The sequence below is a fragment of the Rhinoderma darwinii genome, chromosome 13 (assembly GCF_050947455.1).
Source record: "Rhinoderma darwinii isolate aRhiDar2 chromosome 13, aRhiDar2.hap1, whole genome shotgun sequence".
Classification (NCBI taxonomy): Eukaryota; Metazoa; Chordata; class Amphibia; order Anura; family Rhinodermatidae; genus Rhinoderma; species Rhinoderma darwinii.
This window is the reverse complement of record NC_134699.1, coordinates 64,518,786-64,590,874: the sequence shown is the minus strand read 5'-3', so window position 1 is coordinate 64,590,874 and position 72,089 is coordinate 64,518,786. Positions and strand designations below refer to the sequence as shown.

Below are 72,089 nucleotides of genomic sequence, written 5' to 3'. Positions count from 1 at the left end.
CTTTACAACGGTGGATGCGGGCGCGCACGAATCGCAAGGACACGGCAGAGACGCAACGAGGTTCAGCAAGTAGGACGAGCGGCAGGAGTGGGCCCCGTTCACATGCAATAAGAAAAAATAAATAAATAAAAAAATTAATTTTACAAATTTCTTTTCTTCCCTTCCATACTTTCAATGTTAAATCAAATTTATATCAAAAAATGTAAAACAAAAAAAAAAAAATAGTTATCGAATATTGAGACATTATATAAAAAAAAAAAAAAAAAGGTCCCACAAACACGACTCATTGAAGGACCAGTCACAGGACAGTTTTTTGACCCGACTTCGGAGAAATAAATATCCTTTGAAACCAAAAGGGGAAAGTTTCCTTCTTTCCGCGGCCGGGCTCCCATCTAATTTTGGGTTAAAATGGAAATTTTAAAAAAATTGCAATAATTTTACAACCATAATGTCACGAATCCACAGCGGACGCGATACAACATCTTTATTCCCTCCCATGAAACAAAACTCATTTGATGATCACAATGATGAGGAATGTATAAAAAATTATAAAAAATAAAATAAAAAGCAGCAATCCGTATAACTGAGAATTTAATAATTTTTTTAATATTTTGCGTCGGAGGACGAGGAGAGAAACCAACAAGACACCGTTTCCTTCTGGACGTCACGAATATAATATGACCAACTTTATCTCGTATTGATCTTGGGTCAGATCTTATGCTCCAGTCACATCCAGAGCTGCATTCATTTCCATTAGCTCTCAGAGCAGATGTGGAAAAAAAAAAAAAAAAAAAAAAAAAAAAAAAAATGAACAAAAATACCATTCTGAATGCAGCTCTAGAGGTGACTAGTGTATAAGGCCCGTTACAAATTAAAAATCAGCTAAATAAAAATAGTTTCTGGTCACATTATGTGCAGAACTAGAGCTGTGCTTTACATACAGGTCAACCCAACCCCCCAAACAAAAACATAAGACATCGATCAAAGGATCGAATAACACCCGATCACCACCAACATTTTGGGATTTTTTTTCTTTTTATAAAGGATTGCTGCTTTGGCAAAAACGTCAGGGTCACTCGCCATAAAAACGTCAATATGTCAAATATGGTCCCGATAACCGGGAAGCAACGCAGTGCACTCCAACTGTTAAACCAGAGCATGCTGGTCGTTGTAGTCCAACAGAAGGAGCGCATCGGCTTCTATAAATAAACGGGGCGTCTCAACTGGACCTCCAAGCAGAGATTTATTACAAATCATCCTCAGTAGGGGGGGGTTGGAACACAAAAAAAAAAAAAAAAAAACAACAACACCATACAATTTACTGGAGCCAAAGGGTGGGAATGTGTTGGCTGGATCGGGACCAGTTTGACATATACATTTATTTTGGTTGATTTTTTTTATGGCGAGTCTCTTTAAAGTGAACCCATCGCCCCCGTTTCCTGAACATTTTTAGGTTATACATTTACCCACACGATCAGCTTCTTCCTAATAGGCTATACCGACTGGTCAATACTCCGGAATTTACTGCCAATTTCGTTTTTAGATGCGCATTGAATATTTCCAAAAATTTTTGCTCCAATTTTTTATTTTTTTTTGCCAATATAACATTTTTTTTTGTTACTTTGTTTACACTCCAAAAATAAAAAATATAATCCGGAACGATTGTTATTTGGCGCGATGAGGACGGGTTCACTTTAGAGAGCGGTTAGTTGGAGCGACAGTGGATACATTCCCAATACCAAGATGGAGGTGACAGGTACCACAATGCGAGGAAAGGAAAATCACGTCTTACTTTGGGCATTTTCACAGAAGTTTATCTGAAGGCCTAAAGTAGAAAACACAAATTCTTATTCATTAGCTGCAATCAGGTCAGACAACGGACGTCTCGCTGGACAAGATCAGCACAAGAAACATCACAAGTAAAAAAACATCCGATTTCTCTAACCCGGGGCATGATGGGAGTTGTAGTATTGTACTGGAGTGGGGACACCGCTCTAAATCTAATCTTTTCCAAAAAACAGCGCCACTCCTGCCCACAGGAGGTTTCTAGTAGTGCAGCTCAACCTCATTCACTTCATTAGAGCTGAGCTACCACCTGTGGACTGGTGTGGCGCTGTTTTTTGGAAAAGATTCCATATCGTTCTTATCCGCTGCTACCCCTTTAAGGCCGGGTTTTTGGAATAGACACACCATGTTTTTCTACGAGGGTGCGTAGCATTTCGATGGGAAGCCCGTCTATAGGAAATCGGAGGTACGGTAAGGCCCGCACCCCTACAGGTAATACTTCTGTGATTAAGTTCTAAGGACGAGAGTTGGGTCTCGTCTAAGACAGATTTAAAAAAAAAATAAAAAAAAAAAATAGTTCTGAGTTTTTTGGGAAGGTTTTCTGTCCCTTACGTGGAATATGCGGCACTCGCGCAAAGACGCAATACAGGAAGTGTGAACGAGGCTCAAGATTAGAGGAACACCGATCCATAGTGATCCTGTAATTATATGGTGGATTCAATTAAGGCCCTGACTACTTATATAGGGGCGGAGCCGTGACAACTTATATTTTTTTTATAAGAACGGTATCGCTCCAACGCTAAAAAGTCCCAACACTGACCAAACACTGCACATCTATAGCAAGGAGGGCTGAAGACGCCGCGTGCCGGATCCACGTCGCGCAGAAACATCCCAGACGAGCGGGAGACCGGATGTAGATGCCTTAAAAACACACACGAAAAAAAATGGTTTAAAAAAAAATAAAAATGTATAAGGGAATGTGCACACGCAGCGTTTTCAGCCGCAAACGTCCAGAAAAATCGGATGCAGAACGCCACACATCTGTCCATTTATCTCAATGGGAAATACGGCGTTCTGTTCCGACAGGGCGAAACCGCGAGTAAAAATACGCCCGTGGAAAAAAATATATATATATATTTTCAGACGTTCTGGATTTTGTGTGTGAACACATCCTTATAAAGAGAGAACCTGGAGTCTCTGATGTTACTCAATGTCTGGAAGGCTGAGCCCAATTTACAACACCAGACAGAACGACTACTCGCCGCGCCTCAACCAGGTGACCCGGACAAACCGCCCAACCGGTTTACAAGAAGTCTCTGCAGGAAGAGTGAAGGACTATTGGCACTACAACACCAAATGTAAGTGCACCCCTCCTAATTATAAGGTTCATGTGTTTCAACCACACTTCTGCTCTGTCAAATCCCTGGTCACCTGTAAGTTATCTTCTAGATCTCTCCCAGTCACCTGTAAGTGCTACCATCATCTGCTAGATCTGCCCCGGTCACCTGTAAGTGTTATTGTCTGCTAGATCTGCCCCGGTCACCTGTGTTATCTGCAAGATCTATCCCGGTCACCTGTGTTATTGTCTGCTAGATCTGCCCCGGTCACCTGTGTTATCTGCAAGATCTATCCCGGTCACCTGTGTTATTGTCTGCTAGATCTGCCCCGGTCACCTGTGTTATCTGCAAGATCTATCCCGGTCAGCTGTAAGTATTAGGCTGGGTTCACACGACCTATTTTCAGACGTAATGGAAGCGTTTTACGCCTGAAAAGACGGCTCCAATACGTCGGCGAACATCTGCCAATTCATTTCAATGGGTCTTACGATGTTCTGTGCAGACGACCTGTAATTTTACGCGTCGCTGTCAAAAGACGGAGCGTAAAAATAACAGCCTCGTCAAAGTGGTGCAGACACTTCTTGGGACGTAATTTGAGCAGTTTTTCATTGACTTCAATGAACAGCTCCAAATTACGTCCGTAAAAGACGCCTCGCAAAACGCGAGTACATGCAATTACGTCTGAAATTCAGGAGCTGTTTTCTCCTGAATAAAGCTCCGTAATTTCAGCCGTAATTGTCGCTATCGTGTGCACATACCCTAATTATTATTATTATCTGCTAGATCTACCCCTGTCACCTGTAAGTGTTATTATTAACTGCTAGGTCTACCTTGGTCACCTATAAGTATTATTATCTGCTAGATTTACCCCGGTCACCTGTGTTATTACCTGCTAGTTCTGTCCCAGTCACCTGTAAGTGCCTGCTAGATCTATCCCGGTCACCTGTAAGTGCCTGCTAGATCTGCTCCAGTCACCTGTGAGTGTTATTATATCTTCTAGATCCACCCCAGTCACCTGTTATCTGCACCTGTCTGGGGTGTTTTTGGACAATTGTGGTTTCCAACTATCTGGGAACAGTTTGTGGTTCGGCCCTATGACTGCATCCCTTTGCACACGGCGAGCTCCATGAAGACATGGGGTGAGGCATTTGGTGTGGAGGTACTGGATGGGCTGCACAGAGCCCGGACCTCGGCCCCATACAACACCTCTGGGATGAATTGGAACAGCGATTGCCTCTCGTTCCGTATAAAGTCTCATTTTGGGTCTAGACAAGATGTCCTAACAATGGGGCCACCACAAACACTTAGTGTAAATGCCTTCAGATCCCAATGGGAACTTTCTGGTCACGAAGTCTACTTCATCCAATACTTGGAGGCGCGGTCCGGGTCGGCTTTGCCTAAACTAGAGGCTCGGTCACAGAACCGCTGGGTTTTCCCCAGACAAACCACGTGGTAACCATGAAGATCAGACAAAACCTTCTAATGGTGGTCAAAAAAATATTGCACAACGGTCCAACGTCTTCAGGCTCTGAACTGAGAAGAAACCCTGAGCGGAACTCAGGTGGCAGGACCCAAAGGTTAGTAAGGACTTTACAGTGACGGAACTTTTCGGCTTCCACACAGCGGACCTTCTGCCAAAGACAATACCCAAAAAGTGGGACCTACAGCAGAAGACCTCACACAGCTCCACTCAGGAGCCCACCTTAGATGTGGATTCGCCAGTTTTTCCAAGTTACAAACAAGAAGTACTGGGGTTCTGATCAATAGATAGATACAAAGACTCATTACCCTGCAAAATCAAGAGTCCTATCCCCACAAGGGGGCGCACACGAGGCGTGTCAATGTATCCGCATTACATATCGCCCACTTCGTATCTCCTCCTTACATGGTCTGTGCCTTCATGTCCGGCACCAAGCAAATTTCCATGTTCTCAAGAAGGTTCCTCTTAAGTCTAGTTGTTAGAGCAGCATTTTGTGCTTCAGAGCTGCTCTTCCTACTATAACTGGGGACGAGAATTAGTAACCATAGTCAGCTATTTTCGAAACTATGGAGAACGGTGTTGTCACCCACCCGCACCCTGGGATTTCAGTAGAGGAAGATGATAGATAGTATCTGTACTAATAGTAGGAACTTTTCAAAACTGCCACCACAAACAATCCAATATCCTCTGATGGCGGCCAATCGGTGTCTAAACCACTACACGATTGTTTGTGCCCGCAAAGTGCCAATGAGAGAAGCACAGGGACGGCTGCCGACCGTCACGACTCTCATTGGATAAGAATACAGAGGGGGGGGGGGGCCTACAATGGCGAGATCAATTATTTAGTAAAATGGCAGGAGAGACATCTACAGCCTGGTCACTAACAAGGCCACCCAATGACAACACAGAGCTGGACGAGTCCCAGGTAGTAACTGCCCCGTGACATCAAACATTCTGGTGGGTTTCTATTTATGGTCATTGACGATACTATAGATAGGGGGGGGCGGAAAAGAGGTCTAGGGGGGGGCCGGTGAAGAGGAGGTCTAGGGGGGCCAGTGAAGAGGAGGTCTAGGGGGGCCGGTGAAGACAAGGAGATTAACCCCGTTTGTGCTGGGCAGCAGCGAGCGTGGGGTGGCACAGGTTACATTGCCCCTGGATCAGGCATCAGCTGGGATTTCACATGGGAGGGGGAAGGACGGGATATTTACACAGACAATGACTGGCACAGATGATGGGAGAGGAGACACATCGGTGGGCAATATATTACACAGAGGAGTTGTATAATGACCTGGCCTGTACTGTGCAATGGCAAGACTAGAAAGGCTGGCATTATAATATAGTATGTGCAAAAAGTGACACTATCCTGTCAGAGGGGTTCGGGGCGCTGACATGCTATGGCACAGCTGGTTACCAGGGGTATAGAGGGAACATATTCAAGAAGAGAAGGTGCCCACTGGTCATGGTCAACGGATAAAGCATGCCCGGTCGTTGCCCTATTCTGGGGGGCAGCAGGGGTCAGGACTCCGGTGGGCACGGTCGGGGCCTGGCATTGTGGGTTTCTCTGCTGAGCGCTCACGGCCTCCATGCAGATTACTGCAGACACAGGATCAGTAACCCTATAAGTCCTGGCACGGAGGACGGGTGTCTATACACTGCCTGCTGCACCGTCCGAGGCGGTGGAGATGCTGGGTGACTGATCTGCAGGGGACCCTCTTCTCTGCATTTATGGGGGGCACTACATTCTGCTGTGACATTGCAGGCCACAGGAGGGGGGGGGGCTCGTTCCTTTAGTAAAACACAGAATTTGGGGTAATAAAAGACCCCGCACAACGCAGAGAACACGGCTGAATGACGGGCTGCAGGGGGCACTGCTGGGGGGACAGAAAATCCCAAGTTGTGGGGGGCCGGGGTAGCCAGAGAGCAGGAGGGCATCAGACCTGGGCACATTGAATGACAAGACGTTGCGCCCAGGGACCAGCGTCTCCTGCATTATGGGGGGGGGGGGGGTCACCATCTACATTAGATAATGGAGGGGAGCGGGTACACGAAGCCGGAAACAACGTAGGAGCCACATAGGGCCAGGAGATATAGAGAGGGGGGTGTCCAGGCGATATAGAGGGGGGTACAGGACATATAGAAGGGGGTACCAGCGATATAGAGGGGGGTACAGGACATATAGAAGGGGGTACCGGCGATATAGAGGTGGGTACAGGACATATAGAAGGGGGTACCGGCGATATAGAGGGGGGTACCGGACATATAGAAGGGGGTACCGGCGATATAGAGGGGGGTACCGGCGATATAGGGGGGGGGTACAGGATATATAGAAGGGGGTACCGGCCATATAGAAGGGGGTACCGGCGATATAGAGGGGGGTACAGGACATATAGAAGGGGTACCGGCGATATAGAGGGGGGTACAGGCGATATAGAAGGGGGTACAGGAGATGCAGCGGTACAGGTGGGGGCTGGGCTCTTACCCTGCATGCTGCTGACTGTGCTGTGTTGCTGGAGCTGTCCTGGGTGCCCGGGGCCCGCACCGCTGCCGTTTCCTCCGCTGTGACTGGGATTGGAAGTCGCCATTGTTAATATATTAGATTCCAAATGAAGGCTGCAATGCAGCAACCCCCACTGTGCCTGCCCCCTCCCAGAATCCCTCACTCTGACGTCAGAGACCCGCCCCCGGCGTGACGGGAAAAATACCCGCCCCCTGCGTGACGTCCGCACCACAAAGCTCCGCCCCCGGCGTGACGTCCAGCCCCTCCACCCAAAGCTCCGCCCCCCGGCCGGCAGAGACTAAAGCGCTGACACATTCTCCCGAGCTCCGTACAACCGAGATGTCATATACAGGCTGGAGCTGCTGCAGAACCTCTTGTGTGGCGCTGACAGCCGCATTACAGTATGAGTTACAGATATACAGGCCGGAGCTGCTGCAGAACATATTAAAAAGGTCATCATTAGGGCTTACATCTGCAGCATAGAGTATGTCAGGAGAGGATTGTGCTGATCATGTGGGGAATGACAGGCTGAGAGTTACATAGTGGGAGGAGCAGGATCCCCAGCAGCACAGAGTATGTCAGGAGAGGAGTGTGCTGATCATGTGGGAGGTGACAGGCTGAGAGTCACATAGTGGGAGGAGCAGGATCTCCAGCAGCACAGAGTATGTCAGGAGAGGGAGTGTGCTGATCATGTGGGAGGTGACAGGCTGAGAGTTTCATAGTGGGAGGAGCAGGATCTCCAGCAGCACAGAGTATGTCAGGAGAGGAGTGTGCTGATCATGTGGGAGGTGACAGGCTGAGAGTTACATAGTGGAAGGAGCAGGATCCCCAGCAGCACAGAGTATGTCAGGAGAGGAGTGTGCTGATCATGTGGGAAGTGAGAAGCTGAGAGTTACATAGTGGAAGGAGCAGGATCTCCAACAGCACAGAGTATGTCAGGAGAGGAGTGTGCTGATCATGTGGGAGGTGACAGGCTGAGAGTTACATAGTGGGAGGAGCAGGATCTCCAGCAGCACAGAGTATGTCAGAAGAGGAGTGTGCTGATCATGTGGGAGGTCACAGGCTGAGAGTCACATAGTGGAAGGAGCAGGATCTCCAGCAGCACAGAGTATGTCAGGAGAGGAGTGTGCTGATCATGTGGGAGGTGACAAGCTGAGAGTTACATAGTTGGAGGAGCAGGATCCCCTGCAGCACAGAGTATGTCAGGAGAGGAGTGTACTGATCATGTGGGAGGTGACATGCTGAGAGTTACATAGTGAAAGGAGCAGGATCTCCAGCAGCACAGAGTATGTCAGGAGAGGATTGTGCTGATCATGTGGGGGATGACAGGCTGAGAGTTACATAGTGGAAGGAGCAGGATCCCCAGCAGCACAGAGTATGTCAGGAGAGGAGTGTGCTGATCATGTGGGAGGTGACAGGCTGAGAGTTACATAGTGGGAGGAGCAGGATCTCCAGCAGCACAGAGTATGTCAGGAGAGGAGTGTGCTGATCATGTGGGAGGTGACAGGCTGAGAGTATCATAGTGGGAGGAGCAGGATCTCCAGCAGCACAGAGTATGTCAGGAGAGGATTGTGCTGATCATGTGGGGGATGACAGGCTGAGAGTTACATAGTGGAAGGAGCAGGATCCCCAGCAGCACAGAGTATGTCAGGAGAGGAGTGTGCTGATCATGTGGGAGGTGACAAGCTGAGAGTTACATAGTGGGAGGAGCAGGATCTCCAGCAGCACAGAGTATGTCAGGAGACGAGTGTGCTGATCATGTGGGAAGTGACAGGCTGAGAGTTACATAGTGCAAGGAGCAGGATCTCCAGCAGCACAGAGTATGTCAGGAGAGGAGTGTGCTGATCATGTGGGAGGTGACAGGCTGAGAGTTACATAGTGGGAGGAGCAGGATCTCCAGCAGCACAGAGTATGTCAGGAGAGGAGTGTGCTGATCATGTGGGAGGTGACAGGCTGAGAGTTACATAGTGGAAGGAGCAGGATCTCCAGCAGCACAGAGTATGTCAGGAGAGGAGTGTGCTGATCATGTGGGAGGTGACAGGCTGAGAGTCACATAGTGGATGGAGCAGGATCTCCAGCACCACAGAGTATGTCAGGAGAGGAGTGTGCTGATCATGTGGAGGGTGACAGGCTGAGAGTTACATAGTGGGAGGAGCAGGATCTCCAGCAGCACAGAGTATGTCAGGAGAGGAGTGTGCTCATCATGTGGGAGGTGACAGGCTGAGAGTTACATAGTGGGAGGATCAGGATCTCCAGCAGCACAGAGTATGTCAGGAGAGGAGTGTGCTGATCATGTGGGAGTTCACAGGTTGAGAGTCACATAGTGGAAGGAGCAGGATCTCCAGCAGCACAGAGTATGTCAGGAGAGGAGTGTGCTGATTATGTGGGAGGTGACAGGCTGAGAGTTACATAGTGGAAGGAGCAGGATCTCCAGCAGCACAGAGTATGTCAGGAGAGGATTGTGCTGATCATGTGGAGGGAGGTCACAGGCTGAGAGTTACATAGTGGGAGGAGCAGGATCTCCAGCAGCACAGAGTATGTCAGGAGAGGAGTGTGCTGATCATGTGGGAGGTGATAGGCTGAGAGTCACATAGTGGAAGGAGCAGGATCTCCAGCAGCACAGAGTATGTCAGGAGAGGAGTGTGCAGATCATGTGGAGGGAGGTCACAGGCTGAGAGTTACATAGTGGGTGGAGCAGGATCTCCAGCAGCACAGAGTATGTCAGGAGAGGAGTGTGCTGATCATGTGGGAGGTGACAGGCTGAGAGTCACATAGTGGAAGGAGCAGGATCTCCAGCAGCACAGAGTATGTCAGGAGAGGAGTGCGCAGATCATGTGGGAAGTTATAGACTGAGAGTTACATAGTGGGAGGAGCAGGGTTTCTAGCAGCACAGAGTATTTCAGGAGATGAATGTTTTGATCAGGAGGAAGGTCAGACTCCACCCAACTTTTTAAATAGTGGCATAAAATCCCCAAAAGTTGCATATTTTGCTCCAAACAGGCGTGCTCTAAAATTTGCTAATTTTTCCCATAGAAATCGATAAAACTTCCTCCATGTGTCCAATTTCACTGACCCCCTGCTATTATGGCGCTGGGTGACGAGTTGGTAAATGGGGCGATCGCTCGGATCCAGAGACAGCGAGACATTTTGTGGGTTGTCAAAGGGTCTCCGAAGCCGCCATCAAGATTACTGAGAATGTCCTGCCATCTACTGGTGGGAGAGCAAACTGCAACTCAGAAGGGTAGTCACTGTTTACAACAGTATACAGGAAACTGCTGGACTCCCCCTGGTGGACATCTCTATGTAACACTGCTGTACCCAAGACCAGAAATTATAAGGCCCCATTGCAAAACTCAGCATAGACCCCCCCCCCCCTACCCCCTGAGATCTCCGCTACATGTACTGCACCGATACTAATAAGTTATTGTGCACCACTACATTCTTACTGATTAATTTCATAAAACATTTGTATGGGGGTGATCCGTCTTTGTGACCTGGTAAACAATATAATTCTGGCAACCTGCACCACCACTAGGTGGAGCGCACTCTATGTGGCTTTATACATCTAATAGTAGTGCAGGCAGCAGAATGTTATCATGGAACTCTATGGGAGCTGTATATATCTGTATGTAGTGAGCCCCCTCTAGTCGTGGCTGCAGAATGTTATCATGTAACTCTATGAGAGCGTTATATATCTGTATGTAGTGAGCTCCCCATAGTGGTGGTTGCAGGCTGTAGAATGTTATCATGTAACTCTATGGGAGCTGTATATATCTGTATGTAGTGAGCCCCCTCTAGTGGTGGCTGCAGGCAGCAGAATGTGATCATGTAACTATGGGAGCTGAATATATCTGTATGTAGTGAGCCCCCTCTAGTGGTGGCTGCAGGCAGCAGAATGTTATCATATAACTCTATGGGAGCGTTATATATCTGTATGGAGTGAGCTCCCTCTAGTCGTGGCTGCAGAATGTTATCATGTAACACTATGAGAGCGTTATATATCTGTATGTAGTGAGCTCCCCATAGTGGTGGTTGCAGGCAGCAGAATGTTATCATGTAACTCTACGGGAGCTGTATATATCTGTATGTAGTGAACACTCCCTAGTGGTGGCTGCAGGCAGCAGAATGTTATCATGTAACTCTATGGGAGCTGTATATATCTGTATGTAGTGAGCTCCCCCTAGTGGTGGTTGCAGGCAGCAGAATGTTATCATGCAACTCTATGGGAGATGTATATATCTGTATGTAGTGAACACTCCCTAGTGGTGGCTGCAGGCAGCAGAATGTTATCATGTAACTCTATGGGAGCTGTGTATATCTCTATGTAGTGAGCTCCCCCTAGTGGTGGTTGCAGGCAGCAGAATGTTATCATGTAACTCTATGGGAGCTGTATATATCTGTATGGAGTGAGCTCCCTCTAGTGGTGGCTGCAGGCAGCAGAATGTTATCATATAACTCTATGGGAGCGTTACATATCTGTATGGAGTGAGCTCCCTCTAGTGGTGGCTGCAGGCAGCAGAATGTTATCATGTAACTCTATGGGAGCTGTATATATCTATGTAGTGAGCTCTCCCTAGTGGTGGCAGCAGAATGTTATCATGTAACTCTATGGGAGCGTTACATATCTGTATGGAGTGAGCTCCCTCTAGTGGTGGCTGCAGGCAGCAGAATGTGATCATGTAACTCTATGGGAGCTGTATATATCTATGTAGTGAACACTCCCTAGTGGTGGCTGCAGGCAGCAGAATGTTATCATGTAACTCTATGAGAGCGTTATATATCTGTATGGAGTGAGCTCCCCCTAGTGGTGGCAGCAGAATGTTATCATGTAACTCTATGAGAACGTTATATATCTCTATGGAGTGAGCTCCCCCTAGTGGTGGCTGCAGAATGTTATCATGTAACTCTATGAGAGCGTTATATATCTGTATGGAGTGAGCTCCCCCTAGTGGTGACTGCAGGCAGCAGAATGTTATCATGTAACTCTATGAGAGCGTTATATATCTGTATGGAGTGAGCTCCCCCTAGTGGTGACTGCAGGCAGCAGAATGTTATCATGTAACTCTATGGGAGCTGCATATATCTGTATGTAGTGAGCTCCCTCTAGTGGTGGCTGCAGACAGCTGAATTTTATCATGTAACTCTATGAAAGCTGCATATATCTGTATGGAGTGAGCTCCCCCTAGTGGTGGCTGCAGGCAGCAGAATTTTATCATGTAACTCTATGGGAGCTGCATATATCTGTATGGAGTGAGCTCCCCCTAATGGCGGCTACTGGTAACTGCTTTTAACGGTTGTCACAGCAAGCAAGGAAGCCCTCCCATTCATGTAGCATAAGGCATCAGCGATATTGGGGTTAACTGTAATCACCCCTGAATTTTTAGGTTATGAGCGGCGTTCATTTTGAATTCCACAAAGTCGGTGAATTTTTTTTGATACATAAAGTAGAAATTTTATAAATCAGCCCTTGTGACCGCAGAATCTTTCTTCAATATGACAGATCAGCCCGGAGTAAACAGTCGTCCTTATTTACGATGCAGCCATGGAAACGGTCAGAGGCGGCAACAATACGTGTGCAGCCCGGACAGCAGTAGACGGGCGGGGAGTCATCAATAAGGTGCTGGTCGGTGGTCTTCGCCATCTGGCGCCGGTGACTGCAGAACATCCCACATTTACTGGATGGTGTGTGGGGGAGGATCCATAGAGTGAAAAAGACACTCGAGGTCCGACAGATGCTCAATTGGGTTCAAGTCTGGTGAATTAGGGGGCCAGGGAAGTACTTGGAGGTCTTGGTCCGGGTCTTACAACCAGTGTCTGACATTTCTAGCCGTGTGACATGTCGCATTGTCTTGTTGGAAGATTCCATCTGCCCCAGGGAAGACAGTCAGCATGTAGGGGGGACGTGATCTGCAACGATGGATTTATACCAAAATCGCTTCAGAGCCGTCCACATGGATGAGGGGCCCAGAGAATGGCAGGAAAAACTTCCCCAGACCATAACGCTGCCGCCCCCGCCTCGTGTTCTTCCAGAAATGGCTGCCGGGTGTTTGTCCTCTGATGTTTCCCGCCTGACACACCAATGTCCATCAATTCCATGAAGCAGAAAACGTGACTCATCGGAGAAGACCATCCTTTACCAATCATCGGGGGTCCAATTCTGACACTGCCGTGCAAATTCAAGCCTTTTTTTCCGCTGCACCTCTGTTACATGGGAGCAGTGACAGTCCGTCGGCTTCGGAGCCCCATACGCTGTCGGGTTCCCTGAACTGTTGTATTAGACACGTCTGGTCGCCCCCTGGTGGATTTTGACGGTGGGCTGCTCCACTGTAGCGTGTCGTTCAGCCCTCGCGCACCTTCGTACCTGACATTCACCTCTCACATCAATGGCGCGTGGTGCTCCGTGGTTTCCACGTCGGTTATTCCCAATGATACCATTGTCCACTCACGATGCACAGTCACCACAGCAGCACGAGAACAGTTCACAAACTGCGCTGTGTGATAAATACCGTCACCCTGGCCCGAAAGCCGATAATCAGCCCTTATCACAACTCTGATAAATCGCCCCTTTTACCCATGACAATAATGAGTGATATGTGATCAGACAGCCGATCCCACACCTTATATACCCACCAAGCCAGCCCACCAAACATCACTGCCGTCATGTGCTACACGCTGCCGACGTCGAAAGTAGGAAATGAGCATAATAATGGGACGTGTGTGTGTGTGTGTGTGTGTGTGTGTGTGTGTGTGTGTGTATATAAAGGGACTTCTCCATTACTGCTGAGGGAACATATAGACGAGAACAGAGGAGGACTTCACTCACTACGAATATTAATATGAATATGAGACATACAAGAATATAACTACTATAATACTGCCCCTATATACAAGAATGTAACTACTATAATACTGCTCCTATATACAAGAATATAACTACTCTAATACTGCTCCCTATATACAAGAATATAACTACTATAATACTGCTCCTATATACAAGAATGTAACTACTATAATACTGCTCCTATATACAAGAATATAACTACTCTAATACTGCTCCCTATATACAAGAATATAACTACTATAATACTGCCCCTATATACAAGAATGTAACTACTATAATACTGCTCCTATATACAAGAATATAACTACTCTAATACTGCCTCCTATATACAAGAATATAACTACTATAATACTGCTCCCTATATACAAGAATATAACTACTATAATACTGCTCCTATATACAAGAATATAACTACTCTAATACTGCTCCCTATATACAAGAATATAACTACTATAATACTGCCTCCTATATACAAGAATATAACTACTATAATACTGCTCCCTATATACAAGAATATAACTACTATAATACTACCCCCTATATACAAGAATATAACTACTATAATACTGCTCCTATATACAAGAATATAACTACTATAATACTGCCCCTATATACAAGAATGTAACTACTATAATACTGCTCCTATATACAAGAATATAACTACTCTAATACTGCTCCCTATATACAAGAATGTAACTACTATAATACTGCTCCTATATACAAGAATATAACTACTATAATACTGCTCCTATATACAAGAATATAACTACTATAATACTGCCCCTATATACAAGAATATAACTACTATAATACTGCCCCTATATACAAGAATATAACTACTATAATACTGCTCCTATATACAAGAATATAACTACTATAATACTGCCCCCTATATACAAGAATATAACTACTATAATACTGCCTCCTATATACAAGACTATAACTACTATAATACTGCCTCCTATATACAAGAATATAACTACTATAATACTGCTCCTATATACAAGAATATAACTACTATAATACTGCCCCTATATACAAGAATATAACTACTATAATACTGCCTCCTATATACAAGAATATAACTACTATAATACTGCCCCCTATATACAAGACTATAACTACTATAATACTGCTCCTATATACAAGAATATAACTACTATAATACTGCCCCTATATACAAGACTATAACTACTATAATACTGCTCCTATATACAAGAATATTACTATAATACTGCCCCCTATATACAAGAATATAACTACTATAACACTGCCCCTATATACAAGAATATAACTACTATAATACTGCTCCTATATACAAGAATATAACTACTATAATACTGCCTCCTATATACAAGACTATAACTACTATAATACTGCCCCTATATACAAGAATATAACTACTATAACACTGCCCCTATATACAAGAATATAACTACTATAATACTGCTCCTATATACAAGAATATAACTACGATAATACTGCTCCTATATACAAGAATATAATTACTATAATACTGCCCCCTATATACAAGAATATAACTACTATAATACTGCCCCTATATACAAGAATATAACTACTATAATACTGCTCCTATATATACAAGAATATAACTACTATAATACTGCTCCTATATACAAGAATATAACTACTATAATACTGCCCCTATATACAAGAATATAACTACTATAATACTGCTCCTATATATACAAGAATATAACTACTATAATACTGCTCCTATATACAAGAATATAACTACTATAATACTGCTCCATATATACAAGAATATAACTACTATAATACTGCTCCTTTATACAAGAATATAACTACTATAATACTGCTCCTATATACAAGAATATAACTACTATAATACTGCCCCTATATACAAGAATATAACTACTATAATACTGCTCCTATATACAAGAATATAACTACTATAATACTGCCCCCTATATACAAGAATATAACTACTATAATACTGCCCCTATATACAAGAATATAACTATTATAATACTGCCCCCTATATACAAGAATATAACTACTATAACACTGCCCCTATATACAAGATTATAACTACTATAATACTGCCTCCTATATACAAGAATATAACTACTATAATACTGCTCCTATATACAAGAATATAACTACTATAATACTGCCCCTTATATACAAGAATATAACTACTATAATACTGCCCCTTATATACAAGATTATAACTACTATAATAGTGCTCCTATATACAAGAATATAACGACTATAATACTGCCTCCTATATACAAGAATATAACGACTATAATACTGCTCCCTATATACAAGAATATAACTACTATAATACTGCCCCCTCTATACAAGAATATAACTACTATAATACTGCCTCCTATATACAAGAATATAACTACTATAATACTGCCCTATATACAAGAATATAACTACTATAATACTGCCCCCTATATACAAGAATATAACTACTATAATACTGCTCTATATACAAGAATATAACTACTATAATACTGCCCCCTATATACAAGAATATAACTACTATAATACTGCCCCTATATACAAGAATATAACGACTATAATACTGCTCCTATATACAAGAATATAACTACTATAATACTGCCTCCTATATACAAGAATATAACTACTATAATACTGATCCTATATACACAAGAATATAACTACTATAATACTACCCCTATATACAAGAATGTAACTACTATAATACTGTCCCCTATATACAAGAATATAACTACTATAATACTGTCCGCCATATACAAGAATATAACTACTATACTACTGGCCCTATATACAAGAATATAAAACTACCATAATACTGCTATATACAAGAATATAACTACTATAATACTGCCTCCTATATACGAGAATATAACTACTATAATACTACCCCCTATATACAAGAATATAACTACTATAATACTGCTCCTGTATACAAGAATATAACTACTATAATACTGCTCCTATATACAAGAATATAACTACTATAATAATGCCCCTATATACAAGAATATAACTACTATAATACTGCCCCCAGTATACAAGAATATAACTACTATAATACTGCCCCTATATACAAGAATATAACTACTATAATACTGCCCCTATATACAAGAATCTAACTACTATAATACTGCCCCTATATACAAGAATATAACTACTATAATACTGCTCCCTATATACAAGAATAGAACTACTATAATACTGCTCCTATATACAAGAATATAACTACTATAATACTGCCCCCTATATACAAGAATATAACTACTATAATACTGCCTCCTATATACAAGAATATAACTACTATAATACTGCTCCCTATATACAAGAATATAACTACTATAATACTGCCCCCTATATACAAGAATATAACTACTATAATACTGCTCCTGTATACAAGAATATAACTACTATAATACTGCCCCCTATATACAAGAATATAACTACTATAATACTGCCCCTATATACAAGAATATAACTACTATAATACTGCCCCTATATACAAGAATATAACTACTATAATACTGCTCCTGTATACAAGAATATAACTACTATAATATTGCCCCCTATATACAAGAATATAACTACTATAATACTGCCCCCTATATACAAGAATATAACTACTATAATACTGCTCCTATATACAAGAATATAACTACTATAATACTGCCTCCTATATACAAGACTATAACTACTATAATACTGCCCCTATATACAAGAATATAACTACTATAACACTGCCCCTATATACAAGAATATAACTACTATAATACTGCTCCTATATACAAGAATATAACTACGATAATACTGCTCCTATATACAAGAATATAATTACTATAATACTGCCCCCTATATACAAGAATATAACTACTATAATACTGCCCCTATATACAAGAATATAACTACTATAATACTGCTCCTATATATACAAGAATATAACTACTATAATACTGCTCCTATATACAAGAATATAACTACTATAATACTGCCCCTATATACAAGAATATAACTACTATAATACTGCTCCTATATATACAAGAATATAACTACTATAATACTGCTCCTATATACAAGAATATAACTACTATAATACTGCTCCATATATACAAGAATATAACTACTATAATACTGCTCCTTTATACAAGAATATAACTACTATAATACTGCTCCTATATACAAGAATATAACTACTATAATACTGCCCCTATATACAAGAATATAACTACTATAATACTGCTCCTATATACAAGAATATAACTACTATAATACTGCCCCCTATATACAAGAATATAACTACTATAATACTGCCCCTATATACAAGAATATAACTATTATAATACTGCCCCCTATATACAAGAATATAACTACTATAACACTGCCCCTATATACAAGATTATAACTACTATAATACTGCCTCCTATATACAAGAATATAACTACTATAATACTGCTCCTATATACAAGAATATAACTACTATAATACTGCCCCTTATATACAAGAATATAACTACTATAATACTGCCCCTTATATACAAGATTATAACTACTATAATAGTGCTCCTATATACAAGAATATAACGACTATAATACTGCCTCCTATATACAAGAATATAACGACTATAATACTGCTCCCTATATACAAGAATATAACTACTATAATACTGCCCCCTCTATACAAGAATATAACTACTATAATACTGCCTCCTATATACAAGAATATAACTACTATAATACTGCCCTATATACAAGAATATAACTACTATAATACTGCCCCCTATATACAAGAATATAACTACTATAATACTGCTCTATATACAAGAATATAACTACTATAATACTGCCCTATATACAAGAATATAACTACTATAATACTGCCCCCTATATACAAGAATATAACTACTATAATACTGCTCTATATACAAGAATATAACTACTATAATACTGCCCCCTATATACAAGAATATAACTACTATAATACTGCCCCCTATATACAAGAATATAACTACTATAATACTGCCCCTATATACAAGAATATAACGACTATAATACTGCTCCTATATACAAGAATATAACTACTATAATACTGCCTCCTATATACAAGAATATAACTACTATAATACTGATCCTATATACACAAGAATATAACTACTATAATACTACCCCTATATACAAGAATGTAACTACTATAATACTGTCCCCTATATACAAGAATATAACTACTATAATACTGTCCGCCATATACAAGAATATAACTACTATACTACTGGCCCTATATACAAGAATATAAAACTACCATAATACTGCTATATACAAGAATATAACTACTATAATACTGCCTCCTATATACGAGAATATAACTACTATAATACTACCCCCTATATACAAGAATATAACTACTATAATACTGCTCCTGTATACAAGAATATAACTACTATAATACTGCTCCTATATACAAGAATATAACTACTATAATAATGCCCCTATATACAAGAATATAACGACTATAATACTGCCTCCTATATACAAGAATATAACGACTATAATACTGCTCCCTATATACAAGAATATAACTACTATAATACTGCCCCCTCTATACAAGAATATAACTACTATAATACTGCCTCCTATATACAAGAATATAACTACTATAATACTGCCCTATATACAAGAATATAACTACTATAATACTGCCCCCTATATACAAGAATATAACTACTATAATACTGCTCTATATACAAGAATATAACTACTATAATACTGCCCCCTATATACAAGAATATAACTACTATAATACTGCCCCTATATACAAGAATATAACGACTATAATACTGCTCCTATATACAAGAATATAACTACTATAATACTGCCTCCTATATACAAGAATATAACTACTATAATACTGATCCTATATACACAAGAATATAACTACTATAATACTACCCCTATATACAAGAATGTAACTACTATAATACTGTCCCCTATATACAAGAATATAACTACTATAATACTGTCCGCCATATACAAGAATATAACTACTATACTACTGGCCCTATATACAAGAATATAAAACTACCATAATACTGCTATATACAAGAATATAACTACTATAATACTGCCTCCTATATACGAGAATATAACTACTATAATACTACCCCCTATATACAAGAATATAACTACTATAATACTGCTCCTGTATACAAGAATATAACTACTATAATACTGCTCCTATATACAAGAATATAACTACTATAATAATGCCCCTATATACAAGAATATAACTACTATAATACTGCCCCCAGTATACAAGAATATAACTACTATAATACTGCCCCTATATACAAGAATATAACTACTATAATACTGCCCCTATATACAAGAATCTAACTACTATAATACTGCCCCTATATACAAGAATATAACTACTATAATACTGCTCCCTATATACAAGAATAGAACTACTATAATACTGCTCCTATATACAAGAATATAACTACTATAATACTGCCCCCTATATACAAGAATATAACTACTATAATACTGCCTCCTATATACAAGAATATAACTACTATAATACTGCTCCCTATATACAAGAATATAACTACTATAATACTGCCCCCTATATACAAGAATATAACTACTATAATACTGCTCCTGTATACAAGAATATAACTACTATAATACTGCCCCCTATATACAAGAATATAACTACTATAATACTGCCCCTATATACAAGAATATAACTACTATAATACTGCCCCTATATACAAGAATATAACTACTATAATACTGCTCCTGTATACAAGAATATAACTACTATAATATTGCCCCCTATATACAAGAATATAACTACTATAATACTGCCCCCTATATACAAGAATATAACTACTATAATACTGCTCCTATATACAAGAATATAACTACTATAATACTGCCTCCTATATACAAGACTATAACTACTATAATACTGCCCCTATATACAAGAATATAACTACTATAACACTGCCCCTATATACAAGAATATAACTACTATAATACTGCTCCTATATACAAGAATATAACTACGATAATACTGCTCCTATATACAAGAATATAATTACTATAATACTGCCCCCTATATACAAGAATATAACTACTATAATACTGCCCCTATATACAAGAATATAACTACTATAATACTGCTCCTATATATACAAGAATATAACTACTATAATACTGCTCCTATATACAAGAATATAACTACTATAATACTGCCCCTATATACAAGAATATAACTACTATAATACTGCTCCTATATATACAAGAATATAACTACTATAATACTGCTCCTATATACAAGAATATAACTACTATAATACTGCTCCATATATACAAGAATATAACTACTATAATACTGCTCCTTTATACAAGAATATAACTACTATAATACTGCTCCTATATACAAGAATATAACTACTATAATACTGCCCCTATATACAAGAATATAACTACTATAATACTGCTCCTATATACAAGAATATAACTACTATAATACTGCCCCCTATATACAAGAATATAACTACTATAATACTGCCCCTATATACAAGAATATAACTATTATAATACTGCCCCCTATATACAAGAATATAACTACTATAACACTGCCCCTATATACAAGATTATAACTACTATAATACTGCCTCCTATATACAAGAATATAACTACTATAATACTGCTCCTATATACAAGAATATAACTACTATAATACTGCCCCTTATATACAAGAATATAACTACTATAATACTGCCCCTTATATACAAGATTATAACTACTATAATAGTGCTCCTATATACAAGAATATAACGACTATAATACTGCCTCCTATATACAAGAATATAACGACTATAATACTGCTCCCTATATACAAGAATATAACTACTATAATACTGCCCCCTCTATACAAGAATATAACTACTATAATACTGCCTCCTATATACAAGAATATAACTACTATAATACTGCCCTATATACAAGAATATAACTACTATAATACTGCCCCCTATATACAAGAATATAACTACTATAATACTGCTCTATATACAAGAATATAACTACTATAATACTGCCCTATATACAAGAATATAACTACTATAATACTGCCCCCTATATACAAGAATATAACTACTATAATACTGCTCTATATACAAGAATATAACTACTATAATACTGCCCCCTATATACAAGAATATAACTACTATAATACTGCCCCTATATACAAGAATATAACGACTATAATACTGCTCCTATATACAAGAATATAACTACTATAATACTGCCTCCTATATACAAGAATATAACTACTATAATACTGATCCTATATACACAAGAATATAACTACTATAATACTACCCCTATATACAAGAATGTAACTACTATAATACTGTCCCCTATATACAAGAATATAACTACTATAATACTGTCCGCCATATACAAGAATATAACTACTATACTACTGGCCCTATATACAAGAATATAAAACTACCATAATACTGCTATATACAAGAATATAACTACTATAATACTGCCTCCTATATACGAGAATATAACTACTATAATACTACCCCCTATATACAAGAATATAACTACTATAATACTGCTCCTGTATACAAGAATATAACTACTATAATACTGCTCCTATATACAAGAATATAACTACTATAATAATGCCCCTATATACAAGAATATAACTACTATAATACTGCCCCCAGTATACAAGAATATAACTACTATAATACTGCCCCTATATACAAGAATATAACTACTATAATACTGCCCCTATATACAAGAATCTAACTACTATAATACTGCCCCTATATACAAGAATATAACTACTATAATACTGCTCCCTATATACAAGAATAGAACTACTATAATACTGCTCCTATATACAAGAATATAACTACTATAATACTGCCCCCTATATACAAGAATATAACTACTATAATACTGCCTCCTATATACAAGAATATAACTACTATAATACTGCTCCCTATATACAAGAATATAACTACTATAATACTGCCCCCTATATACAAGAATATAACTACTATAATACTGCTCCTGTATACAAGAATATAACTACTATAATACTGCCCCCTATATACAAGAATATAACTACTATAATACTGCCCCTATATACAAGAATATAACTACTATAATACTGCCCCTATATACAAGAATATAACTACTATAATACTGCTCCTGTATACAAGAATATAACTACTATAATATTGCCCCCTATATACAAGAATATAACTACTATAATACTGCCCCCTATATACAAGAATATAACTACTATAATACTGCTCCTATATACAAGAATATAACTGCTATAATACTACCCCCTATATACAAGAATATAACTACTATAATACTGCCCCCTATATACAAGAATATAACTACTATAATACTGCTCCTGTATACAAGAATATAACTACTATAATACTGCCCCCTATATACAAGAATATAACTACTATAATACTGCCCCTATATACAAGAATATAACTACTATAATACTGCCCCTATATACAAGAATATAACTACTATAATACTGCTCCTGTATACAAGAATATAACTACTATAATATTGCCTCCTATATACAAGAATATAACTACTATAATACTGCCCCCTATATACAAGAATATAACTACTGTAATACTGCTCCTATATACAAGAATATAACTACTATAATACTGCTCCTATATACAAGAATATAACTACTATAATACTGCCCCCTATATACAAGAATATAACTACTATAATACTGCCTCCTATATACAAGAATATAACTACTATAATACTGCTCCCTATATACAAGAATATAACTACTATAATACTGCCCCCTATATACAAGAATATAACTACTATAATACTGCTCCTGTATACAAGAATATAACTACTATAATACTGCCCCCTATATACAAGAATATAACTACTATAATACTGCCCCTATATACAAGAATATAACTACTATAATACTGCCCCTATATACAAGAATATAACTACTATAATACTGCTCCTGTATACAAGAATATAACTACTATAATATTGCCCCGATATACAAGAATATAACTACTATAATACTGCTCCTATATACATATAACTACTATAATACTGCTCCTCTATACAAGAATATAACTACTATAATACTGCTCCTGTATACAAGAATATAACTACTATAATATTGCCCCCACTGGCAATAATAACATCTATATCATTTCTGAAAGAAACATGACTACAGTGACCTTAGTATGTATTATATTTGGGATATCTCACACTGTATATTATATAGGTAACTGTGAGGAGTAGACACTTTCTTTTTATACATATATATTACGTATATATCTTTCATGTCTTGGGTGGAGATCGTATACTACAGAACTACATTTGGTACAGTCACCCTAGAAATCTTTAATGGGAGGTAAAACGAAGATTCTCTCAAAGAATTCTGGGAGCACTGGGACTCCTTGATGGACATGGATGGACTCTTTGCCATCATCAGGCCTCCAACCTCTGGGTGGGTGGAGTTTTGGGATCACCTTTGCCTCCAGAATTAAAATGAGTGTCCTTTTCTGAAAAATGATGGTAATTATTGCTGGTCACTTGTCTCCTGCTGAGCTTAATCCAGAAAATCCTGGGGAGATAGTCTTAGTATGTGGCACTAGATCTGGAGACACAGCTGGCGCCTGTATCATTGGCAGCAGTGACTGGCATGTATTGGCAAACATCCCAAGATTCTGAGAAAAGACCAAGTGAAAAAGCCTGGTGTAGCTTTTCATAACCCCTTCACCGTTACCGTTTCCCATACACATGGCCCTCTAGCGCCTCCTGTAGGGCAACGTTCTGTCTGGAATGAGGCCTCTGCCCTTTAGGACCATTCTGTCCTCGTATATATACATGGTGCCAAACGCCTGGCTCTCAGGGGGAGTTTCAATGATGCCATTGAAGGTTAAGTGGTGGATTCCGCACTGGTCCTGGAAGTAGCCACCATCATGATCATGCCCAGAAAGGTAGGCCACCACGCAAGGATGTGACTGTAGAATAGCCAGGACCTCCGGGTAATTCCAGGTCAGGCATATGGGGTCTGTGGAGCCAGGGTGGACTGGAAGGTGACCTGTAAAGGACAAGATACGTTTATGATACCTGTGAAGGTGAAGGAGGCCAAAAAGTTTTGGAAGAAGTCACCAGATGGCACTGCTTCAATATAACATAACTGGCATCAGTTACCAGGCTGGTACCTGCTATTAGACCATCACGTGCTTGACCCTATCCCAGGTAATAGGGGGGGACGTACCTGCAACCATGACTTTTTCGTTCTTCTTATCCGCGGTCTCGAGAACGCTTTGAATCCAGGTCAACTGAGCAGCGCTGATTCCTCCATTAAACTGGACAAACCGAGTCTCATCAAGATCTAGAACATGAAAAAGACAAGAAGGTGTTGACAAGACCCTCGGACCTCACACGTAGTTGTCACAGCTCCACACATTTTACTTGCATTGGACACTAAACAGTAAAATACTCTGGTTACGAAGGGATAACTCCACCCAAGGGTCCTCATGAGGGTCACATTATCTGAAGGACTCTAGAGAACGTAGATGTTCCTCAGAAGTTGGGGTAGATGCCTCCAGGTGAGGTTTCAGACATTACAAGCAACTACAAGGTACCTCCTGTTAGAATGAGCTTGTGTTTCTCCCCTATTGGGGTCACCATTATGTTCCCATAAGACCCTTCCATACCTTTTGGACTGTTCTTATCGTCATTTGGATTCTTCTGCTTCAGAAGCTTCGAGGACTTTACATACTTGTCGCTGGACGGGTCTCTTCCGATCACACTCAAGTCATAGGAGTCAATTAAAAGCAAGCGAAATTTGGGGACAGGACTGAAGTGGTAAGCGTAAAACGACTCGAGGTGGTCACCTCCATCTTCTAGAAACGTCGTCAATGTACCCGTGATTCTCGAACTGTTCAGCCTTGACTCCATTAATTGCTTCCTACTGAAATTGTAGAACTCATGGTTCCCCCAGATGTGATGGACGGGGATCTTCAGCTTTTCAATCTCGGTCAGAACCTTTATCAGGGACGTCTCGGAGGACTCATATGTGACATTCTGACCGTCCAGGATGTCCCCAAGTTGGAGGAGGAACTGAGGGTGGACACTTTCTGCTGCCCACTCTTGTATGGCTCCTTGAAGCAATGATAGACTGTTCCTGTAGTATCTCCTTCGGGTCTTGGTGTAGTTGTGTCCATCGTCTACGTCGGCGTACTGGATATCGGCAATGACGGCAAATGTGAATAAGGGATCCTCCATTTCTTCATCTACGGAGGGGTTCAAAGTCTCAGCTTCTGAAAGAAAAGATTGAAAGAGGGGTCACCAATTATTGCAATGAATGGCATCTCTTTGGGGCAGATCTGATCCTAGTCCTGGAGTTGGGATGGGGGTGATAGAGCAAACGTGAAGGATCAGGAAAGAGGAGCTGAGGGCCAACATCCATAACTGGAAGGAACCCAAAACGCATCTTGAGCTTCTTGGTTCATGAATAGAATTCCAGAATAACAGTGATGACTGACACACAAGCAGCATAGCCATTCAGTGTTGCACTACAATCCCGGGATAAGATACGGGGCGCAATACAATAGCTCATGGGGCCAGATGTCCTGTACCAGGGCCCCAAACCATCACATACCAGTTATAACAGTACTGGCAGAGGTGCCCACTACTTCACTAGTATGACCACCCTGTACTGTTGCTCTGAGCTGGGGAGTGTTATGTTCCTCTTAGGGCGTTGGTAGAGGTCACCGCTCCACACTCCACCCTTGTAGACTCCGCACCTGCGACACCACGGTCACCCCTTCACATTGCGGTTTCACTGGGAGGGGAAGATGGCATCACCAGCGTGCCACTATTTTATTGCCCAGGGTTTTGAAGATGCCCAGGGTGGGATTGGCGCCTTATCTGAGTTTATTTCTATGGCACGGGGGTTCAACTTTCTAAAATCCAAAACAGGTTCTGCCATCTTTACTGGCATGGGATGGGTATATGCGTATTCTGTGCCCACCAGCGCCCCCTCAATGTTCCAAGTCTACCGGAGTTACATGGAAGTCGGCGACAGTCGCCCACTGTGAATAATTTGGGTACTACTGACCTTGACATTATGTGGCACAGATTTCTAGTCCCAGGGCACATGACCCGGGTTCTTCTGACACAATGGGTCTCAGTGGGCACGCTCCAGCGTCTTCCAAAACCTTCTGATGGGCATGCTGGCAAAAGTCAACGTGCCCATTGTCACCGAGGACCCATTCTCTCTACTACGTCTTTAACCGCACCAAAGTCTGATCACATGATGCAACCCGCTGGCCCCATCCCATGCAGACCCAGCGGGCATTTCCATGCCAAGTGAGAAATTAGGGTATGTTCACACGCACTAATTACGGACGTAATTCGGGCGTTTTTGCCCCGAATTACGTCCGAAAATAGCGCCTCAATAGCATTGACAAACATCTGCCCATTGAAAGCAATGGGCAGACGTTTGTCTGTTCACACGAGGCGTAATTTACGCGCCGCTGTCAAATGACGGCACGTAAATAGACGCCCGCGTCAAAGAAGTGACCTGTCACTTCTTTGGCCGTAATTGGAGCCGTTATTCATTGACTCCAATGAATAGCAGCGCCAATTACGTCCGTAATGGACGCCGCGTTCAAGCGCCTGCACATGCCGTTACGGCTGAAATTACAGGGATGTTTTCAGGCTGAAACATCCCCGTAATTTCAGCCGTTACGGACGCCCTCGTGTGAACATACCCTAAGGGCCGATTCACACGACCATGTTACGTCCGTAATGGACGGAACGTATTTCGGCCACTAATCCCGGACCGAACACACTGCAGGGAGCCGGGCTCCTAGCATCATAGTTATGTACGATGCTAGGAGTCCCTGCCTCTCTGCAGGACAACTGTCCCGTACTGTAATCATGTTTTCAGTACGGGACAGTAGTTCCACGGAGAGGCAGGGACTCCTAGCATCGTACATAAGTATGATGCTAGGAGCCCGGCTCCCTGCACTGTGTTCGGTCCGGGACTTGCGGCCGAAATACGTCCGTCAATTACGGACGTAATTAGTGTGTGTGCACATACCTAAGGGGCAACAGTCTAAATATTAACCCTTCCACGGCTCTTGGACAGTGCAGACATGCCTGAGATACTTCCGGTAGAGCCTTGTCCAGCACAGCAGGGGTTAATCCTGCACGTAGATGCGGGGAGTACGGGGTGGGTCTTACCCGGCATGTCTCCTGACGTCAGGCGGTGCTGGTGCCACACAAGGCTGCATTGCAGGAACAGGGACTATATCAGCTGGCACAGGGAAGTCCCGCCTCCTCACATGACTTGTGTCTAGGCCACGCCCACAGACACGCCCCTGCTAGATCAGGCTGGGCTGTTACACTGATGCCGGTTGCCCGGGTTACGTGCCTCCATATTGGCCGCGGTCGGGCCGAGACGTAACTCGAAGCTCCTGGACCTCAATGCAAAATCTGTAACATTATAAATATAATGTAGTTTATAATCCGCGGTGGAGCTACAGCTAGTGTTCTCTGTTATCAGCCGCCTCATGTTATTAACAGCTCATGTGCTGTATCATTCAGTGACGGAGAGTTGATCTCCTCCTCCGCTCCTCACACACGGTCTACCTCCATGTGCGGTGTAGTGGAGTGACGGCTATTGTTCTCTGGTATCAGCCGTTTTACCCTTAGAAGAAGGGATGTTTGGCGGGATCTCTGGACACGACGTCTGTCAATGTGGGATAATATAACTAGTACATTATAGGGTTATAATAATACAGCGGTGATGGAAGAAAAGGACGAGCGGGTTCAGAAACGGGTTTTATGCTGGGAGTTGTAGTCCCACAACAGCCGGACAGCCGCAGTACGCACGTATGTTATATGTATAAATGTAGCAGAGCCGAATTAGTCCACACAATACATTAGCTGCAGTTTTACATAGGACTGCAGGTATTCTGACTGCTTATCTCAGCTCTGCTACATCCCATAGATGACCAATCATTGCATCATGAACACGTCCACAACTTTCTAATGTACTTTGTGCTTTAATTCCTCAACACTTTCAAGATATCTGCTTGCTGTCAGTGAATACGCAGATTCTTGTCCCCATCTAGAAGCTGAAAGCCGTCCTGACCTAATATTTCTCACAGCTGAGGGTTTGTTACACTTGTACCTGGCAGGGAAGGAGTTAACGGTTAGCAGTGGGAGGTTTGGGTGGAGCTGTAGGTGGAGTTTTCTTACAGAACAGGAAGAGCTGGAGCCCAGGACTGAGGAGAACATGGGGGGGTCCGGCCTCAGCCCCCAGAACCAGCTCAGACTATGGAGAGGCTGCAATCTGCTCATGGCGGCATTCTTTGGTCTGGCTGCTTATGTGCAAGTAAGTTTAACCCCGTGTTTGCTGGAGAAAACAAAATCAGCAGTGAAATGAGGAAATCTACAGCAGCACAGAGGAGAGGAGCGCGCTGATATTGTGGCAGGTCGCAGACTGAGTTTCAAAGGGGAGCGCAGAGTGTTTAAGGAGAAGACCTCGCTGATTTTCTGGATGGTCATTGACTAAATTACATAGTGAAGCACAGAGTATTTCAGGAGAGTTGTGTGCTGATCATTTGGGGGGTGACAGGCTGAGCGTTACATAGTGGGAGGAGCAGGATCTCCAGCAGCACAGAGTATGTAAGGAGAGGAGTGTGCTGATCATGTGGGAGGTGACAGGCTGAGAGTTACATAGTGGGAGGAGCAGGATCCCCTGCAGCACAGAGTATGTCAGGAGAGGAGTGTGCTGATCATGTGGGGGGTGACAGGCTGAGAGTTACATAGTGGGAGGAGCAGGATCTCCAGCAGTACAGAGTATGTCAGGAGAGGAGTGTGCTGATCATATGGGAGGTGACAGGCTGAGAGTTACACAGTGGGAGGAGCAGGATCCCCAGCAGCACAGAGTATGTCAGGAGAGGAGTGTGCTGATCATGTGGGAGGTGACAGTCTGAGAGTTACATAGTGGGAGGAGCAGGATCTCCAGCAGCACAGAGTATGTCAGGAGAGGAGTGTGCTGATCACGTGGGGGGGGGGGGTCACAGGCTGAGAGTTACATAGTGGGAGGAGCAGGATCTCCAGCAGCACAGAGTATGTCAGGAGAGGAGTGTGCAGATCATGTGGGAGGTGACAGGCTGAGAGTTACATAGTGGGAGGAGCAGGGTCTCCAGCAGCACAGAGTATGTCAGGAGAGGAGTGTGCTGATCATGTGGGGGGTGACAGGCTGAGAGTTACATAGTGGAAGGAGCAGGATCTCCAGCAGCACAGAGTATGTCAGGAGAGGAGTGTGCTGATCATGTGGAGGGTGACAGGCTGAGAGATACATAGTGGGAGGAGCAGGATCTCCAGCAGCACAGAGTATGTCAGGAGAGGAGTGTGCTGATCATTTGGAAGGAGCATGATCTCTAGCAGCACAGAGTATGTCAGGAGAGGAGTGTGCTGATCATGTGGGAAGTGACACGCTGAGAGTTACACAGACGGAGGAGCAGGATCTCCAGCAGCACAGAGTATGTCAGGAGAGGAGTGTGCTGATCATGTGGGAGGTGACAGGCTGAGAGTTACACAGACGGAGGAGCAGGATCTCCAGCAGCACAGAGTATGTCAGGAAAGGAGTGTGCTGATCATGTGGGAGGTGACAGGCTGAGAGTTACATAGCGGAAGGAGCAGGATCTCCAGCAGCACAGAGTATGTCAGGAGAGGAGTGTGCTGATCACGTGGGGGGTCACAGGCTGAGAGTTACATAGTGGGAGGAGCAGGGTCTCCAGCAGCACAGAGTATGTCAGGAGAGGAGTGTGCTGATCACGTGGGGGGGGGGTCACAGGCTGAGAGTTACATAGTGGGAGGAGCAGGGTCTCCAGCAGCACAGAGTATGTCAGGAGAGGAGTGTGCTGATCACGTGGGGGGGGGGTCACAGGCTGAGAGTTACATAGTGGGAGGAGCAGGATCTCCAGCAGCACAGAGTATGTCAGGAGAGGAGTGTGCAGATCATGTGGGAGGTGACAGGCTGAGAGTTACATAGTGGGAGGAGCAGGGTCTCCAGCAGCACAGAGTATGTCAGGAGAGGAGTGTGCTGATCATGTGGGGGGTGACAGGCTGAGAGTTACATAGTGGAAGGAGCAGGATCTCCAGCAGCACAGAGTATGTCAGGAGAGGAGTGTGCTGATCATGTGGAGGGTGACAGGCTGAGAGATACATAGTGGGAGGAGCAGGATCTCCAGCAGCACAGAGTATGTCAGGAGAGGAGTGTGCTGATCATTTGGAAGGAGCATGATCTCTAGCAGCACAGAGTATGTCAGGAGAGGAGTGTGCTGATCATGTGGGAAGTGACACGCTGAGAGTTACACAGACGGAGGAGCAGGATCTCCAGCAGCACAGAGTATGTCAGGAAAGGAGTGTGCTGATCATGTGGGAGGTGACAGGCTGAGAGTTACATAGCGGAAGGAGCAGGATCTCCAGCAGCACAGAGTATGTCAGGAGAGGAGTGTGCTGATCACGTGGGGGGGTCACAGGCTGAGAGTTACATAGTGGGAGGAGCAGGGTCTCCAGCAGCACAGAGTATGTCAGGAGAGGAGTGTGCTGATCATGTGGAGGGTGACAGGCTGAGAGATACATAGTGGGAGGAGCAGGATCTCCAGCAGCACAGAGTATGTCAGGAGAGGAGTGTGCTGATCATTTGGAAGGAGCATGATCTCTAGCAGCACAGAGTATGTCAGGAGAGGAGTGTGCTGATCATGTGGGAAGTGACACGCTGAGAGTTACACAGACGGAGGAGCAGGATCTCCAGCAGCACAGAGTATGTCAGGAGAGGAGTGTGCTGATCATGTGGGAGGTGACAGGCTGAGAGTTACACAGACGGAGGAGCAGGATCTCCAGCAGCACAGAGTATGTCAGGAAAGGAGTGTGCTGATCATGTGGGAGGTGACAGGCTGAGAGTTACATAGCGGAAGGAGCAGGATCTCCAGCAGCACAGAGTATGTCAGGAGAGGAGTGTGCTGATCACGTGGGGGGTCACAGGCTGAGAGTTACATAGTGGGAGGAGCAGGGTCTCCAGCAGCACAGAGTATGTCAGGAGAGGAGTGTGCTGATCACGTGGGGGGGGGGTCACAGGCTGAGAGTTACATAGTGGGAGGAGCAGGGTCTCCAGCAGCACAGAGTATGTCAGGAGAGGAGTGTGCTGATCACGTGGGGGGGGGGTCACAGGCTGAGAGTTACATAGTGGGAGGAGCAGGATCTCCAGCAGCACAGAGTATGTCAGGAGAGGAGTGTGCAGATCATGTGGGAGGTGACAGGCTGAGAGTTACATAGTGGGAGGAGCAGGGTCTCCAGCAGCACAGAGTATGTCAGGAGAGGAGTGTGCTGATCATGTGGGGGGTGACAGGCTGAGAGTTACATAGTGGAAGGAGCAGGATCTCCAGCAGCACAGAGTATGTCAGGAGAGGAGTGTGCTGATCATGTGGAGGGTGACAGGCTGAGAGATACATAGTGGGAGGAGCAGGATCTCCAGCAGCACAGAGTATGTCAGGAGAGGAGTGTGCTGATCATTTGGAAGGAGCATGATCTCTAGCAGCACAGAGTATGTCAGGAGAGGAGTGTGCTGATCATGTGGGAAGTGACACGCTGAGAGTTACACAGACGGAGGAGCAGGATCTCCAGCAGCACAGAGTATGTCAGGAAAGGAGTGTGCTGATCATGTGGGAGGTGACAGGCTGAGAGTTACATAGCGGAAGGAGCAGGATCTCCAGCAGCACAGAGTATGTCAGGAGAGGAGTGTGCTGATCACGTGGGGGGGTCACAGGCTGAGAGTTACATAGTGGGAGGAGCAGGGTCTCCAGCAGCACAGAGTATGTCAGGAGAGGAGTGTGCTGATCATGTGGAGGGTGACAGGCTGAGAGATACATAGTGGGAGGAGCAGGATCTCCAGCAGCACAGAGTATGTCAGGAGAGGAGTGTGCTGATCATTTGGAAGGAGCATGATCTCTAGCAGCACAGAGTATGTCAGGAGAGGAGTGTGCTGATCATGTGGGAAGTGACACGCTGAGAGTTACACAGACGGAGGAGCAGGATCTCCAGCAGCACAGAGTATGTCAGGAGAGGAGTGTGCTGATCATGTGGGAGGTGACAGGCTGAGAGTTACACAGACGGAGGAGCAGGATCTCCAGCAGCACAGAGTATGTCAGGAAAGGAGTGTGCTGATCATGTGGGAGGTGACAGGCTGAGAGTTACATAGCGGAAGGAGCAGGATCTCCAGCAGCACAGAGTATGTCAGGAGAGGAGTGTGCTGATCACGTGGGGGGGTCACAGGCTGAGAGTTACATAGTGGGAGGAGCAGGGTCTCCAGCAGCACAGAGTATGTCAGGAGAGGAGTGTGCTGATCACGTGGGGGGGGGGGTCACAGGCTGAGAGTTACATAGTGGGAGGAGCAGGGTCTCCAGCAGCACAGAGTATGTCAGGAGAGGAGTGTGCTGATCACGTGGGGGGGTCACAGGCTGAGAGTTACATAGTGGGAGGAGCAGGATCTCCAGCAGCACAGAGTATGTCAGGAGAGGAGTGTGCTGATCACGTGGGGGGGGGGGTCACAGGCTGAGAGTTACATAGTGGGAGGAGCAGGATCTCCAGCAGCACAGAGTGTGTCAGGAGAGGAGTGTGCTGATCACGTGGGGGGGGTCACAGGCTGAGAGTTACATAGTGGGAGGAGCAGGATCTCCAGCAGCACAGAGTATGTCAGGAGAGGAGTGTGCAGATCATGTGGAGGGTGACAGGCTGAGAGATACATAGTGGGAGAAGCAGAATCTCCAGCAGCACAGAGTATGTCAGGAGAGGAGTGTGCTGATCATGTGGAAGGAGAATGATCTCCAGCAGCACAGAGTATGTCAGGAGAGGAGTGTGCTGATCATGTGATAGGTGACAGGCTGAGAGTTACATAGTGGAAGGAGCAGGCTCTCCAGCAGCACAGAGCATGTCAGGAGAGGAGTGTGCTGATCATGTGGGGGGTGACAGGCTGAGAGTTACATAGTGGAAGGAGCAGGATCTCCAGCAGCACAGAGTATGTCAGGAGAGGAGTGTGCTGATCATGTGGGAGGTGACAGGCTGAGAGTTACATAGTGGAAGGAGCAGGATCTCCAGCAGCACAGAGTATGTCAGGAGAGGAGTGTGCTGATCATGTGGGAGGTGACAGGCTGAGAGTTACACAGTGGGAGGAGCAGGATCTCCAGCAGCACAGAGTAAGTCAGGAGAGGAGTGTGCTGATCATGTGGGAGGTGACAGGCTGAGAGTTACATAGTGGGAGGAGCAGGATCTCCAGCAGCACAGAGTATGTCAGGAGAGGAGTGTGCTGATCATGTGGGGGGTGACAGGCTGAGAGTTACTTTGTGGAAGGAGCAGGATCTCCAGCAGCACAGAGTATGTCAGGAGAGGAGTGTGCTGATCATGTGGAGGGTGACAGGCTGAGAGATACATAGTGGGAGGAGCAGGATCTCCAGCAGCACAGAGTATGTCAGGAGAGGAGTGTGCTGATCATGTGGAAGGAGCATGATCTCCAGCAGCACGGAGTATGTCAGGAGAGGAGTGTGCTGATCATGTGATAGGTGACAGGCTGAGAGTGAGAGTTACATAGTGGAAGGAGCAGGATCCCCAGCAGCACAGAGTAAGTCAGGAGAGGAGTGTGCTGATCATGTGGGAGGTGTCAGGCTGAGAGTTACATAGTGGAAGGAGCAGGCTCTCCAGCAGCACAGAGTATGTCAGGAGAGGAGTGTGCTGATCACGTGGGGGGGTCACAGGCTGAGAGTTACATAGTGGGAGGAGCAGGATCTCCAGCAGCACAGAGTATGTCAGGAGAGGAGTGTGCTGATCACGTGGGGGGGGGGTCACAGGCTGAGAGTTACATAGTGGGAGGAGAAGGGTCTCCAGCGGCACAGAGTATGTCAGGAGAGGAGTGTGCTGATCACGTGGGGGGGTCACAGGCTGAGAGTTACATAGTGGGAGGAGCAGGATCTCCAGCAGCACAGAGTATGTCAGGAGAGGAGTGTGCTGATCACGTGGGGGGGGGGGTCACAGGCTGAGAGTTACATAGTGGGAGGAGCAGGGTCTCCAGCAGCACAGAGTATGTCAGGAGAGGAGTGTGCTGATCATGTGGGAGGTGACAGGCTGAGAGTTACATAGTGGGAGGAGCAGGATCCCCAGCAGCACAGAGTATGTCAGGAGAGTAGTGTGCAGATCATGTGGAGGGTGACAGGCTGAGAGATACATAGTGGGAGGAGCAGGATCTCCAGCAGCACAGAGTATATCAGGATAGGAGTGTGCTGATCATGTGGAAGGAGCATGATCTCCAGCAGCACAGAGTATGTCAGGAGAGGAGTGTGCTGATCATGTGGGAGGTGTCAGGCTGAGAGTTACATAGTGGAAGGAGCAGGCTCTCCAGCAGCACAGAGTATGTCAGGAGAGGAGTGTGCTGATCATGTGGGAGGTGTCAGGCTGAGAGTTACATAGTGGAAGGAGCAGGCTCTCCAGCAGCACAGAGTATGTCAGGAGAGGAGTGTGCTGATCATGTGGGAGGTGACAGGCTGAGAGTTACATAGTGGAAGGAGCAGGATCTCCAGCAGCACAGAGTATGTCAGGAGAGGAGTGTGCTGATCATGTGGGAGGTGACAGGCTGAGAGTTACACAGTGGGAGGAGCAGGATCTCCAGCAGCACAGAGTATGTCAGGAGAGGAGTGTGCTGATCATGTGGGAGGTGACAGGCTGAGAGTTACACAGTGGGAGGAGCAGGATCTCCAGCAGCACAGAGTATGTCAGGAGAGGAGTGTGCTGATCATGTGGGAGGTGACAGGCTGAGAGTTACATAGTGGGAGGAGCAGGATCCCCAGCAGCACAGAGTATGTCAGGAGAGGAGTGTGCTGATCATGTGGGAGGTGACAGGCTGAGAGTTGCATAGTGGGAGGAGCAGGATCTCCAGCAGCACAGAGTATGTCAGGAGAGGAGTGTGCTCATCATGTGGGAGGTGAGAGGCTGAGAGTTACATAGTGGGAGGAGCAGGATCTCCAGCAGCACAGAGTATGTCAGGAGAGGAGTGTGCTGATCATGTGGGAGGTGACAGGCTGAGAGTTACATAGTGGAAGGAGCAGGATCTCCAGCAGCACAGAGTATGTCAGGAGAGGAGTGTGCTGATCATGTGGGAGGTGACAGGCTGAGAGTTACATAGTGGGAGGAGCAGGATCTCCAGCAGCACAGAGTATGTCAGGAGAGGAGTGTGCTGATCATGTGGGAGGTGACAGGCTGAGAGTTACATAGTGGAAGGAGCAGGATCTCCAGCAGCACAGAGTATGTCAGGAGAGGAGTGTGCTGATCATGTGGGAGGTGACAGGCTGAGAGTTACATAGTGGAAGGAGCAGGATCTCCAGCAGCACAGAGTATGTCAGCAGAGGAGTGTGCTGATCATGTGGGGAGGTGACAGGCTGAGAGTTACATAGTGGGAGGAGCAGGATCTCCAGCAGCACAGAGTATGTCAGGAGAGGAGTGTGCTGATCATGTGATAGGTGACAGGCTGAGAGTTACATAGTGGAAGGAGCAGGATCCCCAGCAGCACAGAGTATGTCAGGAGAGGAGTGTGCTGATCATGTGGGAGGTGTCAGGCTGAGAGTTACATAGTGGAAGGAGCAGGCTCTCCAGCAGCACAGAGTATGTCAGGAGAGGAGTGTGCTGATCACGTGAGGGGGTCACAGGCTGAGAGTTACATAGTGGGAGGAGCAGGATCTCCAGCAGCACAGAGTATGTCAGGAGAGGAGTGTGCTGATCATGTGGGGGGTGACAGGCTGAGAGTTACTTTGTGGAAGGAGCAGGATCTCCAGCAGCACAGAGTATGTCAGGAGAGGAGTGTGCTGATCATGTGGAGGGTGACAGGCTGAGAGATACATAGTGGGAGGAGCAGGATCTCCAGCATCACGGAGTATGTCAGGAGAGGAGTGTGCTGATCATGTGATAGGTGACAGGCTGAGAGTGAGAGTTACATAGTGGAAGGAGCAGGATCCCCAGCAGCACAGAGTAAGTCAGGAGAGGAGTGTGCTGATCATGTGGGAGGTGTCAGGCTGAGAGTTACATAGTGGAAGGAGCAGGATCCCCAGCAGCACAGAGTATGTCAGGAGAGGAGTGTGCTGATCATGTGGGAGGTGTCAGGCTGAGAGTTACATAGTGGGAGGAGCAGGCTCTCCAGCAGCACAGAGTATGTCAGGAGAGGAGTGTGGTGATCATGTGGGGGGTGACAGGCTGAGAGTTACATAGTGGAAGGAGCAGGATCTCCAGCAGCACAGAGTATGTCAGGAGAGGAGTGTGCAGATCATGTGGGAGGTGACAGGCTGAGAGTTACATAGTGGAAGGAGCAGGATCTCCAGCAGCACAGAGTATGTCAGGAGAGGAGTGTGCTGATCATGTGGGGGGTGACAGGCTGAGAGTTACATAGTGGAAGGAGCAGGATCTCCAGCAGCACAGAGTATGTCAGGAGAGGAGTGTGCAGATCATGTGGGAGGTGACAGGCTGAGAGTTACATAGTGGAAGGAGCAGGATCTCCAGCAGCACAGAGTATGTCAGGAGAGGAGTGTGCTGATCATGTGGGGGGTGACAGGCTGAGAGTTACATAGTGGAAGGAGCAGGATCTCCAGCAGCACAGAGTATGTCAGGAGAGGAGTGTGCAGATCATGTGGGAGGTGACAGGCTGAGAGTTACATAGTGGAAGGAGCAGGATCTCCAGCAGCACAGAGTATGTCAGGAGAGGAGTGTGCTGATCATGTGGGAGGTGACAGGCTGAGAGTTACATAGTGGAAGGAGCAGGATCTCCAGCAGCACAGAGTGTGTCAGGAGAGGAGTGTGCTGATCATGTGGGAGGTGACAGGCTGAGAGTTACACAGTGGGAGGAGCAGGATCTCCAGCAGCACAGAGTATGTCAGGAGAGGAGTGTGCTGATCATGTGGGAGGTGACAGGCTGAGAGTTGCATAGTGGGAGGAGCAGGATCTCCAGCAGCACAGAGTATGTCAGGAGAGGAGTGTGCTGATCATGTGGGAGGTGAGAGGCTGAGAGTTACATAGTGGGAGGAGCAGGATCTCCAGCAGCACAGAGTATGTCAGGAGAGGAGTGTGCTGATCATGTGGGAGGTGACAGGCTGAGAGTTACATAGTGGAAGGAGCAGGATCTCCAGCAGCACAGAGTATGTCAGGAGAGGAGTGTGCTGATCATGTGGGAGGTGACAGGCTGAGAGTTACATAGTGGGAGGAGCAGGATCTCCAGCAGCACAGAGTATGTCAGGAGAGGAGTGTGCTGATCATGTGGGAGGTGACAGGCTGAGAGTTACATAGTGGAAGGAGCAGGATCCCCAGCAGCACAGAGTATGTCAGGAGAGGAGTGTGCTGATCATGTGGGAGGTGACAGGCTGAGAGTTACACAGTGGGAGGAGCAGGATCTCCAGCAGCACAGAGTATGTCAGGAGAGGAGTGTGCTGATCATGTGGGAGGTGACAGGCTGAGAGTTACATAGTGGGAGGAGCAGGATCCCCAGCAGCACAGAGTATGTCAGGAGAGGAGTGTGCTGATCATGTGGGAGGTGACAGGCTGACAGTTGCATAGTGGGAGGAGCAGGATCTCCAGCAGCACAGAGTATGTCAGGAGAGGAGTGTGCTCATCATGTGGGAGGTGAGAGGCTGAGAGTTACATAGTGGGAGGAGCAGGATCTCCAGCAGCACAGAGTATGTCAGGAGAGGAGTGTGCTGATCATGTGGGAGGTGACAGGCTGAGAGTTACATAGTGGAAGGAGCAGGATCTCCAGCAGCACAGAGTATGTCAGGAGAGGAGTGTGCTGATCATGTGGGAGGTGACAGGCTGAGAGTTACATAGTGGAAGGAGCAGTATCTCCAGCAGCACAGAGTATGTCAGCAGAGGAGTGTGCTGATCACGTGAGGGGGTCACAGGCTGAGAGTTACATAGTGGGAGGAGCAGGATCTCCAGCAGCACAGAGTATGTCAGGAGAGGAGTGTGCTGATCATGTGGGGGGTGACAGGCTGAGAGTTACTTTGTGGAAGGAGCAGGATCTCCAGCAGCACAGAGTATGTCAGGAGAGGAGTGTGCTGATCATGTGGAGGGTGACAGGCTGAGAGATACATAGTGGAAGGAGCAGGATCCCCAGTAGCACAGAGTATGTCAGGAGAGGAGTGTGCTGATCATGTGGGAGGTGTCAGGCTGAGAGTTACATAGTGGAAGGAGCAGGCTCTCCAGCAGCACAGAGTATGTCAGGAGAGGAGTGTGCTGATCATGTGGGGGGTGACAGGCTGAGAGTTACATAGTGGAAGGAGCAGGATCTCCAGCAGCACAGAGTATGTCAGGAGAGGAGTGTGCTGATCATATGGGAGGTGACAGGCTGAGAGTTACATAGCGGAAGGAGCAGGATCTCCAGCAGCACAGAGTATGTCAGGAGAGGAGTGTGCTGATCATGTGGGAGGTGACAGGCTGAGAGTTACATAGCGGAAGGAGCAGGATCTCCAGCAGCACAGAGTATGTCAGGAGAGGAGTGTGCTGATCACGTGAGGGGGTCACAGGCTGACAGTTACATAGTGGGAGGAGGAGGATCTCCAGCAGCACAGAGTATGTCAGGAGAGTAGTGTGCAGATCATGTGGAGGGTGACAGGCTGAGAGATACATAGTGGGAGGAGCAGGATCTCCAGCAGCACAGAGTATATCAGGATAGGAGTGTGCTGATCATGTGGAAGGAGCATGATCTCCAGCAGCACAGAGTATGTCAGGAGAGGAGTGTGCTGATCATGTGATAGGTGACAGGCTGAGAGTTACATAGTGGAAGGAGCAGGATCCCCAGCAGCACAGAGTATGTCAGGAGAGGAGTGTGCTGATCATGTGGGAGGTGTCAGGCTGAGAGTTACATAGTGGAAGGAGCAGGCTCTCCAGCAGCACAGAGTATGTCAGGAGAGGAGTGTGGTGATCATGTGGGGGGTGACAGGCTGAGAGTTACATAGTGGAAGGAGCAGGATCTCCAGCAGCACAGAGTATGTCAGGAGAGGAGTGTGCAGATCATGTGGGAGGTGACAGGCTGAGAGTTACAGAGTGGAAGGAGCAGGATCTCCAGCAGCACAGAGTATGTCAGGAGAGGAGTGTGCTGATCATGTGGGGGGTGACAGGCTGAGAGTTACATAGTGGAAGGAGCAGGATCTCCAGCAGCACAGAGTATGTCAGGAGAGGAGTGTGCAGATCATGTGGGAGGTGACAGGCTGAGAGTTACATAGTGGAAGGAGCAGGATCTCCAGCAGCACAGAGTATGTCAGGAGAGGAGTGTGCTGATCATGTGGGAGGTGACAGGCTGAGAGTTACACAGTGGGAGGAGCAGGATCTCCAGCAGCACAGAGTATGTCAGGAGAGGAGTGTGCTGATCATGTGGGAGGTGACAGGCTGAGAGTTACATAGTGGGAGGAGCAGGATCCCCAGCAGCACAGAGTATGTCAGGAGAGGAGTGTGCTGATCATGTGGGAGGTGTCAGGCTGAGAGTTACATAGTGGAAGGAGCAGGCTCTCCAGCAGCACAGAGTATGTCAGGAGAGGAGTGTGCTGATCATGTGGGGGGTGACAGGCTGAGAGTTACATAGTGGAAGGAGCAGGATCTCCAGCAGCACAGAGTATGTCAGGAGAGGAGTGTGCTGATCATGTGGGAGGTGACAGGCTGAGAGTTACACAGTGGGAGGAGCAGGATCTCCAGCAGCACAGAGTATGTCAGGAGAGGAGTGTGCTGATCATGTGGGAGGTGACAGGCTGAGAGTTACACAGTGGGAGGAGCAGGATCTCCAGCAGCACAGAGTATGTCAGGAGAGGAGTGTGCTGATCATGTGGGAGGTGACAGGCTGAGAGTTACATAGTGGGAGGAGCAGGATCCCCAGCAGCACAGAGTATGTCAGGAGAGGAGTGTGCTGATCATGTGGGAGGTGACAGGCTGAGAGTTGCATAGTGGGAGGAGCAGGATCTCCAGCAGCACAGAGTATGTCAGGAGAGGAGTGTGCTCATCATGTGGGAGGTGAGAGGCTGAGAGTTACATAGTGGGAGGAGCAGGATCTCCAGCAGCACAGAGTATGTCAGGAGAGGAGTGTGCTGATCATGTGGGAGGTGACAGGCTGAGAGTTACATAGTGGAAGGAGCAGGATCTCCAGCAGCACAGAGTATGTCAGGAGAGGAGTGTGCTGATCATGTGGGAGGTGACAGGCTGAGAGTTACATAGTGGGAGGAGCAGGATCTCCAGCAGCACAGAGTATGTCAGGAGAGGAGTGTGCTGATCATGTGGGAGGTGACAGGCTGAGAGTTACATAGTGGAAGGAGCAGGATCTCCAGCAGCACAGAGTATGTCAGGAGAGGAGTGTGCTGATCATGTGGGAGGTGACAGGCTGAGAGTTACATAGTGGAAGGAGCAGGATCTCCAGCAGCACAGAGTATGTCAGCAGAGGAGTGTGCTGATCATGTGGGGAGGTGACAGGCTGAGAGTTACATAGTGGGAGGAGCAGGATCTCCAGCAGCACAGAGTATGTCAGGAGAGGAGTGTGCTGATCATGTGATAGGTGACAGGCTGAGAGTTACATAGTGGAAGGAGCAGGATCCCCAGCAGCACAGAGTATGTCAGGAGAGGAGTGTGCTGATCATGTGGGAGGTGTCAGGCTGAGAGTTACATAGTGGAAGGAGCAGGCTCTCCAGCAGCACAGAGTATGTCAGGAGAGGAGTGTGCTGATCACGTGAGGGGGTCACAGGCTGAGAGTTACATAGTGGGAGGAGCAGGATCTCCAGCAGCACAGAGTATGTCAGGAGAGGAGTGTGCTGATCATGTGGGGGGTGACAGGCTGAGAGTTACTTTGTGGAAGGAGCAGGATCTCCAGCAGCACAGAGTATGTCAGGAGAGGAGTGTGCTGATCATGTGGAGGGTGACAGGCTGAGAGATACATAGTGGGAGGAGCAGGATCTCCAGCATCACGGAGTATGTCAGGAGAGGAGTGTGCTGATCATGTGATAGGTGACAGGCTGAGAGTGAGAGTTACATAGTGGAAGGAGCAGGATCCCCAGCAGCACAGAGTAAGTCAGGAGAGGAGTGTGCTGATCATGTGGGAGGTGTCAGGCTGAGAGTTACATAGTGGAAGGAGCAGGATCCCCAGCAGCACAGAGTATGTCAGGAGAGGAGTGTGCTGATCATGTGGGAGGTGTCAGGCTGAGAGTTACATAGTGGGAGGAGCAGGCTCTCCAGCAGCACAGAGTATGTCAGGAGAGGAGTGTGGTGATCATGTGGGGGGTGACAGGCTGAGAGTTACATAGTGGAAGGAGCAGGATCTCCAGCAGCACAGAGTATGTCAGGAGAGGAGTGTGCAGATCATGTGGGAGGTGACAGGCTGAGAGTTACATAGTGGAAGGAGCAGGATCTCCAGCAGCACAGAGTATGTCAGGAGAGGAGTGTGCTGATCATGTGGGGGGTGACAGGCTGAGAGTTACATAGTGGAAGGAGCAGGATCTCCAGCAGCACAGAGTATGTCAGGAGAGGAGTGTGCAGATCATGTGGGAGGTGACAGGCTGAGAGTTACATAGTGGAAGGAGCAGGATCTCCAGCAGCACAGAGTATGTCAGGAGAGGAGTGTGCTGATCATGTGGGGGGTGACAGGCTGAGAGTTACATAGTGGAAGGAGCAGGATCTCCAGCAGCACAGAGTATGTCAGGAGAGGAGTGTGCAGATCATGTGGGAGGTGACAGGCTGAGAGTTACATAGTGGAAGGAGCAGGATCTCCAGCAGCACAGAGTATGTCAGGAGAGGAGTGTGCTGATCATGTGGGAGGTGACAGGCTGAGAGTTACATAGTGGAAGGAGCAGGATCTCCAGCAGCACAGAGTGTGTCAGGAGAGGAGTGTGCTGATCATGTGGGAGGTGACAGGCTGAGAGTTACACAGTGGGAGGAGCAGGATCTCCAGCAGCACAGAGTATGTCAGGAGAGGAGTGTGCTGATCATGTGGGAGGTGACAGGCTGAGAGTTGCATAGTGGGAGGAGCAGGATCTCCAGCAGCACAGAGTATGTCAGGAGAGGAGTGTGCTGATCATGTGGGAGGTGAGAGGCTGAGAGTTACATAGTGGGAGGAGCAGGATCTCCAGCAGCACAGAGTATGTCAGGAGAGGAGTGTGCTGATCATGTGGGAGGTGACAGGCTGAGAGTTACATAGTGGAAGGAGCAGGATCTCCAGCAGCACAGAGTATGTCAGGAGAGGAGTGTGCTGATCATGTGGGAGGTGACAGGCTGAGAGTTACATAGTGGGAGGAGCAGGATCTCCAGCAGCACAGAGTATGTCAGGAGAGGAGTGTGCTGATCATGTGGGAGGTGACAGGCTGAGAGTTACATAGTGGAAGGAGCAGGATCCCCAGCAGCACAGAGTATGTCAGGAGAGGAGTGTGCTGATCATGTGGGAGGTGACAGGCTGAGAGTTACACAGTGGGAGGAGCAGGATCTCCAGCAGCACAGAGTATGTCAGGAGAGGAGTGTGCTGATCATGTGGGAGGTGACAGGCTGAGAGTTACATAGTGGGAGGAGCAGGATCCCCAGCAGCACAGAGTATGTCAGGAGAGGAGTGTGCTGATCATGTGGGAGGTGACAGGCTGACAGTTGCATAGTGGGAGGAGCAGGATCTCCAGCAGCACAGAGTATGTCAGGAGAGGAGTGTGCTCATCATGTGGGAGGTGAGAGGCTGAGAGTTACATAGTGGGAGGAGCAGGATCTCCAGCAGCACAGAGTATGTCAGGAGAGGAGTGTGCTGATCATGTGGGAGGTGACAGGCTGAGAGTTACATAGTGGAAGGAGCAGGATCTCCAGCAGCACAGAGTATGTCAGGAGAGGAGTGTGCTGATCATGTGGGAGGTGACAGGCTGAGAGTTACATAGTGGAAGGAGCAGTATCTCCAGCAGCACAGAGTATGTCAGCAGAGGAGTGTGCTGATCACGTGAGGGGGTCACAGGCTGAGAGTTACATAGTGGGAGGAGCAGGATCTCCAGCAGCACAGAGTATGTCAGGAGAGGAGTGTGCTGATCATGTGGGGGGTGACAGGCTGAGAGTTACTTTGTGGAAGGAGCAGGATCTCCAGCAGCACAGAGTATGTCAGGAGAGGAGTGTGCTGATCATGTGGAGGGTGACAGGCTGAGAGATACATAGTGGAAGGAGCAGGATCCCCAGTAGCACAGAGTATGTCAGGAGAGGAGTGTGCTGATCATGTGGGAGGTGTCAGGCTGAGAGTTACATAGTGGAAGGAGCAGGCTCTCCAGCAGCACAGAGTATGTCAGGAGAGGAGTGTGCTGATCATGTGGGGGGTGACAGGCTGAGAGTTACATAGTGGAAGGAGCAGGATCTCCAGCAGCACAGAGTATGTCAGGAGAGGAGTGTGCTGATCATATGGGAGGTGACAGGCTGAGAGTTACATAGCGGAAGGAGCAGGATCTCCAGCAGCACAGAGTATGTCAGGAGAGGAGTGTGCTGATCATGTGGGAGGTGACAGGCTGAGAGTTACATAGCGGAAGGAGCAGGATCTCCAGCAGCACAGAGTATGTCAGGAGAGGAGTGTGCTGATCACGTGAGGGGGTCACAGGCTGACAGTTACATAGTGGGAGGAGGAGGATCTCCAGCAGCACAGAGTATGTCAGGAGAGTAGTGTGCAGATCATGTGGAGGGTGACAGGCTGAGAGATACATAGTGGGAGGAGCAGGATCTCCAGCAGCACAGAGTATATCAGGATAGGAGTGTGCTGATCATGTGGAAGGAGCATGATCTCCAGCAGCACAGAGTATGTCAGGAGAGGAGTGTGCTGATCATGTGATAGGTGACAGGCTGAGAGTTACATAGTGGAAGGAGCAGGATCCCCAGCAGCACAGAGTATGTCAGGAGAGGAGTGTGCTGATCATGTGGGAGGTGTCAGGCTGAGAGTTACATAGTGGAAGGAGCAGGCTCTCCAGCAGCACAGAGTATGTCAGGAGAGGAGTGTGGTGATCATGTGGGGGGTGACAGGCTGAGAGTTACATAGTGGAAGGAGCAGGATCTCCAGCAGCACAGAGTATGTCAGGAGAGGAGTGTGCAGATCATGTGGGAGGTGACAGGCTGAGAGTTACAGAGTGGAAGGAGCAGGATCTCCAGCAGCACAGAGTATGTCAGGAGAGGAGTGTGCTGATCATGTGGGGGGTGACAGGCTGAGAGTTACATAGTGGAAGGAGCAGGATCTCCAGCAGCACAGAGTATGTCAGGAGAGGAGTGTGCAGATCATGTGGGAGGTGACAGGCTGAGAGTTACATAGTGGAAGGAGCAGGATCTCCAGCAGCACAGAGTATGTCAGGAGAGGAGTGTGCTGATCATGTGGGAGGTGACAGGCTGAGAGTTACACAGTGGGAGGAGCAGGATCTCCAGCAGCACAGAGTATGTCAGGAGAGGAGTGTGCTGATCATGTGGGAGGTGACAGGCTGAGAGTTACATAGTGGGAGGAGCAGGATCCCCAGCAGCACAGAGTATGTCAGGAGAGGAGTGTGCTGATCATGTGGGAGGTGTCAGGCTGAGAGTTACATAGTGGAAGGAGCAGGCTCTCCAGCAGCACAGAGTATGTCAGGAGAGGAGTGTGCTGATCATGTGGGGGGTGACAGGCTGAGAGTTACATAGTGGAAGGAGCAGGATCTCCAGCAGCACAGAGTATGTCAGGAGAGGAGTGTGCAGATCATGTGGGAGGTGACAGGCTGAGAGTTACATAGTGGAAGGAGCAGGATCTCCAGCAGCACAGAGTATGTCAGGAGAGGAGTGTGCTGATCATGTGGGAGGTGACAGGCTGAGAGTTACATAGTGGAAGGAGCAGGATCTCCAGCAGCACAGAGTATGTCAGGAGAGGAGTGTGCTGATCATGTGGGAGGTGACAGGCTGAGAGTTACACAGTGGGAGGAGCAGGATCTCCAGCAGCACAGAGTATGTCAGGAGAGGAGTGTGCTGATCATGTGGGAGGTGACAGGCTGAGAGTTACACAGTGGGAGGAGCGGGATCTCCAGCAGCACAGAGTATGTCAGGAGAGGAGTGTGCTGATCATGTGGGAGGTGACAGGCTGAGAGTTACATAGTGGGAGGAGCAGGATCCCCAGCAGCACAGAGTATGTCAGGAGAGGAGTGTGCTGATCATGTGGGAGGTGACAGGCTGAGAGTTGCATAGTGGGAGGAGCAGGATCTCCAGCAGCACAGAGTATGTCAGGAGAGGAGTGTGCTGATCATGTGGGAGGTGAGAGGCTGAGAGTTACATAGTGGGAGGAGCAGGATCTCCAGCAGCACAGAGTATGTCAGGAGAGGAGTGTGCTGATCATGTGGGAGGTGACAGGCTGAGAGTTACATAGTGGAAGGAGCAGGATCTCCAGCAGCACAGAGTATGTCAGGAGAGGAGTGTGCTGATCATGTGGGAGGTGACAGGCTGAGAGTTACATAGTGGAAGGAGCAGGATCTCCAGCAGCACAGCGTATGTCAGGAGAGGAGTGTTTTGGGGGGTCACTGGCTGAGCGTTACATAGTAGAGCAGTAGAGTCCACAGCAGCACAGAGTATTTCTGCAATGATTATTACAGTCTGGTGGTTATTATAAATGTATATTGGTGCTCGGGGATGGATCGCAGTCGGCTGGAGAAGAGCGACATGACTTTGTCCTGGTTATTTTGGATCTGTGGTTTCAGGGGCTCGCTGAGGGGGTGCTCAGTCCAGGGGTGAACCACTATCTCAGGTGTCGCCTAGTAACAGACTCCATTGTGCTGTATGTTTCTAGTTTCGGGGGTGTTGGGGTCGGCCGGGCCCCTGGTGTTTTATGGCTCATTATGTGCCGTTTTTCTAACGTTTCTGTTTTATTGCAGGTTAATGATCCCGATGCTGAAATGTGGATGGTGAGTAACTCGTTGTATTAAAGGGGCCACGCCGGTAAATTAAATAGAAGAACGCATCGAAATTCAGGCCGTCCATGGCGAATATCAGCGGATGTGCAGAAGCTTCCGGGAAGGCTGTATCCTCTATAACCAGGCAGATGTGACACCCCCTGCTGTGACCATAAAGATGACGTATTGGTTGTCACCCGGCTTTCCCAGGATCAGATATACCCATAAAACACTTGAATAGAATATTTAACAACTTGCCAGTAGGGGGCGTCTCAACTCTTCTAATTACAGGGGATAATTTATTGTTATTTTGGGGTACGCGCTTCATTCCGTGTTTCTTCGTGCCGTCTGCAGGTGATCTACTTAATCCCGGCCGCACTTGTTCTCCTCCTCAGTATAAGTCCAGACGTGACGGGTGAGTCCTTAGTGATAATACCCGGGTGACCACTGACTCCATGTGTAGAAAGTTCTAACATAGTCCATTTTATTTTACCACGTAGGTCACGTGATCTGGAGGACGCTGTCCGGTCTCCATTGCGCCGGCTGTATGATCGGAGCGTCTTATCTGCTGGGGTCGCTGCTTATTTCCAGTAATATAAAAAGCCTTTTACATGAGGAAGAAGGCAGGTGAGCGCCATGACTACAGTATAGGTCTGTATTACATGAATACAATCCTACAAATGCAGTGAAGACTGACACAAGCAGAGCAGCAGGAAAGAAAAAGCATTGTAGTTGTGAGTAACAATGCAGATCTAGAAGTCTCACAGTCTGTGGAAAGCCGGGTGACCACCATTATGGGTGCTGTAATTGCTGCCAGAAGTAGCTGCACTCCAATATCTGTAAAACATGTAGGAAACCAAGTGAACTCAGTGACGACTGCATATTCATGATAAAATTGTCTTCTACATCTCACTCAAGGACTTGTCTTCTAGGGAACTCTCAGGATTACTAATCATTGCATTGTGGATGTTCCTCTGTAAGGATTCTAAAAGGTAAATCTAATGTACCCCATTACCAAACATACAACTACTATAATACTGCCCCCTATATACAAGAATATAACTACTATAATACTGTCCCCTATATACAAGAATATAACTACTATAATACTGCTCCCTATATACAAGAACATAACTACTATAATACTGCTCCTATATACAAGAATATAACTACTATAATACTGCTATATACAAGAATATAACTTATAACTACTATAATACTGCTCCTATATACAAGAATATAACTACTATAATACTGCTATATACAAGAATATAACTTATAACTACTATAATACTGCTCCTATATACAAGAATATAACTACTATAATACTGCCCCTATATACAAGAATATAACGACTATAATACTGCTCCTATATACAAGAATATAACTACTATAATACTGCCCCCTATATACAAGAATATAACTACTATAATACTGCTCCTATATACAAGAATATAACTACTATAATACTGCCCCCTATATACAAGAATATAACTACTATAATACTGCCCCCTATATACAAGAATATAACTACTATAATACTGCTCCCTATATACAAGAATATAACTACTATAATACTGCTCCTATATACAAGAATATAACTACTATAATACTGCCCCCTATATACAAGAATATAACTACTTCAATACTGCCCCTATATACAAGAATATAACTACTATAATACTGCCCCCTATATACAAGAATATAACTACTATAATACTGTCCCCTATATACAAGAATATAACTACTATAATACTGCTCCTATATACAAGAATATAACTACTATAATACAGCCCCCTATATACAAGAATATAACTACTATAATACTGCCCCCTATATACAAGAATATTACTATAATACTTCCCCTATATACAAGAATATAACTACTATAATATTCCTCATATATACAAGAATATAACTAATATATTACTGCCCCCTATATACAAGAATATAACTACTATAATACTGACCCTATATACAAGAATATAACTACTATAATACTGACCCTATATACAAGAATATAACTACTATAATACTGCTCCTATATACAAGAATATAACTACTATAATACTGCCCCCTATATACAAGAATATTACTATAATACTTCCCCTATATACAAGAATATAACTACTATAATACTGCCCCTATATACAAGAATATAACTACTATAATACTGCCTCCTATATACAAGAATATACCTACTATAATACTGCCCCCTATATACAAGAAAATAACTACTATAATACTGCCCCCTATATACAAGAATATAACTACTATAATACTGCTCCTATATACAAGAATATAACTGCTATAATACTGTCCCCTATATACAAGAATATAACTACTATAACACTGCTCCTATATACAAGAATATAACTACTATAATACTGTACCTATATACAATAATATAACTACTATAATACTGCCTCCTATATACAAGAATATAACTACTATAATACTGCCCTTATATACAAGAATATAACTACTATACTACTGCCCCCTATATACAAGAATATAACTACTATAATACTGCCCCTATATACAAGAATATAACTACTATAATACTGCCCCCTATATACAAGAATATTACTATAATACTTCCCCTATATACAAGAATATAACTACTATAATACTGCCCTCTATGTACAAGAATATAACTACTCTAATACTGCTCCTATATACAAGAATATAACTACTATAATACTGCTCCTATATACAAAAATATAACTACTCTAATACTGCTCCCTATATACAAGAATATAACTACTATAATACTGCTCCCTATATACAAGAATATAACTACTATAATACTGACCCTATATACAAGAATATAACTACTATAGTACTGCCCCCTATATACAAGAATATAACTACTATAATACTGCCCCTATATATAAGAATATAACTACTATAATACTGCTTCCTATATAGAAGAATATAACTACTATAATACTGCCCCCTATATACAGGAATATAACTACTATAATACTGCCCACTATATACAATATAACTACTCTAATACTGTCCCCAATATACAAGAATATAACTACTATAATACTGCCCCCTATATACAAGAATATAACTACTATAATACTGCCCCCTATATACAGGAATATAACTACTATAACACTGCTTCCTATATACAAGAATATAACTACTATAATACTGCCCTCTATATACAAGAATATAACTACTATAATACTGCCCCCTATATACAAGAATATAACTACTATAATACTGCTCCAATATACAAGAATATAACTACTATAATACTGCCCCGTATATACAAGAATATAACTACTATAATACTGCCCCCCTATATACAAGAATATAACTACTATAATACTGCCCCTATATACAAGAATATAACTACTATAATACTGCCTCTATATACAAGAATATAACTACTATAATACTGTCCCTATATACAAGAATATAACTACTATAATACTGCCCCTATATACAAGAATATAACTACTATAATACTGCTCCTATATACAAGAATATAACTACTATAATACTGCCCCTATATACAAGAATATAACTACTATAATACTGCCCCCTATATACAAGAATATAACTACTATAATACTGCCCCTATATACAAGAATATAACTACTATAATACTGACCCTATATACAAGAATATAACTACTATAGTACTGCCCCCTATATACAAGAATATAACTACTATAATACTGCCCCTATATATAAGAATATAACTACTATAATACTGCTCCTATATACAAGAATATAACTACTATAATACTGCTCCAATATACAAGAATATAACTACTATAATACTGTCCCCAATATACAAGAATATAACTACTATAATACTGCCCCCTATATACAAGAATATAACTACTATAATACTGCCCCTATATACAAGAATATAACTACTATAATACTGCCTCCTATATACAAGAATATAACTACTATAATACTGCTCCTATATACATGAATATAACCACTATAATACTGCCCCTATATACAAGAATATAACTACTATAATACTGCCCCCTATATACAAGAATATAACTGCTATAATACTGCCCCTATATAGAAGAATATAACTACTATAATACTGCTCCTATATACAGGAATATAACTACTATAATACTGCCCCTATATACAAGAATATAACTACTATAATACTGCCCCCTATATACAAGAATATAACTACTATAATACTGCCCCCTATATACAAGAATATAACTACTATAATACTGACCCTATATACAAGAATATAACTACTATAGTACTGCCCCCTATATACAAGAATATAACTACTATAATACTGCCCCTATATATAAGAATATAACTACTATAATACTGCTTCCTATATAGAAGAATATAACTACTATAATACTGCCCCCTATATACAGGAATATAACTACTATAATACTGCCCACTATATACAATATAACTACTCTAATACTGTCCCCAATATACAAGAATATAACTACTATAATACTGCCCCCTATATACAAGAATATAACTACTATAATACTGCCCCCTATATACAGGAATATAACTACTATAATACTGCTTCCTATATACAAGAATATAACTACTATAATACTGCCCTCTATATACAAGAATATAACTACTATAATACTGCTCCTATATACAAGAATATAACTACTATAATACTGCTCCAATATACAAGAATATAACTACTATAATACTGTCCCCAATATACAAGAATATAACTACTATAATACTGCCCCCTATATACAAGAATATAACTACTATAATACTGCCCCTATATACAAGAATATAACTACTATAATACTGCTCCAATATACAAGAATATAACTACTATAATACTGTCCCCAATATACAAGAATATAACTACTATAATACTGCCCCCTATATACAAGAATATAACTACTATAATACTGCCCCTATATACAAGAATATAACTACTATAATACTGCCTCCTATATACAAGAATATAACTACTATAATACTGCCCCTATATACAAGAATATAACTACTATAATACTGCCTCCTATATACAAGAATATAACTACTATAATACTGCTCCTATATACATGAATATAACCACTATAATACTGCCCCTATATACAAGAATATAACTACTATAATACTGCCCCCTATGTACAAGATTAGAACTACTAGAATACTGCCCCCTATATACAAGAATATAACTACTATAATACTACTCCTATATACAAGAATAGAACTACTATAATACTGCCCTCTATATACAAGAATATAACTACTATAATACTGCCCCCTATGTACAAGATTAGAACTACTAGAATACTGCCCCCTATAGACAATAATATGGTAACAAGTTGGAGAATTTTCAGATTTTGCTGTAGTTCCGTCTGCTGCTTTATATTTGCTATTTCTTTTTTTTCAGAGACTCGGTTGGGGGGTTCAGATTGTTTGTCGCTTCGTCTGTCTCGGTTTTCCCTTTTATAACTTGGATCTACATTTACATTAATAAGGAGATGAGGACATTGTGGCCACAACACTGTAAGACTGTAATATGAGGCCACGATATTGACGCGCCTACTGACGGACTGTTCTATGGATTTTATTAAAGCTGGAGCTGAGTTGTATCAGTAAATTCTGCCGTCAAAAACCTTCCCTGAGCCCAGATTCTGATGTTTGTTCTTTGGACCTTTGGAAAAGCTCCTCGTTATGAAAATGTTGTAGGACAGGCTCCCACCAATCAGCACTTTTTTTGGGACCATGTAGTGTTTTCTGTCCTGTCATTAACTCTTTAGGAACCATTGTTAAAGAGCTTGTAGATTATTAAAAAACCTGGTTATGATCTTCCCAAACAGCGCCTCACCTGTCTGCAGGTTGTGTGTGGTATTACAATGCGGGGTCTGAATGTGGGGTCTTACGACTCTACCTTGATGGCAAATTTCATGTGAAAGAAGGGTCGGACATGTTGGATTTTAACATTGAGATAAGCTGCACAGAAGGGTCTGGCAGTCGTTTGTTTTCCTCCCCCCGTTGATATAAACATGGCCGATATCTTAGGTGTCTGACCACCTTTAGGAGTATTCTAAAGCCAGGTTCACACATTGCAGTTTTGCAGTGAGATTTTCCAGTTATTTTTGTGGGGGGTTCGGGACAGTTCCGATAGTGAAAAGAAGGACCATCCGAGAATGGAGGCTGAAGACCTTTTGAGCTTTTCTAGATATAAGTATTTCCTGTATTATCTAAAAATAACTGCTTACAAAAACATTTTTCAAAAACATGGGTGTGTCCCTTTAAGAGGTCACGGCTTCTCAGATAGGCGTAGACTTTGTGGTTTTAAGTTTCATTTCTCGCTCCTGCTGCCAACAATGGCGTCCACTGATCTGAGAGAAGAGCTGAGCTGCTCCATCTGCCTGGACCTCTATACAGATCCCGTCACCCTGAGATGTGGACACAACTTCTGCCGGGACTGTATTGAAGATGTTCTGGATACTCAGGATGGAGCCGGAGTCTACACCTGCCCGGACTGCCGGGAGATACTTGTAGAACGTCCAGCATTGCGGAGGAACACCACCCTGAGTAACATCGCTCAGCACCTCATGTCTACGGAGCCAGACCAAGAAGTGGGCAGCATCTACTGTACGTATTGTGACCTGCCTGTTCCTGCCATGAAGTCATGTCTCCAGTGTGAAACCTCCATGTGTGATAATCACTTAAAGAAACATAACCGATCAGTGGAGCATTCTCTAGTAGATCCCCCCACCACCAGAAAATGTCCCATCCACAAAAAGGTCTTGGCGCACTACTGCTTTGAGGACTCTATCCCTATCTGTATCATCTGCTGCCAGGCCGGAGAACATAGAGGACATCAGTTGGAGTTGTTAGACGAAGCCGTGAAGAAAAAGAGAGATGTGTTGAGGAACATTTCTAGGAATCTTACCTTAAATAGAGAAGAATTGGAGAAAAGAGTCCGAGGTCTAAAGGAGTATCGAAAAGAAGTGGCAATGAAGACAACTGTCTTATCTCAGAAGGTCATGGCTCTGTTTACTGACCTCCGGAGACAACTGGATGACCTAGAAAACAAAGTCCTCAATGAGATGTCCAGGCTTGGAGAGAAGTGGTCCATCTCCGTCTCCGATTTTATCCAGCGGCTGGAGGTAAAAATGGATGAGTTGTATAGTAAAATGTGTCACGTTGAGGAGTTACGTAACGTGACGGATACAGCAAGAGTCCTACGAGAAGAAGAGTCCAAAAGAGGTGACTTTTGTGGTACCAAGGACAATGAGAAGGAGGAAAGTAAGATCTACAGTAAAATAGTCCATGATGCAGGTGATCTGGACGTAGGTCTGTTCTCTGAGATATTACATACAGGCTTATCTCACATACTGACCAGTGCCAACATATGGTTCTACACCCTGGAGCCCTCAGATGTAGTCCTAGATCTGAACACGGCCGGTAACAATATTTATATATCCGATGACTTCAACATTGTCTCATGCTCAAATATTATCCAGAGTCGGCCCCAAACACCCGAGAGGTTCCAGTATAACCAGGTTCTAAGCACCAGGAGCTTCTCCTCGGGTCGACACTACTGGGATGTAGAAACCAGTGACTTTGGGTGGTGGATGATAGGGATGAGTTATCCAAGCATAGAAAGAAGAGGAGATCACTCGTGGATGGGCAATAACGATAAGTCGTGGAGTTTGTGCCGGTTTTGGACATATTCCGTGTCGCATGACAGTGAAGTGATCCCGTTACCTCATGTTACGTCCTGTAATAAGATAAGGATCTACCTGGACTATGAAGCCGGGCAGTTGTCCTTTTATGAGCTAGGAGACCCCATCAGACACCTTCACACCTTCACTGCCACTTTTATTGAGTCCCTGTATGCTGCATTATGGGTAGGGTGGGATGGGTCATCAGAAGAAATCTGGCTAAAAACACTTGGAAGCCGGTGACAGTAAAAAAATTTTTACCAGCAATCCTTCTCTCCCCCAACATCTACAGATGGTTGAGGGTCGGGACATCCCCACACACATCGAGATTTGCCCAACTTTCATCGAATATGTATATTTAGTCTGAGGCTCTCAGACCTAGTGGCAAATTCACGCTCTGTATGACATCACACCCCAAAACCACACCCAATTATTTTTTAACCCGTAGTAGGGTGTATTTATACATGCTGGCTTTGTCAAACACCTCAAAACCGGCAAGTGAAAATACATAATAAACCTCGCCAGTATTTTTAGGTGGCAACCTGATCTCCACCCCATAGTCTCATTTTGAGTTAGACTCCTGGTCAGCAGCACAATGGGACAGATGACGTTTAAGGTTGTCATCTCGCCATGGCCTATGGACGAGCACTGTAAATACTCCGGTGGCCAGGTTGAAGGACTGTTGTAGATTGATGCCAGTCTTATCGGTCATTGTAAACATGTTCAGGGATGACCCATGTCTATCCATTGTCCATGACTTGCTCTGTGGTCCACATGACGCTCTCCAACACTATTTGTCTCTCAAATGAAGCCCACGTTGTAGGGATACACGATGTATCGAAACTTCCATACTGTTTCGATACTCTGCATCCCCAAATGGTTCGATATCGTTATTTCATGTATTTCGATACTTAGCTGTGCGGCCGCACAGCTCAGTATAGTGACACATGAATGTATAAGAGCGGGGCTGCGGCTGTGTAATAGTCATTGCCCCGCTCCTGAGTCCTGACATGTGCGCGCGGTCAGCATGAGGTGATGCGACCGGCGTTGTACTTATTAGCGCCGGCACTGAAGACAGAACATGGCGGACGCACTAGAAAACACCCCCCACATTCTGTCCTCCGTGCCTGAACCGCCGCTCATTAGTGCAGCGCCGGCCACATCACCTCATGCTGACCGCGCGCGCACTTCCTGTCGGGAGTGGGGCAATGGTTGTATTACACAGCCGCAGCCCCGCTCTATAACGGCGGAGATCAGGGAAATCTCATCTCCGCCGCTATTCCCCTGAATGCTGCGATCACAGCGGACTGTAGCATTCAGGGGAAAATGAGAAGGGGGGATGCCCCTGGATCGCATCACAGAAATTCCCTGTGACGCGATTGAGGGACATACCATATATGGGCAGACAGCCCAGGGTCCATTGAAGGACCCCAGGGCTGTCCTACCATATTTCCTGTTAGGGCATACTTAGGTATGTCCTAACAACTGCCTGTGTACTATCCGTATATAGATATATGCCAGTACATTAAAGTTTAAAAACATAAAGTAATGCTAAATTTTAAAAAAACACACATACACCTTTTTTACAATAAACATTAAAATAAGTCTCAATACATAAAATATACACACATTCAGTATTGGCGCGGCCGTAATAACCTGCACAACTATTTTTTTGCATCATTTATGATGTGTACACTGTAAAAAAATAAAATAAAAACTGCTTTCTATCACTCAGGCTGGAATCACACGAGCGTGTGCGTTTTGCACACGCAAAAAACGTGGCGTTTTGCGTGCGCAAAAAGCACTTAACAGCTCCGTGTGTCATCAGCGTATGATGCGCGGCTGCGTGCTTTTCGCGCAGCCGCCATCATTATGACACTCTGTTTGGATGTTTGTATACAGAAAAGCACGTGGTGCTTTTCTGTTTTCATTCATCCTTTTGACAGCTGTTGCGCGAATCACGCTGTTCGCACGGAAGTGCTTCCGTGCGACATGAGTGGTTTTCACGCACACATTGACTTGCACGGACGTATATCCCGGTCGTCTGAATAAGCCCTAATTATGAGGCACAAGGTGTGATGAATTTAACTTCCATGTGCCTCACATTAATAGTAATTAACCCCATCATGTACCGCACATATTAACCCATTATGACTGAGAAACATGATGGGGTTAATTACTATTAATGTGAGGCACATTCAAAATTCATCATCACACCTCGCGCCTCACATCAGAAAACGTAAGAACTTTTTTTTTATTATCACTGTTGGCAAAGTATCGAATTGGTATCGAAATCGCAATACTACACGAAGCATCGGTATCGAAGCCCAAAGTCTGGTATCGTGACATCCCTACCACGTTGATGAAGTCTGGAGACGCCTTCCACAATATGTTCCCAATGTTTACACTCAGAACATTAAATGTTCCTTGTCTCTAACACGTTCTCCTTGGTTCTTTGTCCCCATCTATACATTGATGTTTTCCTCATCTGAATGTATTTGTCATTGTGGTGTTAGCCGCCTGTTCACCCCAAGCTGCGCTCGGCCTTCAGGAAAAAGACCTTACAATTTAGCCTGAGCACAGTTCGGGGCAGTGTCACTGCAAAGGGAGCTGCCACTTTAAAGGCTCTAAGTCTGGCTAAAACAAGGCTATATATAAATCGTAGCTGAAAAACAAAAATTGGATCGTGGCATTAGCAGCAATCTAGAATAAGTTAGAGCAAAAAGTGGGAATTGCTTATATCTGCAGCTCTCACTTCAGTGCATGTGGAGGAGGATAGGGGGCCAGTGGGGAACGTGCAGGGACAGGAGGAGGATTTGTGATCCTCATCCTGTCCCTGTATGGCTTCAGGTGACCCCAGGGGAAGGGGTGACATGGACTTTTGTCCATGATATCACCCCCCTTTTGATCGGTGGGGGTCCCAGCACTGAGACCCACACGGAGCGCTCGGGTGAGCACTGTGCCGCTTTGTTTCTGATCAGCTATTGTCGGAAAGCCGAGCGAGTGGTGTATGGGCTCAATAGAAAGCCTGAGTCCGTACACCGCTCACTCAGCTTTCTGAGGAAAGCCAATCAAACAAAGTGGCACAGCGCTCACCAGGGTGCTTCTGCCGCTTTATTTTTTGGTGATTAGTGAGGGTCTCAGTGCTCAGACCCCCACCGATCAAAACTTATGACATGTCAAAGTTTTAAAAAAATTGAATTACTCTTTAAATCATTAAAAACGAAGGATGAAGATCTTAGTAGCGACAGAATCAGTGCTACCACCAACCAGGAGCTGCAGTACTGGTGGCTGAGGCCGGGCAGTGGTGGCACTGGTACCACCACCACCTAAGATATGGGCAAGGAGGGCGTCTGAGGCTGCAACAGGGGCATCTGTGACTGGTGCAAACTGTAATGGGGGCATCTGTTGATGGCACAGGCTATAAAGCGTGCATTTGTGGAAGGCCCAAGTGGTTGGTAGGTCACTTGGCTCCACGAAAAGTAACTTGCGTGCCAGAAACATTGTTGTGCCTCGTCACTCTGTTCTTTCTCCAAGTCTACAAATATCAGACCAGAATTACTTCATATTACAGTAAATCTGACCTGGAACTGTTGAACCTGTTCTGTACGGCATTCACATATTTTCCTCCATTTACTAGAGCATTGCCCTTTTATTACCCTGAAGAATGAAGATAAACAAGTTTCGGTTAAAAGTTCATTGAAATGAGAGAGCGAGCGTCACGTACACAGCAGTTAATGTAACACCGACTTTACTGACCCACCGTTCCCAGATACTGATACATGCGCCCAATGTTTCCCCCTTTAAGGAGGACTTGTCATCTGTCATGTCTATTTTAGTAAATACTTATATTCCCCACTAAATAACAATTCTGTAAAACTGATTTTCTTAGATCTCTATATTGTGACATTCCTCTGTTATTCCTCCTAGAAATATATAATAAATTGACAACTGGGTCCTACCATTCGCCTTATCAAAGGGGTGTGTCCCTACACAGCCTCAGGGTCAGCACTGATTGGACATTGTCAGCCTGGGTAGGGACACACCCTACAAACCCAGTTTTCAATTTATTCATACAATTCTAGGAGGAATAACTGAGGAACGGCACAACACAGAGTTCTAAGGAAAGATGTTCCGGAATTATTATATGGGGAATACAAGTATTTAGTAAATTAAACATGTCAGGAGAGGGGACAGATCCTCTTTAAACATTTATAGGATAGGCCATAAATGTCTGAGGGGTAAGGGCTTCATCTCTGTGACCTCCACCTATCAGAAAATGGGGTCTCCTGACCCCCCCCCCCCTCTCCCATTCTTCAAGGTGGGAACAAATTATGGAATTCATGTCTTCCTTACCAACTCCAGTGATTTTTTTTTAAATAAATTCAGTTTTGTGTTATCAAAGGCGATAAAAGAGTAAAAGACAAAACCTAGAGTAACAGACCGTCGTGAAGGATAATCAAAAGAACAGAGATCAAGGTGATCGCCGGTATTGAGTCATAGAAATGGTCCTATGGAAGGACAGGAAAGAAAACGAAATAAAAAAGGATGGGAAGAGAAAAAAAAAAACAATCTAGGTGCTACATTAGGATATCAAAGAGAAATATTCCGGAGAGTTCTCAAAGCTCAACCAGTAGAGCCAGGAGCGCAAGAATTTGTCATGGGTGTCCCATAAAGAGGCCGTGAGTTCCTCCATACGGTTCACTTCTTGGATCTTCTGAAACCAAAGGTGTGTTGTAGGTGGGTCAACTTGCTGCCGGGATGCACGCACGTGCTGGGTTAACCAAGTGGTGTACAACCGATTTCTTATAGGTGGAGATGGGGATGTCACACAGATGAAGCAGGAAGAGGTCAGGAGATTTGGGGAGAGCAAAATCAGTGAATTTCGAAGTGACCCGCCAGACAGTGTCCCAAAAGGCAGTCCGCTTTGGGCAGCTCCAAAAGTTATGTAAAAGGTCGCCCACTTGGGTACCACACCTCCAGCTCATGGGAGAAACTATGGAGTTTGGAGGGGACTCTGTAATTTATGTGTGATGGTATACATCCGAGTACGGTGGTCTGCAGTGAAGCTAAGATTAAAGTCTACCTCCCATTTGGACAAGTAGAAAGGGTGTGAGTCTTCTGCTGGAGAGATGTGTAGGCTGTAGGTGACGGAGAGGGCATGCCGCAAATGACCCGACATAGAGCAAAGGTTTTCGAAAGTTGTAAGGGTACGGTAGAAGGTGGCGGGAGAGGGGAGGTACAGTAAAATGTGACGGAGTTGAGACGTCTGCCAGTGAGGAAGGTGACATGGGTCTGCGGTGTCCGTAAGTTGTGATGACAATCCCCAATGTTACCGTATAGCTTGGTGGTATCTGTCGTCTTCTTTTACCCACCAGTCGAAGTTCCCTATCTTGATGTTTCCTCGTGATAGAGCAATAGGTTGCCTGCCCTTGTAGTACTAGCATTTCTTCAGATCCTTCTGTGGTTCTTTGGCCTCAGAGACTTGGCTTGGCCCTTGACTCTGGTCCCATACTTGGGTTTTCTCATGGTTGTGAGCCTATTGAACTTGATCTTATCTACCATTTGCCTCCTACACATCTTCATCTATTACCAAGTGAGAAGATGTTCTAAAAGTGGTCACCACCCAATGTCTACACAGAAAATCAAACATCTAAGGTGGCCATACTATCTAAATGCCCAGCTATCTCCCCAATAGACATGCATGGTGGGATTGGCCGAGCATAAAGGTTTGTCATAGGGAGAGTGGGATAGATGGCCAAGTATCTCATGTCTATGGCCACCATTAGGGCTGAAACCTGCTAGTCCCCTGAGCTGATGTCTTCAATGGTCCCTGGTGAAAATCAGAGGGTTGGTTATTCTCCTCAATATAAATCTCAGGTAATATTGAAGATTACACTAGATCTATCACAGGCAAAGTAAAGAATTTCAAGTAGTCTTCAGAAATCGATCAACCTCAAAATGAGTTCCCTCCACATTCTCCTCATTCCACAGATTATGGGCTAATTGATTAAAGTTCTCAGATCAGCGGGACACCATTATCTACATACATTATTGTAAGGTGCCAATACACATTAGATGAAATTTGGCCAACCCGGCTGATTTCGGCGACTCCGGGCAACTTATGTGTATGGGGGTTCCTGCCGTATTGGGCAAGTTGGAAGAGGAGCCTGGCAGTGGTTTACTCCCCTCTCCCCATTGTATATGGGGGAGATGAGAGCAATGTCAGCCAACAGCTATCTATAAAGTATATGGGCCACTTTAGATAAGTTGTTGGCCGAAAACTTCTTTGGCCGACATCTATCTCCTTCACAAACATGGACACAGGTCAGCTGAGCATGCAGGTGTAAAGCTCTACCACACTAGTACTTAGACCCTCTATAATCAGATACCCTTTCCAGAAGCTTAAAGTTTAGCCCTGAGTTCATGTTCTTCAGCCCCCCCCCCCTAATTTTGAGACCTTATTTAACCAATTGAGATGGACGAGGAGATCTCTATCTCTCTTCGTTCCTTTGAACCAGGAAAACGAGCGAAATATCAATAATAACGCTTCAGTTTCTTTGTAAAACCATTTCAGTTCTTTGACCCTTGAATTATGCAAATTCCAACAACGTCTCCTCACCAAGTACTGATCGTGTGTGGAATTTCTTCAGGTCACTTCTCACTCCAGCGATCAGAGATGGCGTCTGGTGATCTGAGGGACGAGCTGAGCTGCTCCATCTGCCTGAACATCTATACAGATCCCGTCACCCTGAGATGTGGGCACAACTTCTGCCTGGAGTGTATAACTGATGCGTTGGATACTCGGGATGAAGCCGGAGTCTACACCTGCCCTGACTGTAGAGAAGATCTGCAAGAACGTCCTGCACTAAGGAAGAACTCTAACTTGAGTAACCTAGCTGAGCGTTTCCGGCAAATAGATTGTGAGAAAGCCAACGTCTTCTGTTCCTACTGTATCCCGGTTCATGTACCTGCTGTTATTTGCTGCCAGCACTGTGAAGCCCTCCTATGTGGCAATCATCTGAGATTCCACAATAAGTCACCAAAACACGTCTTCTCTGAACCCCCAACATTCATGGGGAACAGAAAATGCTCCGTCCACAAGAAGATCCTAAAGTATTTCTGCCCTGTGGACTCTGTATGTCTGTGTGTGTCATGCAAGGAAGATTGTGAGCGCAATGGTCATCCCGTACAGTCACTGGAAGATGCGGCCAAGAGTAAAAAGGAGACCTTCAGAAACAACCTAGAAAAATTGTCTTCCAAGAGGGAAAGGGCTGAGGAAAAAATCCAAAGCCTGAGGAGGCACCACAATAAAAGTCGTGCAAAGGCGTCGGGTATTATTGAAAGACTCAACACCATGCTTATCAACATGAGGGAACAGCTGGAGGTTCTGGTCAACAGAGTCCTGAGAGAGGTCACCAGACAAGAAGAACAAGTGTCACTCTCACTCTTGGATCTGATCAAACATTTGGAAATTGAGAAGGACGAGATGTACAGTAAGATGGACCACATTGAGCAGATGTGTAACATTCATGACCCACTTACGGTCATACAGGAATCTCAAAGAAATGACTTTTGTGATATGTTGGTGGAAGATGATGAGTATGATCAAGAGCCGTATGTCATAGGCGATCTGGATGAGGATCTAAACGAGCAGATTTTACTTGTAGGTTTATCTAATATGATGAACATTGCGCAGGGAGTCTTCAACGTGCAGGAACCTACAGATTTACTGCTGGACGTAGACACAGCAGCTAATAACGTACGTCTATCGGAGGACTTGAAGACCGTCTCTTGGTCAGAAGAAAGCCAGAATCGTCAAGAAACACCTCAGAGGTTCCAGTGCTATCAAGTCTTAAGCAATGAGAGTTTTTCTTCAGGACAACATCATTGGGAAGTGGAGATTAGTAAATCGGGAGGTTGGGTGGTTGGGATTTGTTATCCCAGTATAGAGAGAAAGGGGGACCCCTCGGTCATTGGGGACAATAGTAAGTCTTGGGGTTTATGGGGGTTTAATAATAAATTCATTATGAGGCATGACAGTAAACACACCAGATTACCACAGAATATTTCCTGCCATAGATTGAGGATTTATCTGGATTATGAGGCCGGGCAGTTGTCCTTCTATGAGCTGTCCGACCCCGTCAGACACTTATACACCTTCACCACCACCTTCACCGAGCCCCTCCATGCTGCATTCTGGGTGTATGGGAGTAAAGACCAAGATTATTGTAGGGTGAGAATAATATGTTACAAAAAGTTAAAAGAACTTGAGAAACATGAGTAATGACCATATAATAACATCACATCGGGGTGTGAATGCAGTTCCCTAATGTATGCTCCAAGTGGCCCCATACAGTAGTATTACTATAAAATAATATATACATAGATAGATATCAGAGATAGATGGCGTTGCCGACGCTCTGGCCAGGTATTCCACTCCTAGAGGGAGCTCCTATGGTGCTATGTACAGGGTGGGGTGTAACTATCTACAAGGGGGCTGTGTGGCAGTATCTACAAGGAGGGAGTGTGGCAATATGTACAAGGGGGGCTGTGTGGCACTATCTACAAGGTGACTGTGTGGCACTATCTACAAGGGGGCTTTGTGGCACTATAAACAAGGGGGCTCTGTGGCACTATCTACAAGGTGACTGTGTGGCACTATCTACAAGGGGGCTCTTTGGCACTATAAACAAGGGAGCTGTGTAGCACTATCTACAAGGTAGCTGTGTGATACTATCTACAAGGGGGCTCTGTGGCACTATAAACAAGGGGGCTGTGTGGCACTATCTACAAGGTGACTGTGTGGCACTATCTACAAGGTGACTGTGTGGCACTATCTACAAGGGGGCTCTGTGGCACTATAAACAAGGGGGCTGTGTGGCACTATCTACAAGGTAGCTGTGGGGCACTATATATAGGAGGGCTGTTTGGCACTATCTGCAAGGTGGGGTATTCATTATGTCCCCATATAGTCTCATTAGCCTTATACAATCTGTTTTAGTCCGGCACTCACCTCTTAAATGTATTTTCTTTTCATTTATTGTTATGATAACTACTTTATAGAACTTTATCGCTTGTAAAATGTACAAATGGTTTTATGCTCGAGTTACAAAGAAGTTAGGCCCCATGCACATGGCTGTGCCCGTAACCACAGGTCGCGGTTACGGGCACGGTCGGCCGCTGGCCGCCGGACGCATTTCTGGCCCGTACTCCCATACAAAATGGGAGTACGATTTTTACTGCCATGTGCATGAGGCCTTAATGGGGCGGTGCCAAACTGAATCTTTGCCGGGTGCTGGAGAACCTAGCTACACCTCTGTATACATGTGTTAGGTCTGATTAAAGGTGGAGCAGAATGGAGGGTAACAAACCTGACTGCATATGTATAAAACACCCAGAACTCTTGGCAATCGGGCAGTAAGGGGGGATTTATATTATGATCCAAGATGTTATGTGTAATGAACTCCTGCATCTCCAGACTGTCAGCTCTTGTGTCCAGAATGGTTTGGTAGCACTACAGTCCTGTGTATCCTCCTCTTGTGATTTCCTTTATATAATTGTATTTTATATCAACATTTTTCAGTTTCTTGTAAAGATCAATAAATCGGACATATATTATCTCCAAAACCTGTGTCCCGAGATTATTATATGGGATTTATTATATTATGAGCAGTTTTGTATTATTTGCTCTATTTGGTGTCCTACCACAAGATCAGCACATTCATCTCCTTAAATACTCTATACTGCTGGGTCGACCATGCAACTTCCACTATGTGCTCATTCCACTATCAGTCTGTGATGTTACACAAGATCAGCACACTCCTCTCCTGAAATACTCTGTGCTTCTAGGGACCCTGCTTCTCCCACTATGTAACTATCTGTAACCTCCCAAAGATCAGCACACACTTCTCCTGAAATACTTTGTACTGCTAGAGGACCCACTCTGTGAATCCCTTCTTGTCTTCAATTCCCTCCATTCTCTCCATCTCCACCTATGGCATACCTCCCAACCTTCCCAGATTCAACAGGACAGTGCCGGATTTCGAGCAGTGTCCCACTGTCCCGGGCGGCAGGGGGTATGTCCCGGACTGCCACTGTCAACTGTATCTGCGTCCTGAGGATGCAGATATAGTTGAACTCTAGGCTGAAGCAGGGAACCGTCAGCTCCCTGCTTCAGCATTAGTTCAGAGCAGAGGGAGCTCCTCCGCTATACATATATGGACAGTGACGTCCGGGGCTCCTTCGAGAACGGAATTTCTGGCCAGAGCATCGGTAACACTCTGGCAGGGGATTCCGCTCGAGAAGTAGCCCCTGACGTCCCCGTCCATATATGGACAGTAACATAAGGGGTTCCCTCTAGGAGTGGAATCCCCTGCCTATGTTCTGGCTGGGGATTCCGCTCCTAGAGGGAGTCCCAATGGCGCTATCTACAGGAGGCTGGCCCTATATTCAACGAGGGTGGCACTATCTACATGGGCACTGTGGCACTATATAGGAGCACTATCTACAGGGGACACTGTGGGCACTATCTACATGGGCACTGTGGCACTATCTACGTGGGCACTAGGGGCAGCCAAAGGGGCATTATACTGTATGGGGCAGCTATTGAGGAATTATACTGTATGGTGGCAGCTATTTGGTATTATACTGTGTTGGGGGCACTATGGGAGCATAATACTGTGTGGGCTGAATCGAGTGTGTATAGGCGAGGATTGGGTGGTGTTAGAGGCGTGGCTTGAAATAAATGAAGGTTGTCCCTCTTTGTGATACTTGAGAGTTGGCAGGTATGCCTATGGTAAGCACTTAACAGCATGAAACACTAATTCGAATTTAAAGAGCCACATAGCCAAGCCAGGGATGCCCCCTCCCCCCCCGACCTAGTGGCCAGTAAACTGAACTGCAGCAATATAAAAGGTCGGAAGAGTCAGCAGCCCCAGAATGGGTACGAGAACAGGTAAGTAAACCCCCCTATTTCTATGGTCAATATCGGAGTGGCACCAACTCTGGGAAGCACAATTTTCATGGGCACTATGTGAGTGGTACTTTTTATAGGGGCTATTTGAGGGAATTATTTATGTGCCACTCTTTATGGTGCCTTCGTTTATGGCACTGTTTTTAGGGGCACTGTGGATGTCACAATTATTTTGGGGTAATATCTATAAGCCAATATTTTTAGGGCACTATGTGTATAGCACAACTACTGCCCCCCAAAAATAATAATGTGCTGAACAGTACCCTGAAAAATAATACTGCCATGCAGATTTGCAGGTTGTTGGAGCACTTTCCTTGTGGCACTATCTCTGGGGGCACTAGGTGTATGACACTATAATCTCTGGGGGCGCTAGGTGTATGACTATTATTTCTGGGGGCACTAGGTGTATGACACTATAATCTCTGGGGGCACTAGGTGTATGACACTAATCTCTGGGGGCACTAGGTGTATGACACTATAATCTCTGGGGGCACTAGGTGTGTGACACTATAATCTCTGGGGGCACAAGGTGTATGACACTATAATCTCTGGGGGCACTAGGTGTATGACACTATAATCTCTGGGAGCACTAGGTGTGTGACACTATAATCTCTGGGGGCACTAGGTGTGTGACACTAATCTCTGGGGGCACAAGGTGTGTGACACTATAATCTCTGGGGGCACAAGGTGTATGACACTATAATCTCTGGGGACACTAGGTGTATGACACTATAATCTCTGGGAGCACTAGGTGTGTGACACTATAATCTCTGGGGGCACTAGGTGTGTGACACTAATCTCTGTGGGCACTAGGTGTATGACACTATAATCTCTGTGGGCACTAGGTGTATGACACTATAATCTCTGGGGGCACTAGGTGTATGACACTATAATCTCTGGGGGCACTAGGTGTATGACACTATAATCTCTGGGGGCACTAGGTGTATGACACTATATTTCTGGGGGCACTTGGTAGTACTATATAAATATTGGAGCAGGAATAATTTAACACTCTGGACAGCAGTGTCAGATAGCAAATATTCTGAGAAGAAAAAACATTAGAAGATAGAAGACCACCACCTTGATTTTACCCACAAGCAACAACGTTCCTGCACCCCCTCAGCCTCTGGACCCAATCGCAGCTGTCACGGTTGTAGTTCCACCCGTGGAATCGCGATCGCTGTTCCTGGCCATTAGTCCTGGGTGTCAGCTGTAAAACACAGCTGACACCCACTGAGTACAGGGCGCGCTCAGCCCGTGAGCACGCTCCATACTTCCCTATAAGGGTATGTGCACACACACTAATTACGTCCGTAATTGACGGACGTATTTCGGCCGCAAGTCCTGGACCAAACACAGTGCAGGGAGCCGGGCTCCTAGCATCATAGTTATGTACGACGCTAGGAGTCCCTGCCTCTCTGCAGGACAACTGTCCCGTACTGAAAACATGATTACAGTACGGGACAGTTGTCCGGCAGCGAGGCAGGGACTCCTAGCATCGTACATAACTATGATGCTAGGAGCCCGGCTCCCTGCACTGTGTTCGGTCCGGGACTTGCGGCCGAAATACGTCCGTCAATTACGGACGTAATTAGTGTGTGTGCACATACCCTAACGCTTATCCCGTACGTGTACGAGGGCCGACATTACAGCTTCCCTTTGTCACCCAGCTTTCCCAACATCTTTAAAACCTTCCCATCTTTTGAGGTAAATGTCATACTCCGGACGCGGTGGGGGGGGGGGGGGGGGCATGGAGTTAGCTGTATATCAGAGCTGACACTTCGCTGTACTTTCCGGGATGGGATATAACTGGCCGTTTAACCACTTAGAAGCCGTGGTCAATAGAGACCTTGGCATTTAGGCCGTTAGACAGAGGGGGTGTCATCGAAGTTCCCCATGTCTGCCATCTTGGTCCTCCTATTAAAGGGATTTTTCCATAATCATCATTTATCACCTATCCACAGATAATAACTGTCTGATCGATGGTGGTCTGAACACTGGGACCCTCACCTATCATGACAATGGGTGTCCACCGCTCCATCAATGAAAAGTTATAAAAGTTATAGGTCTCAGATTATGGCGACACAAAGCAAATTTGTAAAAGTAGTAAAACATTATTTTTTTTTTTTAAATACCAGACAGCGAACACCGTGAACAAAAACCCCTTACACGGCTATGTGGACGGAAAAATAGAAAACCATGTGAAGGTGCAGAGGAACAAACAAAAATTAAAACTGGCGGCGGCGGGAAGGGGTTAACAGCAAAGCTGCCTAAGTATACAGAAATCTGAGAGCGGAGGAGGGGATGAGACCTCTGCTTTAAAGTGACCTTGCAGAATATATTAGGGAATTGCTCAAAGGGGTTGTCCAGCATTAGAATGAGTTTTCTTATTGTTTCAGAAGCAGCGCCCCCCTTGTCCATGGGCTGTGTCTGGTATTGCAGTTCAGCCACACTTAAAAACTGCAATACCAGACACAGCCCATGGACAAGAGTGGCGCTGTTTCTGTAATCCTGGACAACCCCTTTATTATTGTTTCTATCATGTGCAGGAACAAGCAGGTCTTAATGTACCGCCAATAGGGGGAGGGGATAACGCAATATAAAACTTTAGTCTATGGCCATCTATCACATGGACAAATGACAAATTTATAGCCGTGAAACCAACTCCTTACAAAAAGTCTGTAGACTGTGTCTGGTCTTTGAGGGGTTAAATGGTCTCCACCCGCTTCTGAAATTCTTTACCATACAGGATGCAGGTGGAGAAGTTTCAGTTTCGTTGTAGTCAAGCATGGCGTCCGCTGATCTGAGGGACGAGCTGAGCTGCTCCATCTGCCTGAGCGTTTATACCAATCCCGTCACCCTCAGTTGCGGACACAACTTCTGCCGCGGGTGTATTGATCGTGCGCTGAATTCGCAGAGGGGCTCGAGACCTTATAGATGTCCGGACTGCAGGCAGATATTCAATAATCGCCCTTCATTGTACAGAAATGTTACTCTGAAAAGTCTAGCGGAGCATTTCCGACCTGGCCCAATGCAGCAAGGAGAAGCTGGGGTCACCTGCAGCTACTGTCTGCACTGTCCGGTACCTGCGGTGAAGTCCTGTGTGATGTGTGAAGCTTCTCTATGTGGTGAACACCTGAAAGTTCACAGCAAGTCCTCAGAACATGTAATGATTGACCCCACCAATTCCCTGGAGAACCGAAAATGCTCCGTCCACAAGAAGATTCTGGAATATTACTGCTCCAAAGATGAGGTGTGTATCTGTGTTTACTGTCGGGTTGATGGAGACCACAATGGCCACCAGGTTCAGTCTTTGGAGGAGGCCACAAAGGAGAAGAAGAAGAAACTGATAAATGTTCTGGAGAAAATAACCTCTGAGAAAAAGGAGACTGAGAAAAAAATCCAGAATCAACACACGCACCTGAGAAAAGAGGAGGAAAAAGCAGCTAAAATGAAAGGTAAAGTCACCGCGCTGTTCATAGACCTCAGAAGACAACTTGAAGACCTGGAAAGAAGAATCGTGAGTGAGATATCTCGGCAGAAAGAACAGGTGTCAATCTTAATCTTGGATCTAATTCGACAGCTGGAGATAAAGAAAAAACATCTGTCCGGGAAAATGGGTCAAATCGAGCAACTTTGTAAGATGACTGATCCCATAACCGTCTTACAAGACCCAAAATTTGAGAGCATGGCCCATTGTGGTCAAGAGGATGATCAAGATCTACGTGATCTGAAGGCTGAAGATACAAGTGACCTAGATGAAGAGCTGATCAAGAAGACCATACACAAACAATTATCTGATGTGATGACCCATGTCAACGCCTGGCTGTTTTTGATGGACCCTACGGACCTCTCCTTGGATGTAAACCTGGCTGCTAATAATCTATGTATATCAGAAGACTTGAAGACCGTAACATTGACTTACCGAGACCAAAAGCGGCCTATTTCCATGGAAATATTTCCTGAAAATGGGATTTTAAGCATCCAGAGTTTTTCATCTGGGCAACATTACTGGGAGGTCGACACCAGTAAGTCGGGGAACTGGAGGTTGGGTATGAGCTATCCCTGTAGAAATGGTGTCCGTGGGACATCCTGGGCATTGTGCAGGAATTATAACCAGTGTTTAGCAGTGGACCAGTGTAACGTTGTCCACTTGTGCAGTAAATTATATTGTCAGAGGTTTGGGGTCTATCTAGATTATGAGGCCGGGCAATTGTCCTTTTATCAGCTGGGTGACCCCATCAGACACCTGCACACCTTCACTGCAACCTTTACAAGCCCTCTACATGCTTCATTCTGGTTAAATAGTAATGACTATGCAGCCTGGGTCAAAATCAAAAGCTAGAGGACCGAGCAGACTCTGGTCAGAGATTATTTCTCTAGGTGCTGGATACATTCACGACAGTGACCCCCCACCTCTAATGGCTTCCCACAACCTGAACTGTTCTCTCTCGAAAGGAAGCAATTCTAGTAATCAATATATGTCTGATCATGTGCAGTACTTCATGCTGGCGTCCCCCCTTATATTTTGTACTACTATACAGTGTACCAAACAGGGCCTAATGTTGGCCAAATAATATTTCCATACAGTTGCCTAAATAACAATGCTATACAGTACCACCACCGTACATTGCAAACATAATGTACTGTACAGTGCCTAAGTAGCAGTGCCACACAATGTAAATATCACCTGACAGTGATCAAATAATACCACCGTACACTGCTCACATAATACCAACATACAGTGCTCACATAATACCACCATACACTGCTCACATAATACCACCATACACTGCTCACATAATACCACCATACACTGCTCACATAATACCGCCATACACTGCTCACATAATACCACCACACACTACTCACATAATACCACCACACACTACTCACATAATACCGCCATACACTGCTCACATAATACCGCCATACACTGCTCACATAATACCGCCACACACTGCTCACATAATACCGCCATACACTGCTCACATAATACCGCCATACACTGCTCACATAATACCGCCATACACTGCTCACATAATACCACCACACACTGCTCACATAATACCACCATACACTGCTCACATAATACCACCATACACTGCTCACATAATACCACCACACACTGATCACATAATACCACCATACACTGCTCACATAATACCGCCATACACTGCTCACATAATACCGCCATACACTGCTCACATAATACCGCCATACACTGCTCATATAAAAACCGCAATACATTGCTCACATAATACCACCACACACTGATCACATAATACCGCCATACACTGCTCACATAATACCGCCATACACTGCTCACATAATACCGCCATACACTGCTCACATAATACCACCACACACTGCTCACATAATACCACCATACACTGCTCACATAATACCACCATACACTGCTCACATAATACCACCACACACTGATCACATAATACCACCATACACTGCTCACATAATACCGCCATACACTGCTCACATAATACCGCCATACACTGCTCACATAATACCGCCATACACTGCTCATATAAAAACCGCAATACATTGCTCACATAATACCACCACACACTGATCACATAATACCGCCATACACTGCTCACATAATACCACCATACAGTGCTCACATAATACCACCATACAGTGCTCATATAATACCTATATACAGTGCTCACATAATACCACCATACACTGCTCACATAATACCGCCATACACTGCTCACATAATACCACCATACACTGCTCACATAATACCACCACACACTGCTCACATAATACCGCCACACACTGATCACATAATACCGCCATACACTGCTCACATAATACCACCATACACTGCTCACATAATACCACCACACACTGCTCACATAATACCGCCACACACTGCTCACATAATACCATCATACACTGCTCACATAATACCGCCATACACTGCTCACATAATACCACCATACACTACTCACATAATACCGCCATACACTGCTCACATAATACCACCATACACTGCTCACATAATACCGCCATACACTGCTCACATAATACCACCATACACTACTCACATAATACCACCATACACTGCTCATATAATACCACCATACACTGCTCACATAATACCACCACACACTGATCACATAATACCGCCATACACTGCTCACATAATACCGCCATACACTGCTCACATAATACCGCCATACACTGCTCATATAATACCACCACACACTGATCACATAATACCACCATACACTACTCACATAATACCACCACACACTACTCACATAATACCACCATACACTGCTCACATAATACCACCACACACTACTCACATAATACCACCATACACTGCTCATATAATACCACCATACACTGCTCACATAATACCGCCATACACTGCTCACATAATACCGCCATACACTGCTCACATAATACCACCACACACTA

The 72,089-nt window shown here is 44.8% G+C and overlaps 5 protein-coding genes across 8 annotated transcripts in view; 3 read left to right on the top strand and 2 right to left on the bottom strand.

The window, feature by feature from the left end:
- Positions 1-7,251, bottom strand: part of MAP2K4 (mitogen-activated protein kinase kinase 4) — a 20,684-nt gene extending 13,433 nt beyond the window's left edge. The window contains exons 1-2 of one of the 2 annotated variants that reach the window (XM_075845313.1): positions 7,082-7,251; positions 1,793-1,825 (exon numbers count right to left, since the gene is read on the bottom strand). In XM_075845313.1, the coding sequence (XP_075701428.1) occupies positions 1,793-1,825; positions 7,082-7,184 (136 nt within the window). In that variant the 5' untranslated portion in view covers positions 7,185-7,251. The remainder of the gene's footprint in view (positions 1-1,792; positions 1,826-7,081) is intronic. The other variant, XM_075845314.1, reaches the window with a different exon arrangement.
- Positions 7,252-24,375: 17,124 nt separating this feature from the next.
- On the bottom strand, positions 24,376-28,368 carry LOC142666739 (manganese-dependent ADP-ribose/CDP-alcohol diphosphatase-like). Of its 2 annotated transcripts, none has more exons than XM_075846903.1 (4): positions 28,262-28,368; positions 25,726-26,331; positions 25,284-25,400; positions 24,376-25,103 (listed from the first exon to the last, which is right to left on the bottom strand). In XM_075846903.1, exons 1-4 carry the CDS (start codon positions 28,266-28,268, stop codon positions 24,808-24,810), a joined length of 1,026 nt encoding a protein of 341 aa, XP_075703018.1. In that variant the 5' UTR covers positions 28,269-28,368; the 3' UTR covers positions 24,376-24,807. The 2 variants fall into 2 exon arrangements, with proteins under 2 accessions (XP_075703018.1, XP_075703019.1); XM_075846904.1 differs by lacking the exon at positions 28,262-28,368 and adding an exon at positions 27,132-27,874.
- A 153-nt stretch (positions 28,369-28,521) lies between these two features.
- Positions 28,522-52,805, top strand: TMEM220 (transmembrane protein 220). Of its 2 annotated transcripts, none has more exons than XM_075846906.1 (6): positions 28,522-28,912; positions 46,963-46,992; positions 47,335-47,395; positions 47,481-47,607; positions 47,913-47,972; positions 52,375-52,805. In XM_075846906.1, the coding sequence occupies exons 1-6, from the start codon at positions 28,865-28,867 to the stop codon at positions 52,505-52,507; spliced, it is 459 nt and encodes a 152-aa protein (XP_075703021.1). In that variant the 5' UTR covers positions 28,522-28,864; the 3' UTR covers positions 52,508-52,805. The 2 variants fall into 2 exon arrangements, with proteins under 2 accessions (XP_075703021.1, XP_075703020.1); XM_075846905.1 differs by lacking the exon at positions 28,522-28,912 and adding an exon at positions 28,922-29,417.
- Positions 52,806-53,239: 434 nt separating this feature from the next.
- On the top strand, positions 53,240-64,241 carry LOC142665545 (uncharacterized). The gene is made up of 3 exons (XM_075845251.1): positions 53,240-54,900; positions 60,100-60,257; positions 61,315-64,241. Exons 1-3 carry the CDS (start codon positions 53,315-53,317, stop codon positions 62,946-62,948), a joined length of 3,378 nt encoding a protein of 1,125 aa, XP_075701366.1. The 5' UTR covers positions 53,240-53,314; the 3' UTR covers positions 62,949-64,241.
- A 4,183-nt stretch (positions 64,242-68,424) lies between these two features.
- On the top strand, positions 68,425-70,500 carry LOC142666816 (nuclear factor 7, brain-like). Its single transcript, XM_075847023.1, has one exon. The coding sequence runs from the start codon at positions 68,425-68,427 to the stop codon at positions 69,979-69,981; it is 1,557 nt and encodes a 518-aa protein (XP_075703138.1). The 3' UTR covers positions 69,982-70,500.
- The last annotated feature ends 1,589 nt before the right edge of the window (positions 70,501-72,089 follow it).

Coding starts and splice junctions, on each gene's coding strand:
- LOC142666816 (XM_075847023.1), top strand. CDS start 68,425: ATGGCGTCCGCTGATCTGAGGGACGAGCTGAGCTGCTCCATCTGCCTG.
- LOC142665545 (XM_075845251.1), top strand. CDS start 53,315: ATGGCGTCCACTGATCTGAGAGAAGAGCTGAGCTGCTCCATCTGCCTG. Junction 54,901..60,099: donor CTAAAAACACTTGGAAGCCG/GTGACAGTAAAA, acceptor CTGCCCTTGTAG/TACTAGCATTTCTTCAGATC. Junction 60,258..61,314: donor ACATCTTCATCTATTACCAA/GTGAGAAGATGT, acceptor GAATTTCTTCAG/GTCACTTCTCACTCCAGCGA.
- LOC142666739 (XM_075846903.1), bottom strand. Junction 25,401..25,725: donor CGATAAGAACAGTCCAAAAG/GTATGGAAGGGT, acceptor TTCATGTTCTAG/ATCTTGATGAGACTCGGTTT. Junction 25,104..25,283: donor CGAAAAAGTCATGGTTGCAG/GTACGTCCCCCC, acceptor TGTCCTTTACAG/GTCACCTTCCAGTCCACCCT.
- TMEM220 (XM_075846905.1), top strand. CDS start 29,319: ATGGGGGGGTCCGGCCTCAGCCCCCAGAACCAGCTCAGACTATGGAGA. Junction 47,608..47,912: donor TTACATGAGGAAGAAGGCAG/GTGAGCGCCATG, acceptor CTTGTCTTCTAG/GGAACTCTCAGGATTACTAA. Junction 47,973..52,374: donor CTCTGTAAGGATTCTAAAAG/GTAAATCTAATG, acceptor CTTTTTTTTCAG/AGACTCGGTTGGGGGGTTCA.